The 63430-nt window shown below is 43.9% G+C and overlaps 1 protein-coding gene, 1 long non-coding RNA gene, 2 other non-coding genes and 1 pseudogene across 4 annotated transcripts; all 5 read left to right on the forward strand.

Moving 5' to 3' along the window:
• The first annotated feature begins 28544 nt into the window (after window positions 1-28544).
• On the forward strand, window positions 28545-46722 carry LOC135516580 (nucleosome assembly protein 1-like 1-B; annotated as a pseudogene).
• On the forward strand, window positions 38260-38396 carry LOC135516607 (small nucleolar RNA SNORA57). The gene has a single exon (XR_010451954.1). It is a non-coding gene; the product is annotated as a small nucleolar RNA SNORA57 (small nucleolar RNA).
• On the forward strand, window positions 45644-45772 carry LOC135516621 (small nucleolar RNA SNORA14). The gene has a single exon (XR_010451967.1). It is a non-coding gene; the product is annotated as a small nucleolar RNA SNORA14 (small nucleolar RNA).
• A 234-nt stretch (window positions 46723-46956) lies between the features above and the next one.
• LOC135515612 (uncharacterized) lies at window positions 46957-50990 on the forward strand. The gene is made up of 2 exons (XR_010451835.1): window positions 46957-47167; window positions 49249-50990. It is a non-coding gene; the product is annotated as an uncharacterized LOC135515612 (long non-coding RNA).
• Window positions 50991-56825: 5835 nt separating this feature from the next.
• LOC135515613 (pleckstrin homology-like domain family A member 1) lies at window positions 56826-58787 on the forward strand. The gene is made up of 2 exons (XM_064939235.1): window positions 56826-57487; window positions 58210-58787. Exon 1 carries the CDS (start codon window positions 57003-57005, stop codon window positions 57459-57461), a length of 459 nt encoding a protein of 152 aa, XP_064795307.1. The 5' UTR covers window positions 56826-57002; the 3' UTR covers window positions 57462-57487; window positions 58210-58787.
• The last annotated feature ends 4643 nt before the right edge of the window (window positions 58788-63430 follow it).

Genomic DNA, 63430 nt, shown 5'->3' on the forward strand with positions numbered 1-63430 from the left:
TGTCGTCACTAGAGGGCACAGTTAAAACTGCTCAGACCATTGGCATTGCCTGGCGTAACCCACCTCTAGACATGTATTCATCATTGCGTTTACCTGATATGATTATAGGTCAGACACAACTTCAACAACTATTCACTCAGGTCCAAGTGTATTTATGTGTATTTAACCTTCATTTTATCATAGAGTCATACTGAGATCATGGTCTCTTTTTCAGATAAGACCTGAATTACAGAAAATACACACATCAATATAAATACAAAATGCAGTTATAAAAACATCATGGTGATAAAAAACAAACCGTTATAAGATCCTTTGAAGTGCATATCAACACGTGTAGTAGCAGGTACTTCCTTTAACCTGCTTTGGGTGCCAGATGGGAAGGGTTGCACTTTTGGGACTATTCCATTGGTTCTGTTGCACCAGACAAGCTCAATGAAGTGCAACTTAAGTATATGAAAGATAACAAATATATGTACACACACACAGTCCCCATCTAGTATGAAGTTAAGAGACCGGTGGCTAGCTCCCATTCCAGCATCTGGCTGGCCATGTCCCAATAAAATACACTAGCTTCCTGTCTTCATTTTCATCTTTCCTTCACAAACACTAATGACTTGACCTGTCAGGTGCCAGCACTATGGTGAAACCCTAAAGAGACCCCTCCCCTCTCGGCTGTGGGGAAGGCAAGGACACCAGAAAAGGAAGCCACTTCAGGAGTATTAGGACCAGTGGTGACCCGTCATTCAGGGCAGGTGGGGGTTTTGAGCCCCACCTGTTGAGCTACAAATTATTATTTTGTTGTGCCTGTTTTGCATGTTATTTTCGCATTAATTCATGTCACATATCAGTTTGCAAGCAATGTAAAAGAAGAAACTAGTACAAACATGCTCTCTCTTGAGTAAGGCAGCTCCAAATGCAGGTGTTTCAGCCTAGCACAGTGCTTTCTGTGGTGGAGGGACAGCCAGCGGAATAGGCGTTGGTAATCTTGTCTCGTGGCGCCGTGATTGGCTCAGTGTTCTGTCACTCATGGGGACACTACGTAACCGCAAAATTGTTAAAGAGAGAGCCAAGCAGTTCAAGTCCCCTTGGGTGCTGCCATAGATTTACATTAGAAGTGCCCATCCAAGAAGGCTCAAGGTCATTGGCCACTGATAAAATGTCAAATAACGTTATATCTACCGCAGCTTTGATTGGACGTTATATCTACCGCAGCTTTGATTGGACGTTATATCTACCGCAGCTTTGTTTGGAATGATGTTACTTTCAAAATCTTAGCAAACAAGCTAGACAAGCAGTCATCATGAATCACGTCAACAATCTACTAGCAAATCCTTTTCAATCCTTGTCATATGAAGAGAAATTATAAATAAAAGGTATTCTTGCTCATCGGCCATTGGACATAAACATTACTCAACAAGTCGGAAATTGCAAACTCAACAATGGGTGGTTTGGAAGGAATCGGTGGCTAACTGCAAGCGTTGCAAAGCAACCACCATTTTGCTTCCCATGTCTGCTATTTGGTGGAGAGGGTGTGTGGTCCAAGTCGGGGTTAAGGATTTGAAACATCTGTCTGAAATTGTATTTTTTCCATGCTTAAAAGGATAAACAATGTAGAAAATAGTAGAAAATAAAGAAAAACCCTTGAATGAGTGGGGGTGTCCTAACGTTTGACCACTCATTCATCATAGTTTGTATTCGGCCGTTCTAAGTAGCGTACAATCCCCCCGTTGTTTAACCACCATTAACACATCTCTAAAAAACCTATTCACTCAAACGTGTCACCTCGAAGCCTCGGCAGGGTGACTTAAGGCTCCTGTGACAGATTAGGCAGGCTGTGATGATGCGTGAATCCCAAATGGAACACTGTCCTATACAGTGCACTACTTCGGGAATATGGTGCCATTTGGGACACAGAGGATGACTCACAAAGGCCCAACCGATCTGTGGATAAGGCTAATGATGGATGCATGCTGATAGAGCACTGAGTGGCGGTAGGGCTCAGAGCTATGCCCACTGAATTATGCAGTAATCAAATTCAAACAGGGGTAACTGATGCTGTCGCTGAAGCTTTGAGCTTCCCTTTAGCGTATGCTGAGTCATTTGAGGAAGTAGTTTTCATTAGTTTGTTAAGGCTGTCCTTTTCAATCTCAGCTATAATGCCTGTGATATTTTCCAAATGAGGAAATATTCTCGATAATGGACGGGTGCACCGTGCACGTTTCTACTGTCTCCGTGTACATTTAGGCTTTTATTTGACTGAGGAAAGGCTGCCAGGCTGAAAATGGGCCAGATGTTGGTGTGATCATTTCAGATGGAGGCTGAAGCCAAGCACGGCTGCACCTGCACTACACTCAAGTTACGGGCTCTCTTCTCACACTTCCACTAAAATGGCTGCCGGTTCTTTGTGGTGTACCAGGGTTCTGATTCCACAGTGACTCTCTGGGGCGTCGTGGGTTTGGGGAATAGAATTAAGGAGGCGATCATATTGTCTTCCACTGCTGTACTGCCTGTGTCAGTTTCACGCTGATCGCAATTGGTACTTTTGCTGCCTCTTTAGTGCTGCCTCTTTAGTATAGCAGGTGATATCCTGTGAAAGTCATTCTACCAGAGTCAGTAACCTAATCTTTTGATTAGGCTTGACGATTATATCATGCAATTTGTTAAAACGCAGTCATTTAAAGATCCATATAAACTAATATTTGTGTTTGTGGATGAATTTACTTCTGCCAGATGGCTTTTATAATGTTTTGTCTCTGAAGACTAATAGGTTACTCCATAGAAAATGATGTGTCACTTTCATAGTGTATTATGTGTCTGCATGTCCCTCTGGGTTTTCAACCCAGGTCTCCTGTGCACCACAAGACTGTTAGACCACGGAGCTAAGGCCTGGTCATTATATTGGGAAGCTAATGCAAGTCTTCAGATCTCTGGCAAGATTACTAATCACATGAGTGCGTGTCACCGAACCACATCCAGTACCTGCATGATACACTGAGCTTGGTCATTGTCTGAATCAGTGCGTAGAGAATAGTTTATTTTGGGCTCTCTTCTTGTCTCTTTACCAACCAAATCTCCATATTAGGCATATTTCACACGTCCTGGTGTAGCCTGTGTCACTGTTGCTAAGTTACCCGCCCCTGTCTGCTCCTCAACCGTGCCAGCTCAAGGCTGCAGAGCTCTCTGCTGCTTCTCTCTCTCTCTCTCTCTCTCTCTCTCTCTCTCTCTCTCTCTCTCTCTCTCTCTCTCTCTGGCATCTCGCAAGGCTCTCTCTGTCTCTCTGTCCATCTCTGTCTCTCTTGTTTTGTGTGTGTGTGTGTGCTTGTCTGTGCGAGGGTGGCATCTCGCAAGGCTGCTGCCATCTTATCCACATATGCTGCCTGGCAGGCCAATGACATCCATCCTCAGTACCTGCATTCTCTTGTTTTCCCACGTGGGGTGGGAGAGAGGGAGAGGATGTGGGGTGGAGAGAGAGAGAGGGAGGATGTGGGGTGGAGAGAGTGAGGGAGGACGTGGGGTGGAGAGAGTGAGGGAGGACGTGGGGTGGAGAGAGTGAGGGAGAGACGTGGGGTACGTGGGGTGGAGAGAGTGAGGGAGAGAGGACGTGGGGTGGAGAGAGGGAGGGAGGGAGGACGTGGGGTGGAGAGAGAGAGGGAGGACATGGCAGGAAAAAAAAGAAAGGAGATGGGGAAGCACCTTTTATTCTGTAATGCTCTCCTCTTCATCTCTACTCCCTCCCTCTCTCCTCCTCATCTCTAATCCCTCCCTCTCTCCTCTTCATCTCTACTCCCTCCCCCTCTCCTCCTCCTTCCTCCTTTCCTCCTCCCTCCTCCTCATCTCTACTCCCTCTCCTCCTTCCTGCTCTCCTCTTCCCTGCTCCAAATATCTACTCTCTCCCCTCTCCTCCTCATCTCTACTCTCCACTAACATCCTCCTTGCCAGCTAGCATCCTGGCAGTGGACAGGCAGAATTGGAGCTTTCAAGTAATGGTGCATCGCAACCGTTCTTCCTTTTATTAACACACAACAGACGACAGGCGACAAGGACACAAGGCTATATAAAGGCTGGGAGAGTACTTTGGGATACAGTACACACACACACATCTTTTATGTATCTGACCCCTGATACCATTGACTCATTCGACAGGGGTGCGCCCTCCCCCTTCCTCTCTACCTTTCCCCCCCTCTCCCTCCAAAGCCAGGAATGCCCTTAACCAACATAAAAGAGAGAGGGGTAATCTGCAGCGTTTGCGTTGGTGTTTGGGGCGGGGAGCTGGCTCAGCAGTGTATTTATCCCCCTGTGGGATCGCCAGCACATAAAAGAATTGCTGCAGCGAGGCTCTCATTCAGAGCAGGATTAGCGCAGCATTACTCCATTTTACTAGTCCTGCCCCGGCCCACCACAGACATGCACAGAGCATTCAATGCAGCGACTGCCGGACAGTTATATCTAGACCATACAGCTAAATAGTCAGCTCACTCACACTGCACTCCTCTCTCCTTCCTTTCTCTCTCTCTCTCTCTCTCTCTCTCTCTCCCTCTCTCCCTTCTCTCTCTCTCCCTTCTCTCTCTCTCTCTCTCTCTCTCTCCCTTCTCTCTCCCTTCCTTCTCTCTCTCTCTCTCCCTTCTCTCTCTCTCTCTCTCTCTCTCTCTCTCTCCCTTCTCTTTCTCTCTCTCTCTCTGCCTGACAGGGGCATCTCTATTCCCTCCCCCTACAGTGAAGTTTGATGAGTGGAATCCTACATTGGATGACCGCATGTTTTGTAAATCTCATTGAGCCGGATGCTATTTTTAGCCAGAGGAACAGCTATGGGGTGGTGTCGTGGTGGTATCCCCTCTGTACAGCTACTGGCACTTACTCACACCACCGCTCACTATGTATGCAAGTGCATCCCAAATGGCACCCTATTCCCTATAGACTGCACTACTTTCAACAGATCCCTATGGGAGAGTGTACCATTTGGGACATAGAATATGTGTTGGATTCAGGTCTATTCTTCTCTGGCAAGCAAACTGATTAGCTGGATATGTTTCAGTCAGTTTCAGCCCTCTGTGGGCACAATGAAGGGCTGCTTCTGAAGCTCAACATTTCTTTCAAAACCTGATGAGCTCATTCTATACCTGTAATCGTCTCATTCTATACCAGTATCGTCTCATTCTATACCAGTATCGTCTCATTCTATACCAGTATCGTCTCATTCTATACCAGTATCGTCTCATTCTATACCAGTATCGTCTCATTCTATACCTGTATCGTCTCATTCTATACCAGTATCGTCTCATTCTATACCAGTATCGTCTCATTCTATACCTGTATTGTCTCATTCTATACCAGTATCGTCTCATTCTATACCAGTATCGTCTCATTCTATACCTGTATCGTCTCATTCTATACCAGTATCGTCTCATTCTATACCAGTATCGTCTCATTCTATACCAGTATCGTCTCATTCTATACCTGTATCGTCTCATTCTATACCAGTATCGTCTCATTCTATACCTGTATTGTCTCATCTGATACCTGTATCGTCTCATTCTATACCTGTATCGTCTCATTCTATACCGGTATCGTCTCATTCTATACCGGTATTGTCTCATCTGATACCTGTATCGTCTCATTCTATACCGGTATTGTCTCATTCTATACCGGTATTGTCTCATAGACCTTTCTGTTATATCAATAAGCTCCACTCCCCATCTCTTGTTAGCTTTTTATCCACAAACAAAACAAATGATAAGTATTTTGAATAATAGATAACACATTTCTTCCTCAATGGGAAACCTAGGTATTGTTACTTTCTGTTCTAAAAATGTATCCCCCTTACCTGATGTTAGCCATCTTAGGTTACCTGATGTTATTATCTCAGGTTACCTGATGTTAATAATCTTAGGTTACCTGATGTTTATCATCTCAGGTTACCTGATGTTTGCCATCTCAGGTTACCTGATGTTTGCCATCTAAGGTTACCTGATGTTTGCCATCTCAAGTTACTTGGTGATATCCATCGTAGGTTACCTGATGTTTGCCATCTCAAGTTACTTGGTGATATCCATCGTAGGTTACCTGATGTTTGCCATCTCAAGTTACTTGGTGATATCCATCTCAGGTTACCTGATGTTTGCCATCTCAAGTTACTTGGTGATATCCATCGTAGGTTACCTGATGTTAATCATCTCAGGTTACCTGATGTTAATCATCTCAGGTTACCTGATGTTAATCATCTCAGGTTACCTGATGTTAATCATCTCAGGTTACCTGATGTTAATCATCTCAGGTTACCTGATGTTAATCATCTCAGGTTACCTGATGTTAATCATCTCAGGTTACCTGATGTTAATCATCTCAGGTTACCTGATGTTAATCATCTCAGGTTTCCTGATGTTAATCATCTCAGGTTACCTGATGTTAATCATCTCAGGTTACCTGATGTTAATCATCTCAGGTTACCTGATGTTAATCATCTCAGGTTACCTGATGTTAATCATCTCAGGTTACCTGATGTTAATCATCTCAGGTTACCTGATGTTAATCATCTCAGGTTACCTGATGTTATTATCTTAGGTTACCTGATGTTATTATCTTAGGTTACCTGATGTTATTATCTTAGGTTACCTGATGTTAATCATCTCAGGTTACCTGATGTTATTATCTTAGGTTACCTGATGTTATTATCTTAGGTTACCTGATGTTAATCATCATCTCAGGTTACCTGATGTTAATCATCTCAGGTTACCTGATGTTAATCATCTCAGGTTACCTGATGTTAATCATCTCAGGTTACCTGATGTTAATCATCTCAGGTTACCTGATGTTAATCATCTCAGGTTACCTGATGTTAATCATCTCAGGTTACCTGATGTTAATCATCTCAGGTTACCTGATGTTAATCATCTCAGGTTACCTGATGTTATTATCTTAGGTTACCTGATGTTAATCATCTCAGGTTACCTGATGTTAATCATCTCAGGTTTCCTGATGTTAATCATCTCAGGTTACCTGATGTTAATCATCTCAGGTTACCTGATGTTAATCATCTCAGGTTACCTGATGTTAATCATCTCAGGTTACCTGATGTTAATCATCTCAGGTTACCTGATGTTAATCATCTCAGGTTACCTGATGTTAATCATCTCAGGTTACCTGATGTTAATCATCTCAGGTTACCTGATGTTAATCATCTCAGGTTACCTGATGTTAATCATCTCAGGTTACCTGATGTATATTTCCCCCCACATGTAAACAGAGCACAGGAGAGGCAGCTCGGGTAAATGAAAACAGTGTGTTAAGATCCACCTTTTAAATGACATCTCTGTTGCTCAGATGGTCTGAGTCCCAAATGGGACCCTTTTCCCTATATACTGTAGTGTTCTACTTTTGACAAGGGCCCATAGGGAGAATAGGAGGGAATAGGGTGTCATTTGGGACTCCCTGGACCGTACTGCTGCCCTATTGTTTTGGACAGGGTACAGGGAGTGAACCGCCTCATCTATTCATTTTACTTTTGCTCTCTGGCCCCACCAAGATAGACCTGTCACACAGACGAGGGGTGTGTGTATGTCGCATCCAGTTGTCTCCCTGTTCTCTCATGTCATCTTTCATTTGTGTTGCTCTGCCAGTGGAAAACATTCAGTAAATGTATATTTAAATGTTTAGCAGTGCTAAAATTAAAGAAAGTGATAGTGCACTTCCTTATGTAACAGAGGTGGTTTGGTGAACGACACCCCAGTGATGCCTTGCCTAAGAACTGAAGACTTGCAATAGTTCCCCAAGCTAAGGCTTAGGTTTTTTCTCAGTGTTGTGGCATGCAGGAGACCCTAACTTCAACCCAGTTACACCAGTGTCTTTTAGTTACATTACATTTAGTTGATTTATTTTACCCCATTAGGGGTTTGGGCATTTTGAAAATGCTTTGTCTTTGACTACTTTGTGTCACGCTGGTATAAAGGATTTTGGAGACAGACGGAGGAATACACAATAGGGGTTTTTAATACAACCAAAACAAACACATATACAAAAACACTGGGCTGTACCCAACCAAAAGAGCGAGGGTAAACCTTGTTGAACGCCACGGGACGATGCCCGTAATACACAATATATAAAGCACTCAGCATAAAAGCTGCACCAATGCAGGTACTCACACCATCAGCAGACATGGGGACAATAATGGACAGCCCAATGGAAACCAAAGGGCAAACTTATACAAGTACTAATCAGTGGGAATAGGAGACAGGTGTGCGTAATGAAAGTTCTAGTATCCATACACACACACTGGGTAGTGTACTAACACTATCCATACACACACACTGGGTAGTGTACTAACACTATCCATACACACACACTTGGTAGTGTACTAACACTAACCATACACACACACTGGTTAGTGTGCAAACACTATCCACACACACTGGTTAGTATACTAACACTATCCATACACACACACTGGATGGTGTACTAACACTAACCATACACACACACTGGATGGTGTACTAACACTATCCATACACACACACTGGTTAGTATACTAACACTATCCATACACACACACTGGGTAGTGTACTAACACTATCCATACACACACACTGGGTAGTGTACTAACACTATCCATACACACACACTGGATGGTGTACTAACACTAACCATACACACACACTGGTTAGTGTGCAAACACTATCCACACTCACTGGGTAGTGTGCAAACACTATCCATACACACTGGGTAGTGTACTAACACTATCCATACACACACACTGGGTAGTGTGCAAACACTATCCATACACACACACTGGGTAGTGTGCAAACACTATCCATACACACACACTGGTTAGTGTACTAACACTATCCATACACACACACTGGGTAGTGTGCAAACACTATCCATACACACACACTGGGTAGTGTACTAACACTATCCATACACACACACTGGTTAGTGTACTAACACTATCCATACACACACACTGGGTAGTGTGCAAACACTATCCATACACACACACTGGGTAGTGTGCAAACACTATCCATACACACACACTGGGTAGTGTACTAACACTATCCATACACACACCCTGGTTAGTGTACTAACACTATCCATACACACACACTGGGTAGTGTGCAAACACTATCCATACACACACACTGGGTAGTGTACTAACACTATCCATACACACACACTGGGTAGTGTGCAAAATTTCTTAGACTGGCACCCGAGCTACCTGTGGTGCATCCTTACTGGCTAAAACAAATTGGGGGGAAAATGTGTTCCCCAATCCCCACAACACACAGAGCCGGAGTTAGGTAAATTATATTCTCTCTGCATGACCTCCTGCTCACAAACATAATCACTAATTCACAATGATGTCATCATCCGTCCACATCTTTCCAGTAATTCATGTCTGGGTAGAACAAGATGTCTCTGCATTGTGAATAAGCTGGACGCCCACATCGACAGCCCTCATCGGAGAGGAGGCCATATTGTTTCTGACAGAGTTGAGGAAGTACAAGGAGATTAATGTGGGAGAGTGAGTCAACGGAACGATGAGAGAGGAGAGTCTAGACTGTGTGGGAAGCAGTGTTTGTTATCAGTGCACTGGAATGGGACAGCTCTCTACTCCCCTAGCTTTGGAGGTCTCTCCATGCCTGCCTCAATCTCTCTGCCTAATAGTGCATCTTCATGGTACAGCCAGGGAGTTGAGTTGAGCCTTGAGAAGGTAAACTAGCACCTGATACTCAGTTTTATTCCCAGAGTAAAACACACACGTTTCACACCTCTACTCCTCAGGTTGGCAGGTTACAGCCAGGTTGGACATTGTTATTCTAACTTGGCACAGGCAGACTTTATAAGTTGAGAGGCACTGGTCTCTGGTTTCAAAATGATGGGTCCAAACCCATTGGCGAGTCCTGGTCAGTTTGTACTGGATGTTTTCTGGTTGAGAACCAGGTTACATCCAACTGGTCTGTGATACAACCAAGAAAATATGTATTTTTCCAGTCCAGTTAAGTCAATATGTGCAGTAAACTTTGCAATACATTAGGAGCTAAAGCAGATTGTGTTCTTCATTTCACCTGTCACATTATTTAACATTATGAAGCTCACCATGGTTCTCCAGAACAGTTGAGCCAGTCACGTGTTTATATAGAGCACAACGGGAGAACGCTGGAGCAGGGGAGTCCAGCTGTGGATTGACAGGGGTTGTGTTTTATTTTGAAAGTCAACCGTGTTTTTTTGCTTCAACAGAGTGATCAGGTTCGTGCAGCTTTAGTTTTCCTTCACAGAAAATACATTAGTGCAACACATTCGGCAGAAAACAGCTTCATTGTCATCAGATGACAAGAGAAATGCAACACTATTTGACTGGCAGCCACACAAGTAAATGAGCTTACAATGAAAAAGCAAGGTCTTTTTTTGAATGTTTATCATAGAAAGAATGTAACCAGCTACATTTCTTCATGTTTTTCTTAAAGTTAATCTTGTATTTTACAGGAGAAAAGTAAGCTGGCTACACCACTAAAGGACAGTAGAACAGTGGCTACACATCAGTCAGAGTGCTGTCTGCTGATAGAATGCTGGAGAACAGTAGCTACACATCAGTCAGAGTGCTGTCTGCTGATAGAATGCTGGAGAACAGTAGCTACACATCAGTCAGAGCGCTGTCTGCTGATAGAATGATGGAGAACAGTAGCTACACATCAGTCAGAGTGCTGTCTGCTGATAGAATGCTGGAGAACAGTAGCTACACATCAGTCAGAGTGCTGTCTGCTGATAGAATGCTGGAGAACAGTAGCTACACATCAGTCAGAGTGCTGTCTGCTGATAGAATGCTGGAGAACAGTAGCTACACATCAGTCAAAGTGCTGTCTGCTGATAGAATGCTGGAGAACAGTAGCTACACATCAGTCAGAGTGCTGTCTGCTGATAGAATGCTGGAGAACAGTAGCTACACATCAGTCAGAGTGCTGTCTGCTGATAGAATGCCAGTTTGGGAGTTCTCATCCCAATGGAGAAGTTCAACTGAAGCACAAAATTAGTTAGATGCCGAGCTGAAATTCCAAGAAAAGGCATTTTAGATCTGCTTTTATAAAACGTAGCAAGATATTTCGCATGTGTTTTGTCTTCTGTTCCTGTGTGAAAAACAACCAATTCTGCGTTAGGGCGACCCCTAAGATTAACTTGCTAGTTGTCTTAGTAAGTGGCTAAATTGATAAGGTCACAGGGCATCATATTGTGTTAGCTTTCTGTCTTGATTGAGAAGTCAAAGCCCTTTGGATGAGTTCGTTGACTGTGCAGCTTGATTTCTGTGCATTTTTTTACCTCCTCTCAATTCTAGGCCCATCTGCTCCTCCCATATCTTCTTGGAGCAAAGCAGGCAGGCCATTTGCCCTAGCAACTCCCAGACTCCACACAGACACAGTGGGTACACAGCACTGTTCTTCATTCAGACAAGCATGCAACAAAACTTTCTTCATTTGCACAATGTTTGTCATTCACATTCACTTGTAAATGTCCAAACTCACCACAAAGGACATTTGATAGCTTCTACCTATATACTGTATTTATAACTTTATGAGCTGGATTGACTGTCTTTGCAATTCGTTTATTTTCGTTTCAGCTCGTTAGCATACTTAGCAAGCAGCCTCCATGGAAATGAGCTCTTGGGCCTCCCGGGTGGCGCAGTGGTTAAGGGCGCTGTACTGCAGCGCCAGCTGTGCCATCAAAGGCTCTGGGTTCACGCCCAGGCTCTGTCGTAACTGGCCGCGACCGGGAGGTCCGTGGGGCGACGCACAATTGGCCTAGTGTTGTCCGGGTTAGAGAGGGCTTGGTCGGTAGGGATGTCCTTGCACCAGCGACCCCTGTGGCGGGGCGGGCGCAGTGCGCACTAACCAAGGTTGCCAGGTACACGGTGTTTTCTCCTGCACATTGGTGCAGCTGACTTCCGGGTTGGATGTACGCTGTGTTAAGAAGCAGTGCGGCTGGTTGGGTTGTGTATCGGAGGACGCATGACTCTCAACCTTCGTCTCTCCCGAGCCTGTACGGGAGTTGTAGCGATGAGACAAGATAGTAGCTACTAAACAATTGGATACCATGAAATAGGGGAGAAAAAGGGGTAAAAAATAAAAATAAAAAAGGAAAAGAGCTCTTACTTGTGCTAATTTTGTTCGCGTTCTGATAATAGACGCATGATGGGCTTTTTTGCGTTCTGTACTAAGCTGGCAATACCATAAATCCTGGTGTGAGAGAAGGATGGTTTGAGGATATAAAAATCTGGATACCGCCCAACCCTTTTTTAGCATTTTAGCTAATTAGAAACTTTTCAACTATTTACTACTTTTTAGCTACTTTGCCACTACTTAGCATGTTAGCTAACCCTTCCCCTAACCTTAACCCTTTAACCTAACTCCTAAACTTATCCTTAACCCTAAATTCTAAACCCTAGGCTAGCAAACTTTAGCCAGCTAGCTCATGTTAGCCACATAGCCACTTAGCTTGAATTCGTAAAATAAAGTATCATAAAGTACATTTTGCAAATTCGTAACATATGTTTTTTCCCAAATTCATAATATACAGTATAATACAAATAGTAATTCGTAACATAATATAAGAAATGGGTGATAGACATCCACAACTTAAACATTCCATACGAAACGTAAGATATCATACTAAATGAAGTGTCTCGAATTTACATATAGAATTATACAGAATGCTCTGAGACCAGGTTACTTTTTCATAACAAGGTCAAGATGTCATGCGCAAAAGGTCATATTTTGGTTGTTACCTCATCAGATTACAACTCTTTATGTAACAAACAGGGTGGAACTGTTATACTAAGAAGACATGAAGGCAATTCCACAGAACAGAATGATGTTGAGATTCTTCACTGTTTAAATTCATCCTTGTGCATAGTTGTATGGTTTGTTTAATTTCACAATCCTTGGTTTTTGTTTGGCATACATTTTAAAGTGAAAGATCTGAGCATCATTCTGTTACCGTTGAATTGCCCATTAACAAAATGTCACATGGCACAAAGAAAGTTGGGAAACCACTGACGTAGTGATGTCAGGCTGCGTCTGCTCCACCACAATGGCTTGGGCAGACAACACCCAGCCCGGACCAGCCGATGTGGTACTTTTCTTTTTACCCCTGGATTAAAGACTAGCATGTCTGTCTCTTTTCTTTTAACCCCAGGACTAAAGACTAGCATGTCTGTCTCTTATCTTTTAACCCCAGGATTAAAGACTAGCATGTCTGTCTCTTATCTTTTAACCCCTGGATTAAAGACTAGCATGTCTGTCTCTCTTCTTTTAACCCCAGGATTAAAGACTAGCATGTCTGTCTCTTTTCTTTTAACCCCAGGATTAAAGACTAGCATGTCTGTCTCTTTTCTTTTAACCCCAGGATTAAAGACTAGCATGTCTGTCTCTTTTCTTTTAACCCCAGGATTAAAGACTAGCATGTCTGTCTCTTTTCTTTTTACCCCAGGATTAAAGACTAGCATGTCTGTCTCTTTTCTTTTAACCCCTGGATTAAAGACTAGCATGTCTGTCTCTTTTCTTTTAACCCCAGGATTAAAGACTAGCATGTCTGTCTCTTTTCTTTTAACCCCAGGATTAAAGACTAGCATGTCTGTCTCTTCTCTTTTTACCCCAGGATTAAAGACTAGCATGTCTGTCTCTTTTCTTTTTACCCCTGGATTAAAGACTAGCATGTCTGTCTCTTTTCTTTTAACCCCAGGATTAAAGACTAGCATGTCTGTCTCTTTTCTTTTAACCCCAGGATTAAAGACTAGCATGTCTGTCTCTTTTCTTTTTACCCCAGGATTAAAGACTAGCATGTCTGTCTCTTTTCTTTTAACCCCTGGATTAAAGACTAGCATGTCTGTCTCTCTTCTTTTAACCCCTGGATTAAAGACTAGCATGTCTGTCTCTTTTCTTTTAACCCCAGGATTAAAGACTAGCATGTCTGTCTCTTTTCTTTTAACCCCAGGATTAAAGACTAGCATGTCTGTCTCTTTTCTTTTAACCCCAGGATTAAAGACTAGCATGTCTGTCTCTTTTCTTTTAACCCCTGGATTAAAGACTAGCATGTCTGTCTCTTCTCTTTTTACCCCAGGATTAAAGACTGGCATGTCTGTCTCTCTTCTTTTAACCCCTGGATTAAAGACTAGCATGTCTGTCTCTTTTCTTTTAACCCCTGGATTAAAGACTAGCATGTCTGTCTCTTTTCTTTTAACCCCTGGATTAAAGACTAGCATGTCTGTCTCTTCTCTTTTAACCCCTGGATTAAAGACTAGCATGTCTGTCTCTTTTCTTTTAACCCCAGGATTAAAGACTAGCATGTCTGTCTCTCTTCTTTTAACCCCAAGATTAAAGACTTGTATGTCTGTCTCTCTTCTTTTAACCCCAAGATTAAAGACTAGTATGTCTGTCTCTTTTCTTTTAACCCCAGGATTAAAGACTAGCATGTCTGTCTCTTTTCTTTTAACCCCTGGATTAAAGACTAGCATGTCTGTCTCTTTTCTTTTAACCCCAGGATTAAAGACTAGCATGTCTGTCTCTCTTCTTTTAACCCCTGGATTAAAGACTAGCATGTCTGTCTCTTTTCTTTTAACCCCAGGATTAAAGACTAGCATGTCTGTCTCTTATCTTTTAACCCCAGGATTAAAGACTAGCATGTCTGTCTCTTTTCTGTTAACCCCTGGATTGGTCAAAAGTAATGCACTATATAGGGAATAGGGTGCCATTTTAAATCAAACTTTATTTGTCACATGCGACGAATACAACATGTGTAGACCTTACCGTGTAGTGCTTACTTACAAGCCCTTAAAACAGTGTAGACTTTACAAGTGCTTACTTACAAGCCCTTAACCAACAGTGCAGTTCAAGAAGAGTTAAGAAAATATTTACAAAAAAAACGAAAGTAAAAAATTCTGAAAAGTAACACAATAACATAATAACGAGGCTATATACAGGGGGTACTAGTACCGAGTTAGTGTGCAGGGGTACAGGCTAGTTGAGGTCATTTGTACATGTAGGTAGGGGTGAAGTGACTATGCATAGATGATAAACAGCGAGCAGCAGTGTTCAAATCAAATGGAGGGGGGTCAATGTAATAGTCCGGTGGCCATTTGATTAGTTGTTCAGCAGTCTTATGGCTTGGGGAGCCTTTTGGTCCTAGACTTGGTGCTCCGGTACCGCTTGCCGTGTGGTAGCAGAGAAAACAGTCTATGACACTGCCTAGTATACAGGTCCTGGATTGCAGGAAGCCTGGCCCCAGTGATGTACTGGTCTGTAGGCACTACCCTCTGTCGTGCCTTACGGTCAGATGCCGAGCAGTTGCCAAACCTCGTCTCCTCACCTTCATTACCACTGGTCTGTAAGAAGCATTTGGAACGCCAATACAGAGAAAACAAATCCCATGCAATTTGAAGCGGGCCATGCTGAAACCTTGAAACATACAGTGCCTTGCGAAAGTATTCGGCCCCCTTGAACTTTGCAACCTTTTGCCACATTTCAGACTTCAAACATAAAGATATAAAACTGTATTTTTTGTGAAGAATCAACAACAAGTGGGACACAATCATGAAGTGGAATGACATTTATTGGATATTTCAAACTTTTTTAACAAATAAAAAACTGAAAAATTGGGCGTGCAAAATTATTCAGCCCCTTTACTTTCAGTGCAGCAAACTCTCTCCAGAAGTTCAGTGAGGATCTCTGAATGATCCAATGTTGACCTAAATGACTAATGATGATAAATACAATCCACCTGTGTGTAATCAAGTCTCCGTATAAATGCACCTGCACTGTGATAGTCTCAGAGGTCCGTTAAAAGCGCAGGGAGCATCATGAAGAACAAGGAACACACCAGGCAGGTCCGAGATACTGTTTGGTAAGAAGTTTAAAGCTGGATTTGGATACAAAAAGATTTCCCAAGCTTTAAACATCCCAAGGAGCACTGTGCAAGCGATATTATTGAAATGGAAGGAGTATCAGACCACTGCAAATCTACCAAGACCTGGCCGTCCCTCTAAACTTTCAGCTCATACAAGGAGAAGACTGATCAGAGATGCAGAAGAGGCCCATGATCACTCTGGATGAACTGCAGAGATCTACTCTGCAGAGGTGGGTTGGGTGAGGTGGGAGACTCTGTCCATAGGACAACAATCAGTTGCATATTGCACAAATCTGGCCTTTATGGAAGAGTGGCAAGAAGAAAGCCATTTCTTAAAGATATCCATAAAAAAGTGTTGTTTAAAGTTTGCCACAAGCCACCTGGGAGACACACCAAACATGTGGAAGAAGGTGCTCTGGTCAGATGAAACCAAAATTGAACTTTTTGGCAACAATGCAAAACGTTATGTTTGGCGTAAAAGCAACACAGCTCATCACCCTGAACACACCATCTCCACTGTCAAACATGGTGGTGGCAGCATCATGGTTTGGGTCTGCTTTTCTTCAGCAGGGGCAGGGAAGATGGTTAAAATTGATGGGAAGATGGATGGAGCCAAATACAGGACCATTCTGGAAGAAAACCTGATGGAGTCTGCAAAAGACCTGAGACTGGGACGGAGATTTGTCTTCCAACAAGACAATGATCCAAAACATAAAGCAAAATCTACAATGGAATGTTTCAAAAATAAACATATCCAGGTGTTAGAATGGCCAAGTCAAAGTCCAGACCTGAATCCAATCGAGAATCTGTGGAAAGAACTGAAAACTGCTGTTCACAAATGCTCTCCATCCAACCTCACTGAGCTCGAGCTGTTTTGCAAGGAGGAATGGGAAAAATGTCAGTCTATCGATGTGCAAAACTGAATACAGCTTTCGCAGAATAATTTTAAGGGGGCTGAATAATTTTGCACGCCCAATTTTTCAGTTTTTGATTTGTTAAAAAAAGTTTGAAATATCCAATAAATGTCGTTCCACTTCATGATATTGTCCCACTTGTTGTTGGTTCTTCACAAAAAAATACAGTTTTATATATCTTTATGTTTGAAGCCTGAAATGTGGCAAAAGGTCGCAAAGTTCTTGGGGGCCGAATACTTTTGCAAGGCACTGTACATCTAGGAAGCTGCTCTTTCCTTTATGTTCTGCCTCCACCAATCAGCTCCTGCCAATTGAAAGCAATGATATTTTAGTTTTTTGTCCTGTTAAGCTTTCCAAAAATGTGATTAAGGGTAGTCGAACCACATAACGTTCAGTATCACAACAGTGAGTCTGGAGGACTTCAAATTGAGCGATAGACTGGAATGAAGATAAAATTGGATGATTGCCTATTGGACGAGCTGGTTGTCAGGGTCATGTTCATTTTTGTACGACGGTTGGCGAAATATGAGCCAGAGGGAGTAGGTAGCCTGCATGGCCCAGGGCCAGCCAAAGGTCACAATGGCCCCACAAATTCTATCTACACAGATGTAGGATCTTAATTTGATAACTCTTTTGTTGCTGACTATTTTCATGCACAGCACAAAATGCAAACTTGTGCTGTTTTTGAGTTTTAAAAAGGCTTCTAAAATTCAACTTAGCAATGCCAGACTCGATTTGCCCCAATGAAAAACCTATCATCCCCTACACAAATCTATTAAAATTCACATATGTAATCACATTTCCTGTTGCTGCAGGATTATTTTATTTGTTGTAGCAAACTGGCTCAAGTTAAGACCCTACATCTGTACCTGATGTGGAGACCAGTGACTTTTGAGGACACAGAGTACTGGTCGGATCTCACTGTACCTCTCATCTGGCTGCATTAAATCTTCCACCTCATGTATTGTTGTTGTGAAATGGAAGTGTAGTTTAGATGGTTGGTATACAATTCAGCCCATGACTGGGAGCTAACAATACTTGCTACTACTGCTGTACTGTGAGAGAGGGGACTGGTGGAAATGCAGAGGTAGAGTGACAATGTCAATGACTGCCACAAAATGACAATGAGTTTATTTTATGGGAGATGGAAAGTTGAGTTTACTTGTCATCTCTGATACTTTAACAATCACTTCTAACCGCACTGTGATATTGGTGGATGAGTTGGATAGGTAGTTACTCCCTTCACAAGAAAGCTCCATTTGCTTCCTCTCCTCGTCTCCTTCCCTTCATTACCACTGATCTGTAAGAACCATGAGAGGTGAAAGCCAAAGGGTGGGAGTCTATCCATTTGCTTTCATCTAATTCAGTGATCATTAAGGACAGGCGAGAAGAGGAAACCATGACAGAGTAATGATATACAGCCTTTGTCTCCTGCATTTGGATGGAATTAGATAGAGGTGTTGAAGGGAGGTGGTGAACACACACATGAATAAGTCATCAAACAGGGAGGTCGGGGGTCAGGAGGACTGCATCCCAGCAGGTAAAACTAGTTGTAGTGACATCTTTTATGATGTCATGGTCAGGTTGTGTACTGGTTGTATTTCTTCTGTATTGTAAGAAAGGTTTTGTTACATTTTGAAAATATACAAATATAAATATATTTCTGGAGAGCTTGTATTTCATGGTCTAATTTAATTGGACTTTCAGCTGAACGTGGTTGATTGGTTAGGGGCCAGCGGGGATGGACATACTTGGCTGCACAACACTTTAATGAAAACCTGTCTCTGTGAGAAGGATTACAGAAGTGTTTGGTGAGAGGGAAGCAGAGGAGGAAGAAGAATAGTGGGGCAGGCAAACACGGGGCAGGCAAAGGTTCGTGATCAGGTCAGAGTCAGGTACAGGACTGCAGGCAGAATGGTCAGAACCGGGAAAAACTAGGAAACAGAACAAAAGAAACAGGAAGGCGGGAATGAACGCTGGTAAGACCTGACAAGACAAGATGAACTGGCAACAGAGAACATAGGTATAAATACACAGGGGATAATGGGAAGATGGGCGACACCTGGAGGGGGTGGAGACACGCACAAAGACAGTGAAACAGATCAGGGTGTGACAGGCACATCTATTTTTAAGGGCTGTCAAGACAGAGGTGGAAGAGATTATGTCCTGTTCTCACTGTGATCAGGCTGTTAGGGAGGACTGTCTTTCTGTCTCTCTGTGTCTGTCTCTCTGTATCTCTGTCTCTCTTTCTTTCTCTCTGTCAGCCTTTCTCTGTCTGTCTTTCTGTGTGTGTCTGTGTCTCTGTCTGTCTCTATCTCAAAACCCAGATGAGTTCCTATGGGAATCTCACTGCTCCAGCTCTCCACATGTTACTTGATTATTTGGGGGAGGGGATGAGAGGGGTCCATGTTTAGGCTTAAATCTCTCTGTAACAGGGACATGGTTTGTCCCCCTCTCTGACCCATCTAGATCTGCATGTCACTGTTCTGCCTCCCAAAAACATGTTCACTGGGCATTATGTAATGAGGGTTTACATCATGTGCTATAGCCTAGTTAAGAATCTATCAAGTCTCTTGTGTAAGCTGGGAAGGCCAGGCAGACTCTCTGATGCCAGCTTCCTCTGCTCCCTCTCTACCTCTTTCTCTCTCACACTCCTCTCCTCTTTCAAACCTCCCTCTATTCTTCCTCTCCTTTAGAGCGTGTGTGTGCATACACAGGATACTCGAAGGTCACGACCCATTATGCCAGCACAGCATTCTCTCCCCTAGGCAGCCAGCCACCATGTGCCCCCTGAGTATCTGTGTTGAGGATTGTGTGTGTGGGTGTTGAGGAGTGTGTGCATCAGCTCTCAGATGTGATGATTCCAGACCAGTAGTGTTCTGTCCTGTCCTGATACAGTGTCATTACTTGGTCCTCTGTCCTGAAGATGTGTGGTTCAGCTGGTAGAGAATGGCACTAGCAATGCCAGAATATTTGGTTTCATACCCATACAAAAAGGCCCTCACTGTTGTAAGTTGCTTTGGATAAAAGCAACTGCTAAATGGTATATGTTACTAAAGGGACACTTCAGGATTTTGGCAATGAAGCCCTTTATCTATTTCCCCAGAGTCAAATGAACTCGTGGATACCATTTGTTATGTCTCTGTGTGCAGTTTGAAGGAAGTTGCTCACTAACGTTAGCATTCTAGCAGATACCATAGACTTCCAGTCATTGAGCTAACACTAGTTGGCATTGGCTGATGGAACTACCTCCGACTTCTTTCATACTGGATGCAGAGACATAAAAATAGTATCCATGAGTTCATTTGACTCTGGGGAAGCAGATAAAGGGCTTCATTGCCAAAATCCCCAAGTATCCCTTTAAGATGTTCTTTCATTTCTATATTGATTTCATATAAAAAATAATGACTCAAATATTATAGTATTTATTATTTGGAAGGGACATAGAACACAGACACAGAAAACAACAGAACAACAAGTAATTCAACTCATACTGTGTGCATGGTTTCGCTAGTGTGTCTGCCTGACAGAGTGCCCTTCTGACAGCAAGATGAGTCTCCAATTCACAGATGTCGTTGTACTGCTGTGATAGACAACAGAGCATGCCCTAAATCCTCTGTGTCGGGAGACAAGTGGATTAAGTTCATCACTGACTGTCAGCAAAGCCTTTCGGAGGAGGCAAATTAGCATTGGAAAGTCAACGCTTGCCGCACTTAACATTGGCGTGTTGCTACGTGCGACATACGCCCACAGGTCCAAAGTAGTGCACTATATAGGGAATAAGGGGACATTTGGAACACATCATTTAGCTGGTTAAAGATGGCATTGTTCAATGTAACAGTGGTTTGTGGTGTTGGTGTTTCCCCAGATATGACTCCATATCCTTACAGAGTGGCTTTGGCGCATCGGAAGAAGTCCAAGGCATCTGCGTTAAGAAACAAAGTGTCTGGAATAAGTTGCGTATTAACTTTTCGTGAGCCCTTTATATAATAATCTGAAAGGGGAGGGAAATGGAGAGGAAGAGCCTTTGTGTGATCCTGTGCCAAGTGATAATAAAAAATACATCACACAAATATCAAGCCAATTGTCTCTTTTCTTCACTGCTCAAAAAGAAGTCGGCCTGCTGTAGCATTCCCACAGATACACAGTATGCACACAGCAGTGGTGGCTGGTGGGAGGAGCTATTGGAGTATAGGCTCATTATAATGTCTGGAATGAATAAATGTAACAGTCAATCATGTTAGTTTCCATATGTTTCATGTGTTTGATACCGTTCCATTTTTCCAATCCAGCCAATACAATGAGCCCGTCTTCCTATAGCTCCTCCCACCAGCCTCCTCTGGCATACAGCCATTCCCGAACGATCTCTCCTTTAGTGTCTCTCAGACTGTAGAGCTGGTGCTATCCCCCTTGAGCTAATAATGACAGTGGTGATTAAACAAACTCGGATGCCTATTCTCCCTCCTTCCTGGGCCCCCTACTGTACCTGCTCGTCCAGCAAAGGGACGTGCCATTATCCCCCTGGCCATGGGCCACAGGTTGGGCGAGAGCGGGAGAAAGAGAAGTGGGGGAGCTCCCACAAAGTGTTGAACAGAGACAGCGACTGGCATGAGTCATGACAATTACATCTTCTGGCTGTCTATAGATGAAGGATCTTAATTTGATCGCTCTGTTGCAAGATAGATTTCCTGCAATGCAGGACATTTTTAACTTGTAGTGTATTTGAAGTTTAAAAAGTCTATTGAAGTTTGATTTTCCCTTATGAAAAATGAATCAATCCCTTCAAAAAATGTCCATTAATTACAATTCACATAATTCACATTTCCAGTTGCTGCAGGATTATTTTCCTGCTGTAACAAACTGGCTCAAATTAAGACCCTGCATCGGTATATGTTATCTCCTCTAACAGTGGAGAGAGGAAGCATTCTCGTCAGGGTTTTGAAGTCTATGTGATATGCTAGATTATAGCCTGATTGTCTGTAGTATGGAGACTTAAGAAAGGATTCTCTCTCCTTTAGTGTTACAAAGAATTGACCAAAAATTTTTAAAAAGTCAACCAAAAATAAAATATGAATTCAAGTGCTCTGGTGTGGCCCCTTGCCAGCCCTCAATGAGATGATGTGCTCTAAAGTCACAGTCATGTTCCCTCACCAATGACAATAGCTACATTATCTTTCTATTAGAGTCGATTAAACGGTTGTTATTGGGCAAATATTGATTATGCCAATTCTGCAGTCTGGACCAGTGTTCCTAGGGTTCAAGTGGTTCTCTCTCTCTCTCTTTCTCCGTTGTATAATAAAGCAAGGTGATGAAGGCCTTTATCTGTTCGATATTGTCTTGAACAGCTGGCTCCCAAACAGTGAATGAAGCATTTTTTTTCAATCATGCCAGCTAACAGACCATATCTGTCCCAATGCACTCTCCCTGGGTCCCAAGAAAGTGGATGTTTACAGTTTTCAGGGATACAGTATTTTCAACTTAACTTTCTTTTTCCCTGAAAAGAAATGGAAGTGGGGACTCCGCTCAGGGGTCTTTTTATGCCTCTGCTACGTTTGGTTATTAACCTTTGTTATTATTAAAGACCGGCTTAAAAAGACATCTGAACGGAGTTCCCACATCCGGCTTTCAGCGGGAAAGGAAGCTTGGTTGAATTAGCTGTATCCCTGAAAACCGGATGCATCCAGTTGTTTCCAACTCCACTAAGGGTGGTCCTGATGTTGGAAGAGGTATTTTGCCATTGGCTGCTTTCTGTCGAGACATTCTTTTAAATTTACACCTTGTTGCCAGGAAGTCGGCATCTGTCTGAACTGTTAATGCAGGTCATTAAACTTTAGAAACAACTTTTGGCCATGACTCTGATCAGAAGTAGTGCACTATGTAGGGTAAATACTGCCATTTAGGACGCAGCCTGTGACTGAGTCAGATGCCTTCAATTGGTCTGAAACACCACGGTCCCATTTGTATATGGTTGTGTGGTTAAATAATCAATTGACGGTGCGGTGGTGTGAGAGGTAGAGCCTGGGTATTGACGGTGCGGTGGTGTGAGAGGTAGAGCCTGGGTATTGGTGCGGTGGTGTGAGAGGTAGAGCCTGGGTATTGACGGTGCGGTGGTGTGAGAGGTAGAGCCTGAATATTGACGGTGCGGTGGTGTGAGAGGTAGAGCCTGGGTATTGACGGTGCGGTGGTGTGAGAGGTAGAGCCTGGGTATTGACGGTGCGGTGGTGTGAGAGGTAGAGCCTGGGTATTGACGGTGCGGTGGTGTGTGAGGTAGAGCCTGGGTATTGACGGTGCGGTGGTGTGAGAGGTAGAGCCTGGGTATTGACGGTGCGGTGGTGTGAGAGGTAGAGCCTGGGTATTGACGGTGCGGTGGTGTGAGAGGTAGAGCCTGGGTATTGACGGTGCGGTGGTGTGAGAGGTAGAGCCTGGGTATTGACGGTGCGGTGGTGTGAGAGGTAGAGCCTGGGTATTGACGGTGCGGTGGTGTGAGAGGTAGAGCCTGGGTATTGACGGTGCGGTGGTGTGAGAGGTAGAGCCTGGGTATTGACGGTGCGGTGGTGTGAGAGGTAGAGCCTGGGTATTGACGGTGCGGTGGTGTGAGAGGTAGAGCCTGGGTATTGACGGTGCGGTGGTGTGAGAGGTAGAGCCTGGGTATTGACGGTGCGGTGGTGTGAGAGGTAGAGCCTGGGTATTGACGGTGCGGTGGTGTGAGAGGTAGAGCCTGGGTATTGACGGTGCGGTGGTGTGAGAGGTAGAGCCTGGGTATTGACGGTGCGGTGGTGTGAGAGGTAGAGCCTGGGTATTGACGGTGCGGTGGTGTGAGAGGTAGAGCCTGGGTATTGACGGTGCGGTGGTGTGAGAGGTAGAGCCTGGGTATTGACGGTGCGGTGGTGTGAGAGGTAGAGCCTGGGTATTGACGGTGCGGTGGTGTGAGAGGTAGAGCCTGGGTATTGACGGTGCGGTGGTGTGAGAGGTAGAGCCTGGGTATTGACGGTGCGGTGGTGTGAGAGGTAGAGCCTGGGTATTGACGGTGCGGTGGTGTGAGAGGTAGAGCCTGGGTATAGCAATTTGCCATCTGATGAGCACTCATGTATTTTTATGCCTCTCTGCCCGACTGGCCCTGGTTCTCCAGTCAGAAGGCATTTCTCCTAATGGTGCTTCAACATGCTCTTCATAATGGTTAATTAGTTGTGAGTCACAATCACTGCAGCTCCCAGTTGATCTGCTCCCTTTATCCCTCCTGATCAGGAGAAAGAGGAAGCCTATGGGAGGAGAGAAAAGGTTGGAGAACAGCTTTATAGTTGATGAGATGGATGGGTAGGTTTTTGCATCTGTTCTTTAAAATACAAAATGTAACCTAGTTTCTTTTGTAGCTGTGCAGACAGTTCATGTGAAAAGGTCTGATACTACTCTGAGCACACGGTGATAATATGGCAGTGGATGGCTAAGTGCATCGCTACTGCCTTCCTAAGACCAAGTCATTTAGCCATGGATCCAGAAATGCCTAGGCTTGTTTTGGGCCAGTGGTATTAACAGTGCTTCTTGAGTATGTTGTGTTACAGTGCAAAGGGTTGTCAGGTTGGAATTTCCTCTCTGTCACAACTACAGGGGGGATGTTAGAAGGTCGGAGTGTTGGAAGATTGGAATGGAAGGTTGGAATGGATCTGACAGGAAGGTTGGGATGTTGGAAGGTTAGAATGTTGGGATGTTAGAAGGTTACAAATTAAACCACACCGGGATTCGAACTAGCAATATTGTGTATGGGAATCCCACTGTAAGCTCCACCCACTGACGCTTGAACTTTCATCCACTCAGCTAAAATGTGGAAGACAAAATACTTGGAATAAAACCTCAATTTTATCATAGTTCCGTAAGTACGACTGAAAATCACGTCATCACTGAAGCAGTCGTATTTGAGTGTCTTGGCGTTAACCTTTTGCGATACATAATTGGCTTCAAAACTTACCTCGCTTATCTCTTCCCTTTTTTAAGTCCCTTTGTTAATAATGCATAGTCGCAGTGAAACGGAAATGTTCGACTTGAATGCATTTGCACTAACTACACTGTGTGTATTTCCCTCTCCCTCTCATCCAGGTCAGTGTCACTGTGTTGGGAACAAAGCTGGCCTATGAATACACTTCTAACTTGATAGGTAGTGTGAGTTACCTGTACCAGGTATCAGTAGTGTGAGCAGTTGCCAGAAATACTATGCTTCGAAAGAACCGAGACATTTGGAATAGCATTTATAAGACCTCCTTCATTTATATGGGTATTGATGCATTACCAAACTTGTTTTTTCTTTCACCCAACATATACCACATTTGTTCTCCAATTACACAAAACCAATTAGTTCTTTATACACATTACTTCCTTTTTGTCAAACTGTTTTTTTCATGTTGCTTAAAAACCCAATTAATATTACAGGACTAGCCTACTCTGAAATTACAAAATTCACATTTTTTAAGCAAAATGGACACCCACCCATGGCCAGCCCACTGTGCACATACATCAGTTCAACGTCTTGTTTTCATTTGGTTGAGTTGTGAACTAACGTTAATTCAATAACAACGAAAATTGCAATGTCTTTGGATTAAGGTTAAAAAAAAAATGGGTGAAAAAAGTTCTATCAGTTTTCCATGTTGATTCAACGTTGTCACATTGGAATTTTGTTGTTGAAATAATGTGGAAACAACATTGATTCCACCTGTTTTTGCCCAGAGGGAGTGAATGCCATGCATTGACTACAACACAATGGATTGGATACTCGTTATGTCTAAGTCGAAACTAGGAAACTCTGAAATTTCCGACTTGCTAACTAACTGGTTGATCGCGGCACGTGTATAACTATAACCCGTTATCAAGTCAGAGTTTCCTAGTTCCGATTAGCACTTGAATGCGGCAATATTTAATATCCCTTTCTATGTAGGTTGTGTTTTGAAACTATTGTCATCTGTTCGAACGCTGTACCTGATTTACAATAGAAAAGCCCAAACTTTGTCATTGTGAAAAATTATATGTTCTTAAGTGCCTTACCTGTATAAATGAAAAAATAAATAAACAACATCAAGATGAGCAACAAGGGGACTTGAACAGCGTGTTTATTACCCTATTTACTTATGAGAGGATGTCTATGAAGACTATCTGCTGAGACAATGTGGTAAACAGGATACCAGAAGTGTCACACTATTTCTGTTTTTTTAACGTGTCAAAACATTTTGAAACGTTTTCCGTTGCATGGACTAATGAACACTACCCATGAGTTTTAAAAATAAAATGTTCTCAACTTAATGGACTGAAACAGGGAGGGACCACCTGGACTTGCTCAATAGGAAACTCTGATTTCCGTTTTCCGTGTCAAAACATTTTGAAACGTTTTCTGTTGTATGCCGTAACGAACACTACCCAGGAATTGTAAAGATCAAATTTACTTAACTCAATAACATGATATACAATACACTTGAATAAAGCTCTACTTTGTCACTTTGAAATAATAAATAGACTTATTAAACACTGAAGGGGTCCTGGTATTTATTTACTTGTATTTAACCTTTATTTAACTAGGCAAGTCTCTAACACTTCTGATTCTTTACATTTTTATTTTTTATTTCACCTTTATTTAACCAGGTAGGCTAGTAATTTGCAACTGCGACCTGGCCAAGATAAAGCATAGCAGTGTGAACAGACAACACAGAGTTACACATGGAGTAAACAATTAATAAGTCAATAACACAGTAGAAAAAAAGGGAGTCTATATACATTGTGTGCAAAGGCATGAGGAGGTAGGCGAATAATTACAATTTTGCAGATTAACACTGGAGTGATAAATGATCAGATGGTCATGTACCGGTAGAGATATTGGTGTGCAAAAGAGCAGAAAAGTAAATAAATAAAAACAGTATGGGGATGAGGTAGGTGAAAATGGGTGGGCTATTTACCAATAGACTATGTACAGCTGCAGCGATCGGTTAGCTGCTCAGATAGCAGATGTTTGAAGTTGGTGAGGGAGATAAAAGTCTCCAACTTCAGGGATTTTTGCATTTCTCTCCAGTCACAGGCAGCAGAGTACTGGAACGAAATTGATTAATGGGCACCAGTAATGATTTGTATCATACAAATAAATGATTTGGTCGGTGCTTATTTTTGTCCTGTTTCAGGAAATGTGTTTTATTTTTCAAATTCAAACGCCCCCTGAGACACCCTCAGGTAATGGTGTCACAGCCAGCCATTAGGGTTAAATGTCTTGCACAAGGGCACCGATTGATTTTTCCCCCCCCTTGTTAGCTCCACTAGCGACCTTTCAGTCACTGTCCCAACGCTCTAACCGCTAGGCTACCTGCCGTGGGTTTGGCATCAATGGCATTCACTGATAGTGAATATCCACATCAGGAGCCCCTTGTCTTGGGGCCATGGCAGTTTTTATCATGATCATTAGTCATGATGCTACCAACTGTGCACAACATAAAACAAATGTCAGAGTAAAGTGTATGCTCCAAGGGATCACTCTATTAATACTACAGAGCTATGATCCTCTTCTTAAACATAAGGAAGCAGGATCACTTGACAACAACTACAGTCAGGTACAACCATAGAGATGATATAATTCATGAATATATATAGGATCTCTATGGGTGCAATAGTCAGAAATATTCATATACAATATCTGTTGTTGGAGCTAAAACACTCAAAACAATTATTGAGTAATAACTAATGAATGCACAACCATCTGTTATGCTGTATTGTGCAACAGGCGTTGTAAAGTGTCAGTATGAATGGGAAGTGTTTTTGACAGGAACCCACATGTGGGAAAGACTTCCGCCAATTGGAAGATTTGGATCACACTTATGACTTTTATCTAAAACTGCTCTCAGTTTAGAATCTTTGTGGGGCCTAGTGAATTATAGTCAGTCTATAGGCCTCTTGTTGATGTATGATTCACACTGTAATCCTCACATGTTGCCTAAAACTGAGTCTGGAGTCAAACGAGCAAACAATGCGATATCAGTTTTCTAAATGAGTTAACAACTCTTATGGTGTTGCTAGGGTTAGGATGATCAAATCATCACCACAGGCTATCCTTCCTCACAGGCTGTGGGCAGTCAGTATTCACACTATCGTGAAGTGTCCACCTTGCGTACAGAGCAGCTTCTCCGATGTGTAAGAGAACAGAGCAGCTTCTCCGATGTGTAAGAGAACGACAAATCACACTGCTGCCACCAGTATAGCAGGCAGCGTGGAAGCTGCATTGGGGACTCAAACCGTGGAGCATGTGCTGCAGAAATAAGCTTCTAATTGACAGTATCACAAAAGCCTGGGCCTCTGGGCAGGAGAACGCTCACATCGGTTAAACAGGTAGCCTTTGGGCCTGGCTTAACCGGTGATCAAAATGAAGCCTTTTGAGGATCAATTCTATGACCAAAGGCTCTTTCTGATTCATATCAACTCATGGTACCAGCATTCAAGACAAGTCTAGGTGAATACATGTCATGGTTTGCTTTAATCCCCCAAGACAATCACAGTTCGATTTGGACCATACTGTCTGGGACCCAGGGAATTTGCACGTTGCTATGGTCTGGTTGGCATGGTGACATAAGATATGATGCAAATATGCATCTTGCAGAAGAAATTGTTTTAGAGTGGAATGACTAGACATATCTGATGACGATGGTGACAGAACACTTCATCAAATATTATTGACCGGCCCCTCCCATAGACTTAACGTTACCCTGGTTTACGTGATGACGCAAGATGTATATGAGCGCAAGCGGCGGGATCGTTCTCTCTTTTTACCGCCATAAGAGCGGAGTCTTTTGCTTTGGGACCGCTTCACTGCGTAGATCCACCTAGTCAAGCCGCCAGCTAAAGGTAAGAGAATGACTTGAAATCACCTTAGCTTGGTCTTTAGCAATACAACAAAGTGGCGCATATATATATATTGTACTCTTAGATGGGTAAGAATGTGGGGTTGTTCTTATCGTCTTGAACTAAATATTTGTGTGGATGTAGTCGGGAAGAATAGGACGTTAGCTTGTCAGCTAACTAAGTCGGATGGCTAGTAGCAGCCATTGAGAGACGAGAGGCTCCACCATGATGCGCTAGCTCGCTAACGTTACATGCACGATGACGAAAATGGCTAATTTTCCGCCCTTTCGAGATGTTGTATTGGAAATACAAACGCCATAACGTTAGTGACAAATCATCAGAATTTGCATCATTCAGTTATTGGTTTTATCGGATGTCGTGTCTTTTTTAATTTAGACTTGACCTTATTTATTGACTAGCCTTATGGAGGGTAGTTAAGTGATGGGACGGAGATGTGGTGGGTACAAGTTTTTGTGTCTGATCACTGTTCGAGCTATATCGCTAACTAGCAGGCTACACACTAAAATGGGACGTATGTCTCCGTCTTTTCACCTGACTTTTGACATGTTTGTAGTTGGCTGGCTAATTTCGATAGCCACATAGCTAGCTAACGGTTCTCTTATTTTGGTCTGTAATATTATGAGGGTTCCAATATTTGCCCAGCAGGTCACGTTGCCAATCAAATATGGACTGTCACTTGAGTACTTGCCCAATAAAAGTGCGTATGCCAAACTAACATTAGCTAGGTAGCTGTAACTAGCTAACGTTAATTGACTTGCTGGCGAAGTAGTTAGCTAGCTGGAAACATGCACAACCAGTTAGCTAACGTTACCGCAAATGTATCCATTATAGTGCATGTGGTATTTATCTAGCTAGATTCCACGGAATTGTTTAATTTGTACGTTTCAGTGGTATGTTAGTTAAATGCATATGCTGCTTTACAGCTAGCTAGCTGGCCGGCTTTCTTTGTGGGTGAGAGCCATTTGCTCATAGCTTGCCTTGAGCATGCAACACGTGGTCGCTGGGTTTGAAAGGCTCGTTGAAGGGATGTATGTGTAACTACCATTGGGGGATATCAGTCACTGAAGATCTGCTATTTTCACTTTTAGTGAAATGCATTGAATTACACTCATACAATAACAATGTTTCAACACATCTAAAGCTGCCTTTGTTTCTCCCCAATGCTTATCAATGCAACATAACTAGAAATGATTCGTTAGACATTCTAGCCACAGTTTAAGATACAATCTAGCTATAGGCAAAAGCTATTTTTGACTTCAACATCCTACCTGGCTGTGATTTGTATGGTTAACTTTTGTTAAGAAATGAGGATGAACCAACTATTGTCGCAACTTGTAGAATGGATATTGGTCCTGATGACTCCTGCTAAAGCGACATTACATTTTTTGTTTGCGAGAAAAAGGCCCTAATGGTATAAGTCAGAATTATTATTTATTTTTTAATTGAACCGTTTATTATCGTGCTGTGGATGATGGCTGTTCCGGTATTGCTGTTTGAACGTCTCAGATGTTTTGTCTTTTGTCATTTTGTGTTTGGAGGCAGTCATCTGCTACTCATTAACACATGGCATTTATATGACCCCATCAATTTGAGTACTAATGACCCCTTTGTGAAACTGGCATGTAGAGTTTAGGTAATCAATTGATTGAAAGGTATTCCTGGAACTGTTGGGAAACAAAACTCGCTGACAGTGTTGGAAGCTACTCTTAAAATAGTTGCCCATGCTATCAATTACTTAGCATTTTGAAGTAAACTTCAGATGTTAAGTTACTAGTTGAACAAAAATATATATATATAAACACCTGTACAGTTTAGGTCCCATGTTTAATGAGCTGAAATAAAAATATCCCAGAAATTGTCCATACACACAAAGCTTATTTCACTCAAATACACTGATTTGTTTACATCCCTGTTAGTAAGCATTTCTCCTTTGCCTATATTTTTTATCTATTTAGCTATGCTAGACAGTTAATAACACATTCTTATTTACAATGACTGCCTAGGAACAGTGGGTTAACTGTCTTGTTCAGGGGCAGAACCACCAGTTGTCTTTACCTTGTCAGCTCAGGGATTTGCTCTTGCAACCTTTCGGTTACTGGCCCAACGCTTTGGCCACCTGCTGCCCCAGGTAGCCTAGATAATCCATCCACCTGACAGGTGTCTTGTCAAGAAGCTGATTAAATGCTGGGGACAATAAAATGCCACTAAAATGTGCAGTTTTGTCACACAACACAATGCTATAGATTTCTGAAGTTGAGGGGGTGTGCAATTGGCATGCTGCAGGAATGTCCACCAGAGCTGTTGCCAGAATTGAATGTTAATTTCTCTACCTTAAGCCACCTCATGGTCATTTTTAAAGAATTTGGAAGTATGTCCACCCAGCCTCAAAATAGCAGACCATGTGTAACCAGGCCAGTCCAGGACCTCCACATCTGGCTTCTTCACCTTCAGGATTGGATGAGACCTGGACAGCTGATGAAACGGAGTAATTCTGTCTGTAACAAATCCTTTTTGTGGGGGACAAACTCAATCTGATTGTCTGGGCTTGGCTCACCAGTGGGTGGGCATAAGCCCACACATGGCTGCACCCCTGCCCAATCATGTGAAATCCATAGATTAGGGCCTAATAATGTATTTCAATTGACTGATTTCCTTATGAACTGTAACAATCGTTAATTGTTTCGTTTTTGTACAGTATACATGTAGTTCACTATTCCCCAACAGTATCTTGAGTTATGATTCTAGTCCCCTCTGACAGTGGTTCGTTCTTTACACGTCGATGTATCAACATGCCTAAAGCATTAAAGGGATGCCTCGTTGACTCTTTGATGCAGTTTGGATCATCCTAAATCTATTTCATCAAAGGAAATCCACTTTATCAATGTCAGACTGAAATGCAGTCATTGTGTCTGTATTTGAGTGGTGCTGTTGCTTTTCTCAAGCTTTTTGTGGCTATTAAGAGCTCTCGCATTGGCTATTGGTGGGGACTGTTTGATCTGTTCGCTGGCCAGACGTCGTCATGTGAATCTCATGGTGTTTTACAGGTCGACCCAAACGGTGTTGGTTCACATTTTCAAAAATATAATTATGGTAGTGCAGTGTGCCGTTTTGGAATTTCAATTACCAAAGTTTTGGCCTGGAATTATCCTTTTTTTTTTTTTGGTCCCTCTGCCCGGTAATCTCCCTTTCAGCTGCTTAACATTTGATTTTTGGACAGCTTTTCAGTTGGCCTATTTAAACTGCGCAGGTGAGTGGTGGGCAGCCTGTGCGCTTCTTAACCAATGGGCACAGGCCATTAGGAAGGTGAGGGAGAGAAGAGGAGCTGCTGAAAGATGGAGACAGTTGTGCATTTCAGACATTGCAGGCCAGGTCTACGTCAGCACTGTTAAACTGTTGCTAAGTTTCCCTGACACTTATTAATTTTGTAGCATTTTTCTCCAACCAAGCTAGTAAGCCTTCTATACTGATTTATCGCACAACAGCAAATTTGGCACGATAACATGTGATTTCCCCATACTTCACTCTAAGTACAGAGAAGGTTATCTGGTAAACATTGGAGGGGACATTTTTCTCTCAAGTATCTTTCAATTGAGAGACTTTGCCTTCACATTGGCTTTGATTGAGCTGCATGCAAATCTCTGCTGGAGACAGAGCTTGCCCAATAGAATATTGTTTGAATTTGTTTTCACTCATTCCATGGATCCAGAAATTGTCTACCTGGCAGCTATTAAGATGTGGTATAATTTTGTAATTCATCGAGTTCGCCACATTTTGGGGATACCAGCCACTTCCTATTTAACTCACCACTTTTTTTCAAGTTGAATACCACCGTCAACCTAATACCACAGTGGTAAGGAGAACCCTCCAGCAAATCATCACCTAATGCCCCTGGGGGGGGGGTCTGGAGCCTAATTCAATGCCTGATGTGACTAATGGCTTTTAATTGTCAACCTTCATGTGATGGCCTCTATAACAGCCTGTATGGTCAAAGTGCAAGTCTCTGAGTGTCCAGCTGTGTACCTCTTCAATTGTGTTAAGGGTCACTGGTCCTGTTGGACTACTAGCTGTGGCCTCTGCTCTCTCCTCCATGCCAGGAGGTTTATAGGGGGGGGGGGGTACACACACGTCAAAACAGGGCCTTGCTTTGGTGCTGTTATCAGATGGCAGCCCCAGTGTCGCCGGCATCCAAAGCCCCAACCCATGGCACACTGCGGAGCACAGATTATCTCTGCCCAAACCAAATGAGATGGGCAAGAGGTTAAGATATGTAGGGCGATTTAACTAAGGCTTATGTTACTTAATGCCTCAGCACAGCTAACGGGGCTGTCAGTGAGCTGGGCGCTTGGGAGTTCTTTCATGCACATTTCACTAACCAACATGACAGGGAGCCAAAAGCAGCCCTTTTTGTTTTCATCTGGGAGTGGGAGGAGAAACTGGGGTAGGATTACGGTTGGTGGCCATTTTGCTCTAAGCAAGCAGAGTGCTTGGAATCAGATGTTCAGCCCTCCTGTGGGTGCTCTAGTTTACAAGCTCCTAATGTCAGTTTGCTACACACTGGGACAGATGTCCTCAACTGTATTGAATTTAAGGGTATGATATTTGCCTGTTGTAAACCTTCCATCAAACAAGACGATGTAATGCTAGTCTTGTTAATAAGTCATTAGGGCCTATTTCAATAAATAATCTATTCCAAGAAGCCCTTTGTTTATTGAACATATTTATTTCCTGCTGTGAATTAACAATTGTGTCAAAAGTAGCATGTATCATACATTGTCTAACTCTCTTCCCTTCCCTCCAGCAGCATCACTCGAGACTTGGCTAAGATGGCAGACATGGACAAGTAAGTGCATCCTCTCCGTTTGATTGGCTGTGCAGCCTGAGTTCTGTGCAGCAAGGAAAGACACTTATTGCACAAGTGTCCTATACTAAAACAATCCCACCTCTGCATCGTTACCTAGGGCCTTATCAATTCAGATTGATTTCTTTACATATCTTGGTGTTAGCCTTTAAGTCCAATGTTCGTCTAGCCGAAAGGCTGATTAGCTGTGTTTGTTTGTGTCACACACACAATGGTAGTTCGCAAAACAAGTACCCACTGGATTGGTGGCAATAATAATATAGTTCTGCCAGGTCAGCATATGCTACTTTGTGATTAGCATGTAATTTAGAATATTCTTGGGGAAGCCTTTCCCTGTATACTAGAGTACTTTTAATTATCATCATTGCTAACAGCTACAAAGTGGTAGATGCGTGAACCGCACATACTGAGAAGGGAAATTCTCATTGCCTTTAAGAAAGTTCAGATGCGTTCTGTTCATGTCTTATGATAAACTTCTGCAAATTAATGTTCAATTAATTTAGTTGATTCCCAACCCATTTAAATAAATGTTTGGATTTTGGTGATTTCCCATTATGTCTGCAGCCAAGCAGTCTGATTTGTTCACCCAAGACATCCATGTACCAAAAACTATTTGGATAATGGCACATGAGTGTTGGGTGAAATCATGACATGAGTCCAATGCACATACAGTTTAGGAATGTCATTATCAATTTGGCTTCTAGTAGCCGTCAAATATTAGACACTGGTGGGTGTATATATCAAGCGTCTGAGTAGTGTTTACATTTTAGAGCACAGTTAATATTAATAACATGGGGGGTCCTGATCCTAGATCAGCACTCTTACTCTGAGATCCTTGGTCCATACGTCCGCAGAGCTGAGTCAGTCCTCTTCCCCTGGTATCTGATGCAGAGGAGGATGGCCAGCTGTCGATCTGACTGCGGAGACGTTTCCTCGCTGGGCTGTGGCTCGATGTGGCTGTTTACTCAGCCTGGGCTGCTTGGGATGCCATGGCTGGGCTTGGGTTACGCCGGCTCCCTCCAGCCACTCAAAACACCTCCCTGAGTTTGAGTAATGGGCCTTGACTTTGGTCCAGCCACAGGGAACAGGCAGACAGTCAACTGTTTATCCCTTCATCTGCCTTATTATATACAGTCCTGACTGACTGCAGGAGTCTCTGGGTGAAGTTTCCCCTATATACAGGTCTAGCATCAACTTCCCCTCACCCAATCTTAACCTTAGCTTCTTTCGGATTGTCCCACCACGACAACATCCGGTGAAATTGCAGAGCGCCAAATTCATATTAAATTACTATAAATATTTAACTTTCATAAAATCACAAGTGCAATACGTCAAAATAAAGCTTAACTTGTTGTTAATCCAGCCACCATGTCGGATTTTTACAAAAAGGCTTTACGGCGAAAGTAAACCATTCGATTATCCGAGGACAGCTCCCCGCATACCAACACATGAAAAACATTTCAGGCAGGTGCGACAAGTCAGAAATAACGATATATTTCATGCCTTACCTTTGAAGATCTTCTGTTGGCACTCCAAAATGCCCCAGAAACATCACAAATGGTCCTTTTGTTTGATAATGTCCTTCTTTGTATCCCCAAAATGTGCATTTGATTCAGAAATACACCGGTTCCAGCTCGCCCAACATGACTACACATGATCTAATAAATTACCTGTAATCTTGGTCCAAACATTTCAAACAACTTTCCTAATCCAACCTTTGATATCCAAAAACTTAAATAATTGATCACATTTAAGACAGAATATAGTGTGTTCAATAGCGGATAAAAACAATGTGGGGTGAGCTCCAGTTCACGGTCGTCACACGAGTCCACTTGGCTTGACACTCACAATGAACAGCCCTACTTCATTTCTCAGAAGAAAAACATCAACCAATTTCTATAGACTGTTGACATCTAGTGGAAGCCATAGAAACTGCAACCAGTTCCTCATAAATATAGTTTCCTATAGAAAACCAATTGAAAACAGTGACCCAAATTTTTCCCTGGTGGTTTGTCCTTTGGGTTTCGCCTGCCAAATAAGTTCTGTTATCGACACAGACATAAATTAAGAGTTTTCTAAAACTTACAATTGGTAGATTAAGATAATTTTATGTCCTAGCTTCTGGGCCTGAGAACATGCAGTTTACTTTGGGCATGCTTTTCACCCGGACGTGAAAATACTGCCCCCTATCACAATGAAGTTAACCACTAGTGGGGGGAGAAATGCAAAACTGACCCAAGATCAGTGTCTAGGGGTAGCATCACCCTATTTTACCCCATGACTAACTGCAGGGCGGATGCTAGCATTGTAGCCTGACGCCACATGTTTGACATTATGTTGATCAGGGGCTTATTCGGATAGAAATGTAATTCTTTTTGCACTGGTTCGGAACCTGGTTCATGGATCAGTATGAACGGTGTTTAAATCCAGTGTTAGATTAAACTTCAGTGAGGCGGGGGAGCAGTATACCCTTTGTGCTGTGTCCCTGTTCACTCTCTGGGAACATTGCCTCCTCGTCTGTCAGAGGTACTGTGTGGAGGCCTCTATGTATTGTCTGACACACCCTCCTTTTGTATCGAAGTAATTATTAGAGTTGAGTTTCCCTATTCTACACAATCGATATAATCACATACCATCTAAACAGTACATTGCTTTTTAAAAGTCCATTCCTGAATAAGCTCCAGGTGTCTGTTTTGACATTCTTTCTGTGTGCAGTAAGGACCAGGCTGAGCTGGACCCGGCAGATTTGGAGGACGTGGAGGATGTGGAAGAGGAGGAGACTGGAGAGGACGTCAACAGCAAAGGTAAGGCTCAGCACTACCCGCCGAGGAAGCGACTGGGATTGTTAAACGTTAATGTCTGTGCCCACCGTGGATTTGACTTCAAAATCTGAATCAGTTTGACATGAGTGTCATGAACCTCTGCTTGCTGGTCAGTCGTTAATGTTAGGTTGACAGTTGAATTAAAATCCTCTGTGCCCACATTGTCTAGGTTTGAAATCTGAATGTTTTTACCTGTCCACAAATTATTAAGAATCATGCTTTGTTTATAGAGGTTTAACTGGCAGTCCTTTGTAGACTGAATTAGATGTCTCTCTGCCCCAGGTATTTATAGCCCAGCAATGCTTATCGTCTCCCACCACAGTGATATGTCACAATGATCTCACACACACTTGACAGAGGCTTTCATGCGGCCAGAGCCTAACAAATATCCTAACTATCGGCCGATTTTTGTAATGACTTTCGTCATCAGTAGAAACGTCCCTTGTCTAGAACAGATTCAGAACATTTTGCCTTCCCACTCATCCCTGTCCCCGCTCCGCCGCAGCACTTTGAGTTGTCACTCAGCTGAGGAGTTGGCCATTTCGTCCTTAACGGCACCCTATTCCCTCTATAGTGCACTACATTTGACTATAGACCCTGCTCAACAGTAAAGCACTTTAGGGAAATGGGGGGGGGGGGGGTATTTTTGGGACAGTCACCGCAGGGCCCTCAAATCCAAGGCGTAAGGAGTTGAAGCGTGGTGTAGGTAAATCAAGGCAGGGGGAGTATACCTGCTGACTGTAAATTATGCAGCGGCCCTCTGCCTTGTCCCATGGGCAAAGCGTTTGTTCTCCGCTTTGGAAATGTCTCTAACAGCCTTTAGGAATAAGTTTACTCCTGTTCGGTGGAAGGGAATACTTTGATTATAATGCTCCCTCTATGGGTTCGCGTCGAACCCTAGTCTTCAAGCAGAGGCTCGGACCAACTGACTGTTGATCACTAAGCACATTTTTATCAGTGTCTTTCTCAGAAATGTCATTATTTTGGAACTGGTTCGGGGTTGGTAGAAACAGTATACCCTTTGAGGTCTCCCTGGTTGCTCTCTAGGATCATTGCATCCTAGTTTGTCAGATGTTCTGTGGAGGAAACAGAGCTCTGTGTCAATAGTGTGAAGTGACTTCCTTTCCTTGTGTCCTTTAATTCATCTGCACCAATCTGAAGAGGCTTGACGGGTGGCAGCGTTTTGGCAGTAGCATTCTTCCACCTGTTCAATACTGTCAGATCAACCTGTTGACCAACAACCCAGCCCTCTATTTGATTTAGATTTATTTATTGTAATTTTGTCTGTCCTGAGTTGACCTGAAAATACTTTGAGTTGCCCCCCCTAGAATTTCTTATGCAGAACTCCCTTTCTTCTTCCGTCAATGTATCTGTTCGTATGTGTCTGATGCTGTGAATGGTTGTCTGTGTCTGATGGTAGTGCCTGGCTTTGTCCGTCTCCCCTCAGCTCGTCAGCTCACCGTGCAGATGATGCAGAACCCACAGATTCTGGCCGCGTTGCAGGAGAGGCTGGACGGCCTGGTGGGCTCGCCGTCAGGATACATGGAGAGGTGAGAACCCCAAACCAGGAGACACAGGCTTCAGCCATACAGATTCTGGATGGAGACAGTCCTTTTTCAATGGGTGTTCTCAGTTGGATGGACAACAGATTGTCCATCAGAAAACCCCACTCTGTTTTGGGTCCAGTATGTACTCGTCCGAAAAAGTTGATTTGAGGTGACAGACAGTGGCTGAATGCATCTACGATTTCTTCGGTGTTCCTGTGACTGGCCATAGCCTGACTCTGTCCCACTCTGCAGCTCTGGGGGACTAGCCTAGTTATGCAGCCCTGCTTTAGATGTTCAGGCTCCAACTGAAGTTCTTCTCACTGAGGTAGTGGTCTTGTTATTTATATATTATACTTTCAGAACTTCCATTCTTGGCATGCATGCTTTCTCCCTGTACCTGTGTATGTATGTTATGGAGGGATAACAAGGCCAGTGCTATGTCTTCGGTGCCAGAATGTTCCTTGTCCTCTGGTTCTCTCCTCAATTCGCTGGTACATCCCTCTGGCATGTCTGTGGAAAATGAGTACTGGTAGTTTAGGCTGAATCTAACCTACACCCAAAACCTATTTTTGAAGGTGCTGGAGGAAAACTGAACGTTTCTGCACACTTCGTTGCTCTGATTTAAGGTCGACTGACCAACACTTCAGCGACTATTTATAGAATAGGTTGACAAAATGATGCATTAAAGGTTCATCCTCTAGTTCTCTCATCCTTGGGGTAATCACTTATCTGTGCGTGATTGGGTATGTAAGGTAATGCTTTTCATTCAGGGATTTCCTCGAGGAAGGTTGCCTAGTTACAGTATTCAAAGAAGGCCACTGCTACAGTGATGAGAAGCTGCTGCATTCCCCTTTAAAGCAATGTCCCATAACTGTCGTCCTCTTGGTCTGCTCTGTGCTGGGTTGTCCTTTACTGTGCAAATGATTTGGCTATGGTGAGTTGGAGTTGACTCCTTGGCCAATGACTTCACGAAAGAGCTATGGCACACAGACATGATGCCTCGGCACTAGGCTTTCTGGACCCAGTTGTGCACCTCTTGATTTGGTGTTGCAGTGAAATGTGTTTTTAAAAGTGGTCTCCGCATCAGTCTCAAACCAGCATCCTAAAATGTGAACAGATGCCCTATGTAGCATTCTCAGAGTAGCGTTGCTGATCTAGGATCAGTTCTCCCTGTCCATGTATTCTTATTCCTTATCTAAAAGGCCAAACTTATCCTAAATCAGCACTCTTACTCAGACGCTTGATACATACCCCTGATCAGACCCAATGCAGATGGTATTATGGCTCCCTCCTTCCACCATTCCACTCGCTTCATATGATGAAACAAATCTGTAGGTTGTCCAATCAAAAACACACTTTTTGACCAATGGGTAACATGTTAATTGTGGTCCTAACCTTGTCTATCATAACCCGTTCAAGTTATTTTAGTTTTTAGGGTGGCCAGAGTTAAGGTGACTAAATCAATGGAAGCCCAAGGGTAAAATCAGCTGTGTAAGAATTAAGGCTACATGAGTCCCTAACAGGCTCACCCTCCCATTGAACTGCCATCTTCTCAAATCCACAGGACATAAAACAATGGAGGTAAGATCGATGTTGAGACATGACATGTAGTATTTCAGTAGACTCTTATTTGAAGTTCCTCTTTTTAGAAGGGAAAAACATGATCTACATCACTGAAGTGTCAACAGAGCTCTGAGTACAAAACATTAAGAACACATGCACTTTCCATGACAGCCTGACAAGGTGACACTTGTTGAATCCAATGGAGACAGGGTATGTGTGCCATTCAGAGGCTAAATGGGCAAGGCAAAAGATTTAAGTGCGTTTTAACGGGGTATGGTAGTTGCCAGGTGCACCGGTTTGTCAAGAACTGCAACGCTTCTGGGTTTTTCACACCATTTGTGTATCGGTGATGGTCCACTACCTGAAAGACATCCAACCAACTTGGCGTCAATATGGGTCAGCATCCCTGTGGAACGCTTTCCACACCTGACTTTCTGAACATAATGATATGTTATAGAAAGACCCCACACAAGGATTCAGAACATGAAGAATATTTTGTCTTGGTACAATGTATTTTATAACATAAGGGACATCTTATCACCACCAAAGCATGTTTTCACCCACTCAGGAAAGAGTGGGTGGACACCCTAAAATCTGTGTAGAAACATGCCGTTTTTAAACGGCTCTTGGCATAGGATTCTTGGCCCAATGTCGTACTAAAGCATTGCAGCGCAGGATATTCTGCCATCTTGATTAATGGAAGTGGCTGTGGTTTTTCTGGCCTCAACAGATTAATTGTGCCCTCCTCACAATTGGAGTGTGGCTGTGATGAGTGCGCACTTCTGCATTTTTTTGTTTAGTTATTGTGGATCTGGTCCCTTAATGTTTTTTTTCCTGTCAGTGGATGCCAGTACTTCAGATCTCCTAGCGTCCCCTCAGTGGGGTGCTGTGCCAGAGGGGCTTGGCTGTGGTTGTGTAACGCCAGGGCTGAGGTGACCAGGCCATTACGTAAAACGTTGTTAGTTTTTCCAATGTCAGTGGAAGTAGTCCTCTACTTCCTGGTCTTATGGTTGAATTCCTAGCGGAGGGCACTAGGTCCTGCAGTCATTCTTCCCGGCACTGTGTTGCTCTGCATATAAGCATCCGTATGCATAGGTCTGCATGCGTAAGTGTTTGTCATTCGCTGATGTTTATTCCGGTTGTCAGAGCTTGAGGCTCCAGTATCTTGTTATATACACCACCATCTTTGGACAGTCAAGATGTACTCTTTCACCGTGTGGGATTGTGACGTTTTTCTCTCCCCGTGTCCAGCTTACCAAAGGTAGTGAAGAGACGGGTCAACGCCCTAAAGAACCTACAAGTGAAATGCGCCCACATTGAGGCCAAGTTCTACGAAGAGGTCCATGAACTGGAGAGAAAGTACGCCGCTCTCTACCAACCCCTCTTCGACAAGGTAGGAACACCCCTGTTATGTTCCTTGTATCAATATGATCTCCCATTCATTGTACCTTATAACTATGCTGCATTTGACTGGGCACTTTGTGCATGGGTTGTTTTCATTGGTGCACACCTTAGTAAAACGAGCCACTTCTTTTGGCCAAATCAGGTAGGTCCCTCCATGTTTCGTCCCAAAACGTTATTTGCTGTGACCGGACTCCGTGGGCGGGGTTTCCAAAGAACATAATTTCCAATTCACACATGCATATTAATTCACTTGTGAAATAGTACAAATGTAAAAACCCACCAAATTGTTCTTATTAATGAATACACCCCAGTATTCTCAATCTAGTGTTGATCAGTCACTCCTCTGCCCATGTGTAGTTCCTGCTGCTGCCTATCCAATGCTGACAGACTGTAGCTTTTACCCCGTCCCCTCTTTGGAGCGGACTGGGATTTAGCAGAATCCTCTGACTAAAGAGCTGCAGCCGAGGGATGCAGATGGAGCTGAGAAAATGGGGTGGGGTCAAGCTGGGATGCTCACACATGCAGACGGCGTGACCAAACTGCTGTCTTGCGTAAATAATGCGCTGGCTTGGCACCTCAGCCCCTAGTCCATTATCTTGTTTTAAACACATGACTGTTCTAGGCTTTTTGTTAAATGTTTTGCTCTGGCCTCCTGGCTGTTGGCTTTACAGGGACTGACTGTTTTCCTCCCCTCTCTCCCTCCAGCGAAGTGACATAGTTAAAGCAGCCTATGAGCCCACAGAGGAGGAGTGTGAGTGGAAGGCTGATGAGGAGGAAGAGTTGACAGTAAGTAAGCAGGTACAGGTGACTCCATGCCTGCATGTCTTATCTAACCTGGGGACTTCTACTGTGGTGCTAACCTGGGGACCTATACTGTCTGGTGCCTCAGCAGGTCTTATTAATCTAACCTGGGGACCTATACTGTCTGGTGCCTCAGCAGGTCTTATTAATCTAACCTGGGGACCTCTACTGTCTGGTGCCTCAGCAGGTCTTATTAATCTAACCTGGGGACCTCTACTGTCTGGTGCCTCAGCAGGTCTTATTAATCTAACCTGGGGACCTCTACTGTCTGGTGCCTCAGCTGGTCTTATTAATCTAACCTGGGGACCTCTACTGTCTGGTTCCTCAGCGGGTCTTATTAATCTAACCTGGGGACCTCTACTGTCTGGTGCCTCAGCGGGTCTTATCTAACCTGGGGACTTCTACCTGTCTGGTGCCTCAGCGGGTCTTATCTAACCTGGGGACTTCTACCTGTCTGGTGCCTCAGCAGGTCTTATTAATCTAACCTGGGGACTTCTACCTGTCTGGTGCCTCAGCAGGTCTTATTAAGCTAACCTGGGGACCTCTACTGTCTGGTGCCTCAGCGGGTCTTATTAAGCTAACCTGGGGACCTCTACTGTCTGGTGCCTCAGCGGGTCTTATTAAGCTAACCTGGGGACTTCTACTGTGGTGCTAACCTGGGGACCTATACTGTCTGGTGCCTCAGCGGGTCTTATTAAGCTAACCTGGGGACCTCTACTGTCTGGTGCCTCAGCGGGTCTTATTAATCTAACCTGGGGACCTCTACTGTCTGGTGCCTCAGCAGGTCTTATCTAACCTGGGGACTTCTACTGTCTGGTGCCTCAGCAGGTCTTATTAAGCTAACCTGGGGACCTCTACTGTCTGGTGCCTCAGCAGGTCTTATCTAACCTGGGGACCTCTACTGTCTGGTGCCTCAGCGGGTCTTATCTAACCTGGGGACTTCTACCTGTCTGGTGCCTCAGCGGGTCTTATCTAACCTGGGGACTTCTACCTGTCTGGTGCCTCAGCAGGTCTTATTAAGCTAACCTGGGGACCTCTACTGTCTGGTGCCTCAGCGGGTCTTATCTAACCTGGGGACCTCTACTGTCTGGTGCCTCAGCAGGTCTTATCTAACCTGGGGACCTCTACTGTCTGGTGCCTCAGCAGGTCTTATTAAGCTAACCTGGGGACCTCTACTGTCTGGTGCCTCAGCGGGTCTTATTAATCTAACCTGGGGACCTCTACTGTCTGCCTCAGCGGGTGCCTGGGGACTTCTAGCCTCAGCTGGTCTTATTAATCTAACCTACGTCTACTGTCTGGTGCCTCAGCTGGTCTTATTAATCTAACCTGGGGACCTCTACTGTCTGGTACCTCAGCGGGTCTTATCAATCTAACCTGGGGACCTATACTGTCTGGTTCCTCAGCGGGTCTTATCAATCTAACCTGGGGACGTCTACTGTCTGGTGCCAAGGTGGAAGAGGAGAAGCGGGTCTTATTAATCTAACCTGGGGACGTCTACTGTCTGGTGCCTCAGCGGGTCTTATTAATCTAACCTGGGGACCTCTACTGTCTGGTACCTCAGCTGGTCTTATTAATCTAACCTGGGGACCTCTACTGTCTGGTGCCTCAGCAGGTCTTATTAATCTAACCTGGGGACCTCTACTGTCTGGTGCCTCAGCTGGTCTTATTAATCTAACCTGGGGACCTCTACTGTCTGGTGACTCAGCTGGTCTTATTAATCTAACCGGGGACCTCTACTGTCTGGTGCCTCAGCAGGTCTTATTAATCTAACCGGGGGACCTCTACTGTCTGGTGCCTCAGCTGGTCTTATTAATCTAACCGGGGGACCTCTACTGTCTGGTGCCTCAGCAGGTCTTATTAATCTAACCTGGGGACCTCTACTGTCTGGTGCCTCAGCAGGTCTTATTAAGCTAACCTGGGGACCTCTACCTGTCTGGTGCCTCAGCAGGTCTTATTAATCTAACCTGGGGACCTCTACTGTCTGGTGCCTCAGTGGGTCTTATTAATCTAACCTGGGGACCTCTACTGTCTGGTGCCTCAGCGGGTCTTATTAATCTAACCTGGGGACCTCTACTGTCTGGTGCCTCAGCAGGTCTTATCAATCTAACCTGGGGACCTCTACTGTCTGGTTCCTCAGCAGGTCTTATCAATCTAACCTGGGGACGTCTACTGTCTGGTGCCTCAGGTAGGTCTTATTAATCTAACCTGGGGATGCTACTGTCTGGTGCCTCAGCAGGTCTTATTAATCTAACCTGGACCTCAGCTGGTCTTATTAATCTAACCTCTACTGTCTGGTGCCTCAGCAGGTCTTATTAATCTAACCTGGGGACCTCTACTGTCTGGTGCCTCAGCTGGTCTTATTAATCTAACCTGGGGACCTCTACTGTCTGGTGCCTCAGCTGGTCTTATTAATCTAACCTGGGGACCTCTACTGTCTGGTGCCTCAGCAGGTCTTATTAATCTAACCTGGGGACCTCTACTGTCTGGTGCCTCAGCTGGTCTAATCTAACCGGGGGACCTCACTGTCTGGTGCCTCAGCAGGTCTTATTAATCTAACCTGGGGACCTCTACTGTCTGGTGCCTCAGCAGGTCTTATTAATCTAACCTGGGGACCTCTACCTGTCTGGTGCCTCAGCAGGTCTTATTAATCTAACCTGGGGACCTCTACTGTCTGGTGAGTGGGTCTTATTAATCTAACCTTGGGACCTCTACCTGTCTGGTCATGATAACAGGACCAGGAGGGTGTACCCATGATTGACTTATTGGGTTCTGACTGTTTTGGTTCCAGTAATGGTGGATGTGCTAGATGTGCATTATATATAGACTTTTTAGAGGTTTTAACCAGGGACTCATGTATCTTTTCTTTTTATAGGCATCTGTGAAATGGTGCATTAAATCCCTTTGTATCTTCCTCCTGCCTGTTTCTTCCAGGAGGAGATGAAGGAGAAGGCCAAGGTGGAAGAGGAGAAGAAGGATGAGGAGAAGGAGGACCCCAAAGGCGTTCCCGAGTTCTGGCTAACGGTTTTCAAGAACGTCGACCTGTTAGCGACATGCTGCAGGTAGGCGGGCAGAGTGTTGGAGGGAGTGGAGGACTGTCAGCAGGAAAAGAGACTAGAGAGCAGTAGAGGAAAGTAGGTCAGCAGACAGCTGCTGCTCCCTAAAGATGAGGCTTCATCACCACCTACAGGCTTGATGAGGCAATTTCACCCCTAAAAATAGATGGTGTATACATACAGCACATATACATTGTAGTCCTGGACAAGCCCTGAATGAGTTGAAGCAGGTGACTTTGTCCCCTGGGCTACAGCAAGAAGATGCTGTTTTGGGGGGGGGCTGAAGTTGGGAAACACTGATTTTAATTACCACTCTTATCAGAGCGACTTAGTCTATTTGAGGTAGGTGAGACCACATCACAGGTATTGGAAGTTAAACGTTCCTCAATGAAACAGCTGTTGGCTAAGTCGGTGCTCGTAAGAAAAGAGAAGTTGGTGTTGGTGCTAGAAAGAGCAGTACAACGGTAAGGTGTTTCTGTCTAGATACCAGACCGATGTTCAAGCTGCTGTTCATGTTTTACAGGAACATGATGAACCCATCCTCAAGCACTTACAAGATATCAAAGTCAAATTCTCAGACCCTGGCCAGCCCATGGTAGGTCTGTGCACTGCTCTGCTGATGCAATTCTCTACCGTTCTATCAATCTATTGAAAGCCAATGAATCTTGGGTGTTCCCAATATTAAACTCTTTCTTGCTCTTTTTCTCTCTCCAGAGCTTTTCTTTAGAATTCAACTTTGAGCCCAATGAGTTCTTCACAAACACTTTGTTGACAAAAACCTACAAGATGAGGTCTGAGCCTGATGAGAACGACCCCTTCTCCTTGACGGGCCTGAGATCATGGGCTGCACAGGGTAAGACGCTCCGTCAAACTGCTCCTTGTTGTCCCATAGAGATCCTATTCAATTAGGATTCTTAATCCTATGGCGCATCCTTAGTAAACCCCTAGTTGCTCATCGTAGCCTCTGGGACAAGGAAGGATGCTAGATCAAACTAGAGATCCAAAGCTGAGAGTCTTGTCCGTGTCTCTTGGTTATTTCAGCTCTGGGACAGTCATTGCAGGCACTAACGTTGTTTGTTTCATGAGGGGTGTAAGGGTCATGTCAGATGGAGTTTATTAAAAATTCTCTCCTTTAAATTAAAATAAGTTACTCAGGTTTATACACTTTTCTGTTGTCTGCTTGTTTGGTCAGTTACAACAGACTACCTTCTATTTTAACACCAAGACATGGGTGAGGAATGACCCGTTTGTCAAAAGAAGTGGTCCTTTCTAACAATGCAGCATGTTGACGGGGTTCTATTAAAACCTTTGGCTTATCTTAACCTTTAGGGCTCAAAGCAACATCTACACTCTAGTCATTGGTTGGCGTGTTTAGTCCTGCTTCTGGTCACCTGGTAACCCTGGTGTCCACCGCTCTCGCCCCCAGTTGTACGATCGACTTAGCGAAGGGCAAGAACATCACCCTGAAGACTATCAAGAAGAAGCAGAAGCACAAGGGGCGTGGCACAGTCAGGACGGTCACAAGACAGTCCCCAACCCACTCTTTCTTCAACTTCTTCACCCCGCCTGATGTCCCTGAAAGTGGAGATCTGGTAAGTAATGCTTCCTGTAGTTTAGTGCAGTGCTTGAAGTGGAGGTGAGGTCAGATGTTATTTTGGACCTTAGCCAGTATTTCTCTTTATACGATATCATTTTGCTGGAACTCAAGCAGAACATTGTGGCTGTGTTCCAACTCAACCACTGGTGCAGTGTGGTCTTTCGATTAAAGTTGGTGTGGCCGAATGGTGAGTCTCATAGCTCTGACTGGCGTCCTCGTGACTCTTGCCCCTCTATGGACGAGGACTCTGAGGCTGTCCTCGCCGCTGACTTTGAGATCGGCCACTTCATCCATGGTATCGTCCCCAGGGCTGTGCTGTTACGGGGGAGGCCATCGAGGATGCGATGATGATCCTCGCTACCCACCACAGCCTGTGTGTAATGGACCTCAGCCATGGTCCTCTCTGAACCAAGCCCTGGCCTTATGGACCCTAGCCATGGTGTCCCCTAACCCACTACTGTTATGGAGGGAGAGGAGCCATGGTCCTCGGTAAGGCCTTAGATAGCTAGGTCTCTTAGCCATGGTCCTCACTAACCCACTCCTGTTATGGACCTTAGCCATGGTCCTCGCTAACCCACTCCTGTTATGGACCTTAGCCATGGTCCTCGCTAACCCACTCCTGTTATGGACCTTAGCCATGGTCCTCGCTAACCCACTCCTGTTATGGACCTTAGCCATGGTCCTCGCTAACCCACTCCTGTTATGGACCTTAGCCATGGTCCTCGCTAACCCACTCCTGTTATGGACCTTAGCTAGTTTGTCTGTCTCAGTGTTTAACAGTTTCCTCTTGTGTTCTCCTAGGAGGGTGAGGAGGAGGGAGAGGAGGAGAATGACCCTGACTATGACCCCAAGGTGGGTGGGAGAGCTTACTGTTGATGTTGTCATGACCTAATGTGAGACCAATGATCAGAAGTATCAGATTTCAACATACAGAACAGAATGTGTACCGCTACTCCAAATGCATCATGAACACCAGCCGCCATGATGGATTTTTCTGTCTATATACTACTGCATCCCACGTCGCCTCAGAACACACAGCCTTCGGAACCGTTTCCCTGTCCCCTTGCCTCTAGTGTAAGGGCTGGATTTCCAGGCACACATTAAGCCTTGTCCTGGACTATAAAGCAGTCTACATTTGTGTTTTGGTACACCAAAGTACATTTTATTTCCAGTGGCACGCTGCATTGGCCTTGCAGCACTTCTTTTTGGCTTGACAGAACTGGTAGCAGAAGGTGAATGTTGAACTTTTGTTGCAGATCAAAATGATGCTGCATAACATTTTGCTCAATGACTCTATCGGTGTGATCGAGGTGTTAGTCCAGGACTCGTCTCATTCTGTGTCCTGGAAACTTCTAGAATGAGAGTGATAGTAAAGAGTGGTATTTCTAAATGGTCTCAAAATATCACTTCAAGAACCTAATCAAATACCCTTTTGTGAGCATCTGGTCATGGGGAATGTTTTGTCCACATTTTCTTTTCAATGGAATGCCTTGAAAGCATGTTTCTACTTGCTGTCTACATCCTTACTAAACTGAGACTGCATGGAAATTGAATTCGGATATTAAATCTATTCAGGTTTTGACTTTTAGTGTCATAGCTCTGCATGCCAAAGCTTCATTTGATTTTGTTTGGGTGAATGGGAACAGTACTCCTTCTCTTTGCTGTATAAAGCCTCTTGAATTCTGTATTCTGCCTATTTTTTGCCTTTAATTCATTAATGTTCATCTCCAATCACTTGGCACCTTTTGTCAGCTATACTCTTTAAATTTTTCCTCACTAGGTTTAAGTGATGTCTGTAGAAAATAACCCTCTCCTGGTAGGTACAGCTTGTGAATTGTCAGCTTACCGCACCCCGCCTCCCTCCTGCACCTTTTCATTTTGACACCATTCCTCAATCTCCTTGCACCCCCCCTTCCACCTGCACTTACAACTAACATAGTGGCTTTTTTCTTTTTCCCTTTAACTGTAGTGGGTGATGCGTTTGAGTTCTCTTCTGTATGTTGAAGCTAGTTAAACTTTCCTCCAATTTGACCCTATTTGTCTTTGTACAAAATATTTTGTGAAACACTATTTACATTTGTTTGGAGAAGAATAGATCGTTTGCCACACCTGTTTTGTGGATTTTTATGTTTTTGAGTCTTAAGCCATCGCTCTGTTCATTCTCTCATTCTTCACTTTTGTACTCCAGAGACTGTAGTCTACATCTGGAAGGATGCTTGTTAATTGTCTTTCTCCCATTGGACATGCCTGAATTGTTTGCGTGGGGTGAATCCAAACTTCCACTTCAGTTGTATTTTCACTTGGTCTCCCACTGACATCGATGCACGACTAAGTGAAAGTTTGACTACAGTTGAAGTTCAGCTTCACCCCTCTGTCCTGGAGAGCTGTTGACCCCTGTAGGTCTGTTTATGGCCCTCTCCCTGCATTGCTGCCAATAGACTTGATTAGTTTTCCCTCCCCTGTGAAAGAAAGGCGTCTGTAGGACATCAGTGGTGCAACCCCCCCCCTCCCATCACTGTTATGAGCACTATGGGTTAGTGCATTTACACTATGGAGGTTCTATGCAGCAGTAGTGAAGGCTCTCAAAGTAGTTATTATACATTTTAAAATGTCATATTTAAATTTTGAATATACACATTCCCATCTCCATTGGTGTCTTGGACCCAGCATTTGGGTGGTCTGGGTAGTAACCAACACTGGTCTGATACCAACATTGCCTTTTATTTCCAGTGGCATACTTTAAGAACATACTAGTATGGATTGTTATTGGGTCGCTGTTCAGGAATCTCTAGCCTAAGTGCAAGGATGACATTGCCCTATACCCTGTCAATGTTTGTCTCAAATGGACATAGAAAAATGTCTGAAGCATAAACCTGGTGTGTATGTTCGGTTCTCAGTTCAGCTCTAACGTCCTCTCTTTTGGTCTCTTGCAGAAGGACGCAAATCCCCCAGCCGAGTGCAAGCAGCAGTGAAGGCTGTGGCTTTGAGGATCAACTGCACTGTAACAGCTTCTCAAATAAAACACTTACTTACGCCTTATAATGTTTTGTATTTTTCTTGGTAGAAATAAAAATAAAGGGTTTCAAGATTTTTGTTACAAAAACCTCCTAATATAATGTGAGCAGTGGCTCGATATGCATAGTATTTTACTAGACCCCCACCCCCCCCTGTACAAATAGTTAGAATGCCACAAACTCCCTGAAAGCATGATCTTGTTTCTCTCACTGCTAAACTAGTTTGGGTTCTTGTGAAGTTTTTGTTGTATTGCTCTTGGACAACAGCTGTGGTTAGTCTGCATTGAGGCAGGTGATGAGAAAGCTAACCTATTCCTTTTCCCTCGCGCTACCAAAGTTACCGGTCAGTTCAGGCTGTGAGTTGGAATTCTTTGTCGTTGTATTAGTGGGCCTCGAGCACGGTCAGAGCAAAACACTGCATTTAGTCATGGCTAATGAAAAACTTTGAATCACTGTGCATATTTGGCCACTCAAGCATGCCATTTAGAGCAGGGAAAGTGGTTATTGGCCACTTGTGGGCTGAATCAGTTGTCAATCTAAACATTCCAGTTTGCAGACTGACAGGCATTGGACGTTTGAATGCTCTCTTGGGATGAATATTACCTCGACTACATGGTCTGATTTGTTAAAGAAACAGAACCATGTGTTAGCTGCTAAATTTAATGAGCCGAGTCTGCAACTTATTGGTTTCTATTAAATACTTAGTGCTCTTTCTGAATTTTAATTTGCGTTAGGGGAGTGTTTTTCCTCCAACACGCAGCTTGGTCTTGTCCAGTCACTCCTTAACATTCCAGATGATTTGACGAGGGACAGTTCCAAGGTTTCGCCAGCAGGGGCCACCCCATGCCCAATCTGCTTTAGGCTCTTGTTAGGCCTACAGTTTACTTGTCTTTTCTATAGCACTTTGTACTACTTAGTCATGTATCAGTGGTGTCCTCTGGTTGGCTGTCGGTCCAGTAGCCCTTGTGCAAATCGAAGTGAGCAGTACTTTGGAAGTGGCCGTGTCATACATTGCCCTGACGATGCCCTATGGGCTTTCTCCTGCGCCATGAAACATTTCCCTGTAATACATGATTCTCCCAAGTGCATTACTCTTTAATTTGGGAATCCCACTTGACTTGTGTACTCTGATAGCAATAGGTTCGCAACGGGTTCCCTTCCGAGGAAGAAAACGACCAAATTCAGGCTTGTGTTGGCGTGTGGTTGTGGCTTTTGAGCCTTGTAACTCTGAGGTTAAGCTCGTGCCTGTCTGGTCCCTGAGCATGCGGCTAATTTATCACTGTGAAGGAAAGGTGGCAATGAGTTCTGGTAGAAGTCCTGTCTGACCGCCCTCTGTAGCCAACCCCACCCAGCAGGTCACACTGAAGCATGTAAGAGCAATACTTAGTCAGGGAATGGAAATAAAAGGAAGTAGCTTAAGCCCACCCACCCTTTTCCTTTAGTGGAAACAGTCATGTCGGTGTATGTTGGGTGGTGGTGCCCTCGCTGCTGCCGCTAGTGGAGCTCTAGGGAGTAGGAGATTACGTCTGGACTGTTCTAGGGACGACTGGATTCTGTCTGTGACTCCTTGAGCAGCTGTTGTCAAAGCTAAATGCTATGCTACAAATACTAAATGTACTCAATAACTGTATGTATATTCATGAATAAATTGGTTAAACGTGTTTTGCGTTTGTTCCTTGTCTCTGCAGTGTCAACATGAGCTGCTTGATATTTAAACACTGAGCTCTATAACATTTGTGCAGCTCATTGAGGTGACCAGTTCATTTGTCATATGTACAGACTACAGTAGTTCTCTATTAAAAGTCGACCGTTGGTACACACTGGAAACTGTGAAGAACCCAGCAGCGTTGCAGTCAAACTAGTGCACCTACTACCATAGCCTGCTGAAAGGCTTCACACAATGTCTCAAGGCTTAAATCTTTTTACCCGTGTCCTCTCCTTAATCTACACTGATTTAAGTGACATCAATAAGGGATCATAGCTTTTATCTGGTCAGCCTATCATGGAAAGAGCAGGTGTTAATGTTTCATATACTCTGTATATTGAACAAAAATATGAAAGCAACAATTTTACTGAGTTCATAGGAAATCAGTAAATTGAAATAGTCATTAGGCCCTAATCTATGGATCTCACATGACTGGGCAACGATGCAGCCGGGGGGGGGATTGGACCACCCACTGGTGAGACAATCCGAATGAGTTTTCCCCCACAAAGGGGATTTATTAAATTAGACATAAATACTCCTCAGCACCCCTTTCCCTCAGACGATCCCGCAGGTGAAGAAGCCGGATGTGCAGGTCCTGGGCTGATGTGGTTACACAACGTCTGTGAGGCCAGTTGGACGTACTGCCAAATTCTGTAAACCGACGGAGGCGGCTTATGGTAGAGAAATGGACATTCAGTTCTCTGGCAACAGCTCTGTTGGACATTCATGCAGTCAGCATGACAATTGCACGCTCCCTCAACTTGAGGCATCTGTGGCTGTGTGACAGAACTGCACATTTGGGGGCCTTTTATTGCCCCAGCACAAGGTGCTGATCATGCCGTTTAATCAGCTTCTTGATATGCTACCATTTTTATTTTCTTGGCAAAGGAGAAATGTTCATTAGCAGGAATGTAAACAAATTTGTTCAACATTTGAGAGAAATCAGCTTTTTGTGAGTATGGAACATTTCTGGGTTATTTTATTTCAGCTCATGAAACATGGGACCAACACTAGATTTTGTTTATATTTTTGTTCAGCACATATACATGTACATATACATACACAGTATCTACTGTCTCACCACTGAAATGAAGGGCCAGATGACAGAGCTCAACGGAAGTGCCCATTTACTGTATTCTCGTAGAGGTGAGAGCCAAGCGTTCTACAGATTGTTTTCTCGTGGAGAGGTGAGAGCCAAGCGTTCTTCAGATTGTTTTCTCGTAGAGAGGTGAGAGCCATGTGTTCTTCAGATTGTTTTCTCGTGGAGAGGTGAGAGCCAAGCGTTCTACAGATTGTTTTCTCGTAGAGAGGTGAGAGCCAAGCGTTCTTCAGATTGTTTTCTCGTGGAGAGGTGAGAGCCAAGCGTTCTTCAGATTGTTTTCTCGTGGAGAGGTGAGCCAAGCGTTCTTCAGATTGTTTTCTCGTAGATAGGTGAGAGCCAAGCGTTCTACAGATTGTTTCCTCGTAGATAGGTGAGAGCCAAGCGTTCTACAGATTGTTTTCTCGTAGATAGGTGAGAGCCAAGCGTTCTTCAGATTGTTTTCTCATGGAGAGGTGAGAGGTTGTATGAAACATGTCACAAATACATTATGCTACTTCCTGCCTTCAGAAAGTATTCATACAACTTGGCTTATTCCACATGTCCTGTTAGCCTGAATTAAAAGCGGATTAAATAGTTTCTCTCACCCATCTACACAATATCCCATAATGACAATGTGAAAACATGTTTGTAGAAATTTTTGCAAATGTATTGAAAATGAAATACAGAAATATTGAATTTACATAAGTATTCACGCTCCTTTGCTATGATATTAAATTGAGCTCAAATGCATCCAATTTCCTTTGATCATCCTTGAGATGTCACTACAACTTGTTGGAGTTCACCTGTGGCCAATTAAATAGTTTGGACATGATTTAGAAAGAAGCCTGAAACACACCTGTCTATATAAGGTCCCACAGTTGACAGTGCATGCCGTCCAATGATCTGTCTGTAGATCTCTGAGATGGAATTGTGATGAGGAATATATCTGGGGAAGAGTATAAAACAATTTCTAGAGTGTTGAATGTTTCCAAAAGAAAAGTGGTCTCCATAATTAGGACATTGAAAAATTATGGAACTACCCAGACTGTCTAGAGCTGGCCACCCGACCAAACTGAGCAACCGGGCAAGAAAGATCTTGGTCAGGGAGGTGACCAAGAACCCAATGATCACTCTGACAGAGTTCCTTATCTGAGATGGGAGAACCTGCCAAAAGAAAGGCACATGACAGCATGCCTGGAGTTTGCAGAAAGGCATGTGAAAGACTGAGATAGTAAGGCAAAAGATTGTGGTCAGATGAGACAAAAATGAAACTCTTTGGCCTAATGCAAACCACTATGTCTATAGAAAACCAGACACAGCTCATCACCCTTCTAACACCATCTCCACTGTGAAGCATGGTGGTGGCAGCATCATGTTATGTTATGTTAAAAACCTTGGATCACTGTTACTCTAACTTCATGACGCATATAAGGCCCTGCCCCGCCCCCTTTCGGAAAAGCTGACCACGACTCCATTTTGCTGATACCTGCCATACAGACAAAAACTAAAAAAAGAAGCTCTCACGCTGAGGTCTGTCCAACGCTGGTCCGACCAAGCTGACTCCACACTCCAAGACTGCTTCCATCACGTGGACTGGGACATGTTTCGTATTGCGTCAGATAACAACATTGACGAATACGCTGATTGGTGTGCGAGTTCATTAGAACGTGCGTTGAAGATGTTGTTCCCATAGCAACGATTAAAACATTGCCTAACCAGAAACCGTGGATTGATGGCAGCATTCGCGTGAAACTGAAAGCGCGAACCACTGCTTTCAATCAGGGCAAGGTGTCTGGTAACATGACTGAATACAAACAGTGCAGCTATTCCCTCCGTAAGGCTATCAAACAAGCTAAGCGTCAGTACAGAGACAAAGTAGAATCTCAATTCAACGGCTCAGACACAAGAGGCATGTGGCAGGGTCTACAGTCAATCACGTACTACAGGAAGAAATCCAGCCCAGTCACGGACCAGGATGTCTTGCTCCCAGGCAGACTAAATAACTTTTTACCCGCTTTGAGGACAATACAGTGCCACTGACACGGCCTGCAACGGAAACATGCGGTCTCTCCTTCACTGCAGCCGAGGTGAGTAAAACATTTAAACGTGTCAACCCTCGCAAGGTTGCAGGCCCAGGCAGCATCCCCAGCCGCGCCCTCAGAGCATGCGCAGACCAGCTGGCTGGTGTGTTTACGGACATATTCAATCAATCCCTATACCATTCTGCTGTTCCCACATGCTTCAAGAGGGCCACCATTGTTCCTGTTCCCAAGAAAGCTAAGGTAACTGAGCTAAACGACTACCGCCCCGTAGCACTCACTTCCGTCATCATGAAGTGCTTTGAGAGACTAGTCAAGGACCATATCACCTCCACCTACCTGACACCCTAGACCCACTCCAATTTGCTTACCGCCCAAATAGGTCCACAGACGATGCAATCTCAACCACACTGCACACTGCCCTAACCCATCTGGACAAGAGGAATACCTATGTGAGAATGCAGCTACAGCTCGACTACAGCTCGGTATTCAACACCATAGTACCCTCCAAGCTCGTCATCAAGCTCGAGACCCTGGGTCTCGACCCCGCCCTGTGCAACTGGGTACTGGACTTCCTGACGGGCCGCCCCAGTTGGTGAGGGTAGGTATCAACATCTCCTCCCCGCTGATCCTCAACACTGGGGCCCCACAAGGGTGCGTTCTGAGCACTCTCCTGTACTCCTGTTCACCCACGACTGCGTGGCCACGCACGCCTCCAACTCAATCATCAAGTTTGAGGACGACACAACAGTGGTAGGCTTGATTACCAACAACGACGAGACGGCCTACAGGGAGGAGGTGAGGGCCCTCGGAGTGTGGTGTCAGGAAAATAACCTCACACTCAACGTCAACAAAACTAAGGAGATGATTGTGGACTTCAGGAAACAGCAGAGGGAACACCCCCTATCCACATCGATGGAACAGTAGTGGAGAGAGTTGCAAGTTTTAAGTTCCTTGGCATACACATCACAGACAAACTGAATTGGTCCACTCACACAGACAGCATCGTGAAGAAGGCGCAGCAGCGCCTCTTCAACCTCAGGAGGCTGAAGAAATTCGGCTTGTCACCAAAAGCACTCACAAACTTCTACAGATGCACAATCGAGAGCATCCTGGTGGGCTGTATCACCGCCTGGTACGGCAACTGCTCTGCCCTCAACCGTAAGGCTCTCCAGAGGGTAGTGAGGTCTGCACAACGCATCACCGGGGCAAACTACCTGCCCTCCAGGACACCTACACCACCCGATGTTACAGGAAGGCCATAAAGATCATCAAGGACATCAACCACCCGAGCCACTGCCTGTTCACCCCGCTATCATCCAGAAGGCGAGGTCAGTACAGGTGCATCAAAGCTGGGACCGAGAGACTGAAAAACAGCTTCTATCTCAAGGCCATCAGACTGTTAAACAGCCACCACTAACATTGAGTGGCTGCTGCCAACACACTGACACTGACTCAACTCCAGCCACTTTAATAATGGGAATTGATGGGAAATGATGTAAATATATCACTAGCCACTTTAACTATGCCACTTTGTTTACATACTCATCTCATATGTATATACTGTACTCGATACCATCTACTGTATCTTGGCTATGCTGCTCTGTACCATCACTCATTCATATATCCTTATGTACATATTCTTTATCCCCTTACACTGTGTATAAGACAGTAGTTTAGGAATTGTTAGTTAGGGTACTTGTTGGTTATTACTGCATTGTCGGAACTAGAAGCACACGCATTTCGCTACACTCGCATTAACATCTGCTAACCATGTGTGTGACAAATAAAAATTTGTTTTGATTTTGATTTGATGCTTTTCAGTGGCAGGGCCTGGGAGACTGGTAAAGATAGAGGGAACAATGAATGGAACCAAATTCAGGCAAATCATTGATGAGAACCTGCTTGAAACCACCTTAGACTGTGGCAAAGATTTTCTTTCCAACAGGACAGTGACCCCAATCATACAGCCAAAGTAATGCTGGAACGGCTTCCAGAACAAGAATGTGAAAGTCTTTGAATGGCCCAGACTTGTATCCCGTTGAAAATCTGTGGAAAGACTTGAAGATTGCTGTTCAGTGCCACCCCTATCTAGTTTAAGAGCTTGTGAAAATCTGCAAGGAAGAATGGAGAAAATCCCCAAATCCAGATGTGCAAGCTGGTACAGACATACCCAAGACAACTGAAATCTGGAATCGCTGCCAAAGGTGCTTCTGCATTACAAAGTATTGACTCAGGGGTGTGAATACTTATGTAAATGCAATATTTCTGTATTTCATTATTAATAAATGTATCAATACATTTGCTAAAATTTCTAAAAACATGTTTTCACTTTGTCAATATGGGGTATTGTGTGGGAGATGGGTGAGGGGAAAATATCAATTTCATCCATTTTGAATTCAGGCTGTAACACAAAATGTGGAATAAGTCAAGGGGGTGAACTTTCTGAAGGCATTGTAATACTTGACTCAAGAAATTAATTCGCCTTGAGTTCTTAATTCAATTGTATAGGCCCATTTGATTTCCAAAATACTATCAATATATCATTGATCCTCGCTGCACTGTGCTGGAGAGGCCCTCTGACACATGAGTCCTCTTTCCGCTGGATGTCACTAAGGGGCGGTCCACAAGCTCGAGAAACCCCAATCAAACTGTGCGTATCAGTCACACCAGCGACCGCTGCCGACGGACTAGTATCAAATACCCCGCACACACATCCACGAGTTCCACAGCACATAGTAACCCACTCACTGCAGTGACCATTTCAGCATCCGATGCCTTTACCTCTACGGGCAAGGAGAAGAAGAAGTGTTTGCATTTGCTGAGGAAATTGGGGCGTTTTCTCAAGATGCTGGAGAACGGCGGCAAGGTGCTGAAAGAGGGGCTTCTGGAGAAGCGAAGCGACGGTTTGCTGCAGCTGTGGAAGAAGAAGCACTGCGTCCTCACGGAGGACGGGGTTCTGCTTCACCCGCCGAAGCAGCACGACCACCCGCACCATTACAACCACCACGGCGGCGGAGACACTGGCAAAGTCAAGGAGCTGCACTTCTCCAACATGAAAACTGTGGACTGCGTCGAGAGGAAAGGGAAATACATCTACTTCACCGTGGTCATGTCGGAGGGCAAGGAGATCGATTTCAGGTGTCCACAGGACGAGGGCTGGAACGCCGAGATAACTTTGCAGATGGTGCAATACAAAAACAGACAGGCCATCCTGGCGGTGAAGTCTACCAGACAGAAACAGCAGCTCCTCGTTGTTCAGCTCCCGGGACAGAAGATTATTCGGAGCTCTCCAAACGTTGCGTGACCTGCGCCTCGGACATTCGACGTGCGGTAAGACATCCGAGAGAGGTCTTAGCAGGCTTGATGACTAATTACTACTTACCGCTTAGGGTGGAAATCCTCTGCGGGGAAATTGCTTAAATTCCCCGACAACGTTTGATATTTGACACAAGGCTCAGGATATCAGGCTCACCTACCACATAAACATGGGTTTACGCGCGGCGATGTCGGCAGGGGAAGCTTTGATGCTGTTAAATAAGCATGCATTGTTCCAGATGCTTGTAGCCTCCTCAATTACAGTCACTTACATAAAACATACACTACATTTGCCAATGCAGCAAAGAGAGCTTGCAAATATTATAGGTCTTTACTTTTTGCCTAATTACGTTTTAATGTTTTATTATTCACTATTATTAGGCTACAATTCATTATTATTGGTAGGCATATTATGGTCCAGTTACCAACGGCACTTAATTGTGCCTAAAAACTCGTATTTAATGAAATGGTTTAATATTATATTAATCTTAGAGTAAGGGTTCAAACACTGTCACTGTCTAATAAACATTCTTTGAGACACTCGGCTGCGATTACACAGGCAGACCAATTCTCATCTTTTCCTATTAATTGGGCAAAAGGTCAGAATAGGGCTGCGTGTTTAAACGCAGCTCAAGAAAGCCACGCTATTTATGTTCAGGTGTAGCCTACAGAGGTTCTTCTTCTCCTCGTGTCATGCACTGCCACCACTGAGATGGTCTAATTTATTGTATCCGCAGGTTAATTGGACATTCAGAGGAGGGATCATGGACTCCGGCTGCATCTGCCAGGCCTCACAAAAGGAGCGTCACACCCCGCAGAAAACATCTCTTAATTTAACTGTTGTTCGGTCTGGACAACAGCAGCAGTCTTTTCCCAGTCCTGTTTTTCATTAGAGACTATTTATTTGAGAAAGATGGACACTGATGGACAAAGCTTAGGCCTCTGCTACAGCACAAGTGAAAACAGCTGTATTCTAAGGGGCGATTCTCTGCCACCCCTTCTTATTTATTAGATTGTGTATATATGTTTTTATCTTAACAGTGTCATTGACTAATGTACAGTGTGGTTGTTGCTGGAGTTGAAACTGAAAGCTATGCTTGGAGATTCCGTAGGACAGTCTAATGTTTTGTTATGATTGGACATAAGCCTCAGTATCGTTGTGATCCTGGTGGGATGGTTGATTGTGTTACACCTTTAAGGATGTACTAGAGTCCTTTCCTTTCACTTCTATTATTTCTAGAGTTGTGAGTAGCACATCCTATTGTACAAACATGCCATGATACACATCCTCATTGTTTTATTGAACCAAAGACGTAAACGGGTATAGTTGCATTTTTCCTCCCAAGTGTAGTTGACTGTAAAAATGGCAGGATGCTTCAATGATGAAGGAAATGTTGACAAATCTTTTATTTGTTTGATTTCTCCATAAATCTCACTTTTTGTGATTATCCTCGTGCAGATATGGCCATTTGCATTACAACTATGGAATATGGTTTGACTTTAGGAAGCAACATGTGTCAACGCTGCATATTCTTTTGGGAGTCTTAAATCTGTACAGATTAGAAACTGCAGTCCTTTTCAGTGGCAACTGATAGAAAGGAATCCTCGTGAGCAAACTGGTTGAAAATACATCATTTCAACCAGTTTTGCCAAGAGCAAGTCATTAGGCTAAAAATGAATCCCGTCTTTTCTGAGGAAGCTATGCTGAGACTGACTGTTGAGTTGCCCCCCTCACACCACCCCCAGGTGTGTCAGTGTTGTCCTCACGTTAACCCATGGGTCCTTTTTTACAAAGTTACTGTTATTCAGTTGGTTTTATTTTGATGTGAGAGCTATTTTCATACTTCTGAAATATACATTCCATTTCAAATGAACAGCACCTCGTGTGATTTCCTGCTCTGTAGCGCATAGAAACAGCTTGCGGGGAGAAAATGTGCCGTTTAAATCACCAGCAGATGTGTGTTCAATAGCTGTGTGTAGTGTTGCCTGTCTCAACCCTTCAACAGCCAGTGAACTCTCACCCCTGTTTCCTGGGCTAAATCTAGAAGCTGTTGCTGTTCTGAGAATAATATTTCACCGTCAGCCTTCAGACTGAGACAAACTGCCATCCGTGGCGCGACAACACACGTGTCTCCCTGCCTCTCTCCATTAAGCTAACTCATTTATACTACAGGGGGTGAAAAATGTGGATGACAGTGCCATTTCTACTCATCCGCATGGCATGTTTTGGGGGGGGGGCTGCCAAAAAGGGAGACGACTCTATAACCGCACCACTCAGCACTAACCGCACACATGCCCTCTTGACTACTCAAAGCCACATCAAGCCATGAAGGAGGTGTGAGGCTGGGACACTGTAAGACACCCACCATCCACCCTGCAGGCTTCCAGTTGTGACAGGCGTCCTCTGATGGTGTGCTGACACCACCTGAGCACTGTGGTTGCTGGCTGGGCCAGGTGCTGGAGTTCACCGAGGATAAAGTCAGGTTGACAGACAAGAGAGCGTCGATGGGCCGCTCTTGGTCTCTCACTGCACTTGGTTGGGATTCCACAGTCCCCTCTCTACCACCCTCCTCCCTACTCGGACAGCTTGGGTCAAATTAAAAGTCTGGGTAGCAACAAACAGTTGGCTGACTCCAAGCTTCGCTTGCTTACTTGGCTAACCTACCTCTGGCTCAGAGGTGAAGTTTAATCTAGGTACAGATCTAGGATCAGCTTCGCCTCCCCAATCCTAATCGCAAGCATTGGTGGAGAAAATGCCAAACTGACCCGAGATCAGCGTTAAGGGGCAACTTCACCACACCCCCCTGCCCTTCCCACCCAGCCCCTCCCCCCCCAGCCCTTCTCCCCTCTCACCCAGCTCCAGCCCCTCTCACACAGCCCCCCAGCCCTCTCACACAGCCCCCCCAGCCCCTCTCCACAGCCCCCCAGCCCCCACCCCCTCTCCCTCTTCTTCCTCACTTTAATTGGTTTGTTAGGTCTGGAATGTCATTCACATGACTCCCAACAAAGATTGGCGCCTAGATAAGTATTGATTGTCATATGAGCTGCTCAGTACTTAGTTCTTATTAAGGATAATATAGGTTATTGCAGTGATGTTTTCAGTACTTAGTTCTTAGTAAGGATAATGTAGGTTATTGCAGTGATGTTTTCAGTACACTCAGTACTTAGTTCTTAGTAAGGATAATGTAGGTTATTGCCAACACAGTTTTTTGAAAGAGCTCTCCTCATTTTTGCACTGATTAAACACATATTGTCTTATTTTATATTCACTTATTGGCAGTGTAAATCTAGCCTTCTCAAGATTCCCTAAAAATCCAATGTGAATCTAAAAAATACAATGTAGAATTTCTGTCCTGTGAATTTCCTTGTGCTCGTTATGACAATACACCTGCTCATCAGTCTAGTGAATGGAACCCAGATTGTTCATGACTTTGTTTTCTCCCTGCTCTTTGAAATGCTCTGCGTAGGTGGAAGGAAGGTAGACACTGTAGATTAGCAACTCTCTTTATCTCTCTCTCTTTATCCCTCTCTCTGTGGCTAAGAGAGGCTGAGGGATAGATCACCTTCAGGGGTTTTGTTCGTTATCTTTTCTCTTTGTGTGGATGGTGATACAGGTGTTGAAACAGGAAAGGACTTGCTAAAGCGAATTTCAACCATACAGGAACTCTCACAGTTATAATGGAAAGCTAATTAAAATGACATATAGGCAGGAAGTTTAGGATGACATATTCTGGTTGCTACACTATTATTTATCATTAACATACCATTATACCGTATGTACAGTAATCAATACATGACATTTACTCCAGTCATTTGTAGGCGCTCTTATCCAGAGCCACTTACAGTAGTGAGAGAGTAGTAGGTCTTCAGAAGCTGTGCATTGTTGTACAGATGGGTAATATGCATTGTTGTACAGATGGGTAATGTGCATTATTGTACAGATGGGTAATGTGCATTATTGTATACGTGTCTTGAATTTCTTTACAAATTCCAGGTGCCTTAGTGCTATAGAGCTGTAATGATAGAAAGAACTATTGGACAATAAGGTGAGACAAAGGAGGATATAGGTGAGTTTTTACTACAACTACTGCATCCTATATGGAAGATTGACCTGAATGTTAACTAATTCTGACACAGTTGACTCTGTCATGCAGGTGATGGAAAGTTTCAGCCAATTAATTACAATTAGCCATTGATCAGTGGGCTGCAATGATCATGCTCCCATGAAGATTTCTTCCTTGGGGAAGTTGTTAAACGCCACTGTGCTTCTGGGTCTTTATATATATATATATGTATGTGTGTATGTGTGTATGTGTGTATGTATGTGTGTGTGTGTGTGTGTGTGTGTGTGTGTGTATGTATATATATGTGTATGTATATATATATATGTATGTATGTATGTATGTATGTGTGTGTGTGTGTGTGTGTGTGTGTGTGTGTGTGTGTGTGTGTGTGTGTGTGTGTGTGTGTGTGTGTGTGTGTATGTATGTATATATGTGTATGTATATATATATATATATATAGTATACATGTATATATATGTATATATATATGTATATATATATGTATATGTATATATGTATATATATATATATATATATATATATATATATATATATATATACATACATACATACATACATACATACATACATACAGTGGAAGGGCAAAAGTATTTAGTCCAGCCACCAATTGTGCCCACGTTGTCCTGCTTAAAAAGATGAGAGAGGCCTGTAATTGTCATCATAGGTACACTTCAACTATGACAGACTAAATGAGAAAAAAATATCCAATCACATTTGTAAGGATTTTTAATTAATTAATTTGCAAAATTATTTGGTCACCTACAAACAAGCAAGATTTCTGACTCTCACAGATCTGTAACTTCTTCTTTAAGAGGCTCCTCTGTCCTCCTCCTCATTACCTGTATTAATGGCACCTGTTTGAACTTGTTATCAGTATAAAAGACACCTGTCCACAACCTCAAATAGTCACACTCCAAACTCCACTATGGCCAAGACCAAAGAGCCGTCCAAAGGACACCAGAAACAAAATTGTAGACCTGCACCCAGGCTGGGAAGACTGAATCTGCAATAGGTAAGCAGCTTGGTTTGAAGAAATCAACTGTGGGAATAAATATTAGGAAATGGAAGACATACAAGACCACTGATAATCTCCCTCGATCTGGGGCTCCACGCAAGATCCTCACCCTGTGGGGTCAAAATGATCACAAGAGCAGTGGGCAAAAATCCCAGAACCAAGCGGGGGACCTAGTGAATGACCTACAGGCGCTGGGACCAAAGTAACAAAGCCTACCATCAGTAACACACTACGCCGCCAGGGACTCAAATCCTGCAGTGCCAGGCGTGTCCCCCTGCTTAAGCCAGTACATTTCCAGGCCCGTCTGAAGTTTGCTAGAGCATTTGGATGATCCAGAAGATTGGGAGAATGTCATATGGTCATATGATGAAACCAAAATAGAACTTTTGGTAAAAACTCAACTCGTGTTTTGGAGGACAAAGAATGCTGAGTTGCATCCAAAGAACACCATACCTACTGTGGAGAGCATGGGGTGGAATCATCATGCTTTGGGGCTGTTTTCTGCAAAGGGACCAAGGACGACCTGATCCGTGTAAAGGAAGAATAGATGCGGCTATGTATCATGAGATTTTGAGTGAAAACCTCCTTCCATCAGCAAGGGCATTTGAAGATGAAGCGTGGCTGGGTCTTTCAGCATGACAATGATCCCAAACACCGCTCGAGCAGAGGTGGCCGTAAGAAGCATTTCAAAGGTCCTGGAGTGGCTTAGCCAGTCTCAGATCTCCAACCCCATAGAAAATCTTTGGAGAGTTGAAAGTCCGTGTTGCCCAACAACAGCCCCCAAAAACATCACTGCTCTAGAGGAGATCTGCATGGAGGAATGGGCCAAAATACCAGCAACAGTGTGTGAAAGACTTA

Source organism: Oncorhynchus masou, chromosome 27, assembly GCF_036934945.1.
Source record: "Oncorhynchus masou masou isolate Uvic2021 chromosome 27, UVic_Omas_1.1, whole genome shotgun sequence".
Lineage (NCBI taxonomy): Eukaryota > Metazoa > Chordata > Actinopteri > Salmoniformes > Salmonidae > Oncorhynchus > Oncorhynchus masou.

Excerpts from the sequence above, each read along its gene's own strand:
- LOC135515613 (XM_064939235.1), top strand. The coding sequence starts at position 57,003 with ATGCTGGAGAACGGCGGCAAGGTGCTGAAAGAGGGGCTTCTGGAGAAG.